Raw genomic sequence first — 72089 nt, forward strand, 5'->3', positions numbered from 1 at the left:
TGTGCTGCTATGAACATAGGGGTGCATATATCCTTTCTGATTGGTGTTTCTATTTTCTTGGGATATAATCCTAGGAGTTGGATTACTGGGTCTCCACAACCTCGCCAACACTTGTCGTTTGTTGATTTGTTGATGTTGGCCATTCTGACAGGTGTGAGATGGTACCGCATTGTTGTTTTTATTTGCATCTCTCGGATAATTAGTGACTTTGAGCATGTTTTCATGTGCCTCTTGGCCTTCTTTCTGTCTTCTTTTGAAAATATTCTATTTAGGTCCATTGCCCATTTTTTAATTGGATCATTCATCTTCCTTTTATTTAGTTGTATAAGCTGTCTGTAGATGTTGGAGATTAAATCTTTATCAGTGGTAACATTTGCAAATATGTTCTCCCATACAGTGGGCTTTCTTGTTATTTTGTTGATGGTTTCTTTTGCTGTAAAAAAGCTTTTTATTTTTGATGTAGTCCTATTTGTTTATTTTCTCTTTAGCTTCCATTGCCCTAGGGGCAGTATCAGTGAAGAAGTTCTTTTGGCATATGTCTGAGATTTTGCTGCTTGTGGATGCCTCTAGTATTTTTATGGTTTCCTGTCTTATGTTTAAGTCCTGTATCCATTTTGAGTTTATTTTTGTGTATGCTGTAAGTTGGTGATCTAGTTTCATTCTTTTGCATGTATCTGTCCAATTTTCCCAACACCCTTTATTGAAGAGACTGTCTTGACTCCATTGTATATTCATGCCTCCTTTGTCAAATATTTATTGAGCATAGTGATTTGGGTTGATATCTGGGTTGTCGATTCTATTCCATTGATCTATATGTCTGTTCTTGTGCCAGTACCAGGCTGTTTTGAGAACAGTGGCTTTGCAATACAGCTTGAAATCTGGTACTGAGATCCCTCCTACTTTGCTCTTCTTTCTCAGGATTGCTGTGGCTATTCGGGGTCTTTTATTGTTCCAAATGAACTTTTGGAGAGTTCTTTCTAGGTCAGTGAAATATGCTGTTGGTATTTTAATGGGGAGTGTATTGAACCGATAGATTGCTTTGGGAAGTATGGACATTTTGATGATGTTGATTCTACCAATCCATGAACATGGTATGTTCTTCCATCTGTTTACATCTTCCTCTATCTCTTTTTTCAGTGCCATATAGTTTTCCACATATAGGTCCCTTATTTCCTTAGTTAAGTTTATTCCTAGGTATCTTAATTTTTTTTGGTGCGATGGTAAATGGAATTGCTTTTTTAGTCTTTGTTTCTATAAGTTCACCATTGGTGTATAGAAATGCCATAGATTTCTTGGCATTAATTTTGTATCCTGCTACATTGCCCAATTCATTTATTAAGTCAATTAGTTTTTTAATGGAGTCTTTTGTTTTTTTTATGCACAATATCATGTCATCTGCAAATAAGGATAACTTTACTTCTTCTTTTCCAATTTGGATGCCTTTTATTTCCTCTTCTTGTCTAATTGCAATGTCTAGTACTTACAGTACTATGTCAAACAGGAATGATGAGAGTGGGCATCCCAGTCTTGTTCCTGTTCTTAGAGGGAATGGTTTTAGTTTTTGCCCATTGAGTATGATGTTGCCTGTGGGTAGATTTCATTCTTTCCAACAATACTAGTCATATATATATATATTTTTATCATTGATGTAATCTCTATTTATTGAAAACCTAGTAGACTGTAAGTCCTCAGGACTATTTATATTTTGACTAGAGGCCCAGTGTGCAAATTCATGCACAGGTGGGGTACCTTGGCATGGCTGGTGATCAGGGCTGATTGGGGCCATCTTGCCCAGTCCCAATGGGGGTCAATCAGGGCTGGCCAGCTGAGGGAGGGACCATGGGAGGTTGGCCAGCCGTGGGAGGTTGGCTGTGGGAGCGCACTACCACCAGGGGAAGTTCCTGCACTAAGCATCTGCCCCCTGGTGGTCAGTGCACATCATAGTGATCTGTCAACTGGTCGATCGGTTATAATGGTCACTTAGGCATATATATCTATATCTATATCTATATCTATATCTATATCTATATCTATATCTATATCTATATCTATATCTATATCTATCTATATCTGTATCTATATCTATATATAGATAGCCTTCTAACAAGCAGTTAGCTGTGCTAGGCCATACTGGAAGCTAAAATTAACAGTTGATTAGGTGACTGTCTTACTGCAATGTTTCCCAAGGTAAAGTGCATGGTTCACTTAAGGTCTGAAAATGACCCATCTGATGAACATCAAATGAATTAATCAGACAATGCAAGACTTTCTATTTTAGAGTTCCTGGATTTCACTATTACATACTTAGGCCTACTTTCTAGAAAATCTGTGCATTTATTAAAGGTTTCTAAAATCAGGTACTCATAATTTTTTGTTTTGTTAAATATTCTACTAGAGAATTCTAGAGTATGTTGAGTATTCCTCTAAGATGCTCATTACTATGCAATACTAAGGTAGAAGAATTATAATATACAATCCCATCGCATGTGCACATGTTCACAAATGCAGGCAAATAGCTGGACTTCAACATTATATGGAGGAAGGGTCTTTGTTAGTAGTGCATTGCAGATTCTACCTTGAGTTGATCATGATTTTCAATTGCTGCTATTCTTGATTTAACTAATATTTTCAAATTTTTAGTTTTGTAGTCTTTGTTATTATTGAGGTTTTCTTTTTTAATTGGAAAGTGGAATTGCTGGAATATGTTGACCACAGGAACTTTTGCCCTGCCTATGCTGACCTGAGTCAAAAAATTTGGAGAGCTAACTCTCTAGATCTGCGTTTCTCATGCCATGATTGATGTCATCAACTGTGAGGTCCAGTGCAAATGATTTGTTACTACTAGTAATTAAAATGCCAAGTTTGTGAAGGATTTATATTTCTGTATAAGTTAATGAGGACTCGCCGAAACCGGTTTGGCTCAGTGGAAGAGCATTGGTCTGGAGACTGAGAGTTCCCGGGTTCGATTCCGATCAAGGGCATGTACCTTGGTTGCAGGCACATTGCCGGTAGGGGGTGTGCAAGAGGCAGCTGATCGATGTTTCTCTCTCATCGATGTTTCTAGCTTTCTATCTCTCTCCCTTCCTCCCTGTAAAAAATCAATAAAATATATTTTTAAAAAAAGTTAATAAGGACTCAAGGTTATTCCTATCATAATACTATTCTTACTTACTGCTTTTGATATGCTTTCTAGAATGGGAGAGAAAGGGGAGATAATTAAAAAAACTAGAAATTGTATCTAAACTGAAGCTGCCTTGTCAAAGCAACATCCTGCAGTGAGTGACTTGCTGATATTCACAGGGGTGGCAATTACCAATGATTGCAGTGCTTATGCACTATGCCTTTATGGCTTTTTCAGTTGTTGTTGCTGGGGTTTTTTTTTTTTTTTTGTGTGTGTGTGTGTGTGTGTTTGTGTGTGTGTGTGTGTGTGTGTGTGTGTGTGTTTACCAATGATTGCAGTGCTTATGCACTATGCCTTTATGGCTTTTTCAGTTGTTGTTGCTGGGGTTTTTGTGTGTGTGTGTGTGTGTGTGTGTGTGTGTGTGTGTGTGTGTCTTGTTTTGTTTTTTATTTCTCCCTGAATTTGAGATGTGAGTTGCTGATGGCTTCAAGAATGTTCCCATCTTTCTGGTCTACACTGTAAGTTTTGTTTGGCATGTGTGCTCACTAACAGAACACTCATTTTCTTTTATATTTTATTTGTGGGCAACTTTGTAATACAGGAGGGGCAAGGGAACTAAAATGATTTCCCACAACTGACAGTAATGATTTCCAAACCACAGGCCCCAGAACAAAGTTGTGTCTGAAAGTTCATACTGCCATTTTTATTCTTTATCAGAAATCTGTATATTATAATTTTTCTATCTTAAACAATTATTTCTATGTGTTTATTCTTAGACTAGAGGCCCAGTGCATAAAATTTGTGCATGAGGGGGAGAGTATACCTCAGCCCAGCCTGTACCCTCTCCAATATGGGACCCCTCAATAGATGTATAAGTGCCCTCAAAGGACAGTTGGATGTCCCTCTCACAATCCAGGACTGCTGGCTCCCAACCACTCGCCTGTTTGCTTGCCTGGTTGCCCCTAACCACTTCTGCCTGCTAGCCTATCACCCCCTAACCACTCCCTTACCAGCCTTATCGACATCTAATTGCCCTCCTCTGCCAGCCTGATTGCCCCTAACTGCCCTCCTCTGTTGGCCCTGTCACCCCTAACTGCCCTCCCTTGCCAGCATGGTCCCCCTGCAGCTGTCCTTCCCTGCAGGCCTGATTCCCCCTAACTGCCCTCCCTTGCCAGTCTGGTCACCCCCAACTGCCCTCCTCTGCAGGCCTGGTCATTTCCAACTGCCCTCCCCTATAGGCCTGGGTCCCTCCCAACTGTCCTCTCCTACAGGCCTGGTCCCTCCCAACTGCCCTTGCCTGAAGGCCTGGTTGCCCTCACTGTCTTCCCCTGCTTGCTATCTTGTGGTGGTCATCTTTGACCACATGGGGGCGGCCATCTTGTGTGTTGGGGTGATGGTCAATTTGCATATTACCTCTTTATTATATAGGATGGAACATATCATTCATTGATTTAATGAGTATTTTTTCACACATTATGTGTTGGACTTAAAATGGTCAATATAGTAGACATGAGCTTGTGCTTACACTGTCTGTGCTGGGGAGGTGGGTATGGGGGAGATAACAGTGGGGATTGGGGCTGTGAGGACTGGTTGGGGAAGAGGAGGCCAGGGATAAAGATAAGTAAATAGGCAACTACAACACATGGTGTTAAGAGCCTTAGTAGGGTAAGTTTGGGGTCCCATGATGGCACATAAGGTGAGGCACAAAATCTCAATTTGAGGAATTCATGAGGAAGTATTTAACAAGAAACTTGTATCTAAGTTGAGTTACAAAGAATGAAAAACAAAAGAGAGAGAGAGAGAGAGAGAGAGAGAGAGAGAGAGAGAGAGAGAGAGCGAGCGAGCATGAGAACACACTCTGGTGTTTTTTCTTCATAATTAAAGTAATTAATTTTAAATTTTTATTTTGTTTTATTTTCCCCCATCACCATTTATACACCTATCCCCTCTTCCACCTCTACCCATCTCCCCCACCCCTGCAATCCCCACACTGTTGTCCATGTCCATGAGTTCTTTTTTTTCTCCTTTTCTTTTCTTGTTGTTGTTTTGCTCAATCCCTCCATGTCCCTGCCTCCCTAAACATATTTACCTCTCCAAGGTCTCATTTCCAAATACCTTCATAATGGGTGTTAGGGCTTCAACATAGGAATTAATGGGGAATAAAACACAGGCCTTAGCATTGTCCAAGGCAATGGTAGCTATGTGGAGAGTCCAGGACTCAAACTTAGGTTTTCAATTTTATACTCAGTGCTCTATCACATTGCCATGTTTTTACAAAACAGACAGTTTGGTGATTATTGGAACTGACCCCATTTATTTAAAAATACTACATGAGACAGTGACTTATGCCTAAATGTTAGTTCCCCAAACCAATGGTTTCTGTGGCTTTTACTTTCTATTACTCTCAGCCCACTGGTCCCTTGCATCTGGTGAGTAGGAGAGCTCATTATGTGGCCCCTGGATAATGTACCATCAACTTGAGTAGTTCATCCATCCACAAGTGGAAACAAGTAATTATGGAAGAAGTAAATCCACAGTACTAACAAGTGTCAATATTGACCATAATTGCTCATCAGGGAACACATCTGTTCAACAAGGAATATGCTTCAGGTCACCCACCAATGTTTTCTCAGCCACTGGACAAACTATATAGTAAGTTTAAATATGAAAGTTCACACAGGAACTTGCGTTTGAAAAGAGAATCTGTCTTCTTCGTGGAGCTGCTGAGTTGGTGAGAAGTAACTCAAGAGCTGATGGACACTGTGTTGTCAACATAAGGCAAAGTACTACTTGAGAATGGAGTCCACCCAGAGGAGAGCAGAGCTTGGCTTTGCTTAAGAATCTGGAGCCAGAATGTCTCTCCTTGTTTTTTTTTCAGTTATGTGAACCAAGAATTTTGAATAAAATTAAGTTTGTTTGACTTTGCTTGGGACAATTAGGTTGGGTACTATCGTTTGCAAGTGAGAGAGTATTTTTCATGTGATTCCCAGCGGGCATCTCCAAGCAGGATTCGATAGCATTCAAAGGAGGAGGGTGGATGAGGAGAGACCTGTACTCCTCAACTGCCAAGAGGAAAACTTTAAATGCTGGGATTATCCAAAGCATACGGATCGGTTAGGTCAGTTTTATGAGTTATGAAACTTAAGTCTTTGTTCTTTTTGCTCTGCTCTATAATAACCACATCTACTCTGAGCCCCACCAAAAAGTTTTAATCATGCAAAGCCTATATAACAATATATCTTCCAGAAAAAATTACACAAATTGTAGTTCATCAAAATAAAATAAAAAATTTTTGTGCAAAGGACACTATCAGCAGAATGAAAAGGCAATCTATGAAATAAAAGAAAATATTTGCAAATCTCATATATGATAAGCAATTAACATCCAGAATATATAAAAGAACTCCTGCAACTTAACAACATGGAAAATCATCCTGATTTAAAAAATAGACAGAGGATTTGAATATGTATTTCTCCAAAGAAGATATATAAATGGCCAATAAGCACATAAAAAGATGCTTAACATAACTAATCATTAGGGAAATGCTAACCTAAACTATAATAAGATATCACCTCATACCTATTATCATGTCTATTACTAAAAAAACAAATAAAACAAAAACAAACAAAAAACAAACTCAGAAAATAGTGTGTTGGCAAGGATGTGAAGAAACTAGAGCAATGGCCTGTTGGTTGGAGTGTTGTCCCATGTCATGGGTTCAGTTACAGTTCAGGGCACATACGCAGGTTGCTGGTTTAATCCCTAGTTGGGACAGTACTGGAGGAAACTAATAGATGTTTTTATCTCACATCGGTTTCTCTTTTTTCCTCTTTCTCTCCTCCTTTCTTTTTCTCTCCCTCTCTCTTCCTTTCTCTCTAAAAATCAATAGAAACATATCTCGAGTGAGGATTAAAAACAAAAAAGGAAAAAGAAATTGGAAGCCTTGGAAACTGTTTGTTGGTGGGAATGCAAAATGATGAGGCAGTTATGGAAAATGGTATGATGGTTTCTCAAAAAATAAAGTATAGAATTATCGTATAGTTGAGCAATTCTGTTTCATATATACCTAGAAGAACTGAAATTAAGGATTTGAGTGGATATTTGTACAATTATGTTCACAATACCCAAGGGGTGAAAGGAATCCAAGTGTTTGTTGACAGATGGGTGGACAAAAGGTGGTGTACACATAAAATAAAAAATTATTCAGCCTTAAATAGGAAGAACATTCTGACTCATGCTACAACATAGATGAACCTTGAGGACATTATGCTAAATGAAATAAGTTAGTCACAGAAAGATAAATACTGTATGCTTCCACTTGTGTGAGGTACTTTCAAATTTATAGAAACAGAAATGTAGAATGGTGGTTGCTAAGGGCTGGGGAGGGAGGAACGGGGAGTTTTTGTTTGATGAGTACAGAGTTTCAGACTTGCAAGAGGAAATATTTCTGGAGTTCTGGTTCACAAAAATGTCAATATAAGCACTACTGAGCTGAACACTTCAAGTGTACAGTAAATTTTACATTATGTATATTTCACCCCAATAAAGCATTAAGATTTAAAAATATCTTCCAGTAGAATGGTGCTTCAATGAAGAAACAGAAGATGCCCAAATCTTAATTAGTTGATATTGGAAAAATGTAAAGGGAGGGATGATTTGCTGTCGTGATTCAAATTCATTAGCAAAGGGTTCTTAAATTCAACTAAATATAATAATTGGTTCATATTCATACATGGAGCCTAACTATGTGAGCATTCATCTTTCACTGAAGGCCAAGAAGGAGGAATAATGGATTGTTATCAGAAGCCCCTTAGTTCTCTGCATCTTCATTAACTGTAGCAAGAAAAAAAGCCTGCCTTTATATTTAGCATAGCAATAGCTCTGCAGTTTTGTCTAATTTAACTGTCTAGATGTTTCATTTCCTCTAGTGTTCTGAATGTAGTCAACATGAATTTATTTAAGTTTGAGTAGAGATGGTCACTGGGTCCAGGCAGGTTATTCTGCTTGTTCTTCTGGATAGATCCATTCTCTGCCCTGTTCTCTGCCCCAGGACAGGTAATTGTAGGCTGTGTTACTCTCTGGCTTCCAGCAGGATTTGGCCATTTGGAGGCAGGAGTAGCTGATCAGAAGGTAGGAAGAGAGCAGTAGGGAATTCCTCCTGCTCCCTGCCTCGCTATGGATTTGGCAGTGGCCCAAACTTCCATCTACCCCTCAGCTTCTGCGGGGCAGCACTACGCCCTGGGCCATAGGCCTCATGGCTCTGAAGCACCATTTCTTCCCTTCACATTCAAGTCTAAGGGAGGTAACAGCTCCCCAAGATTGTTAGTCACAGTGAGAAACTCATTCCCTCCCCAGTTTTCTTAACCCTGCCCAAATCCTTGAATTAGTTAGTCCCTTTGTGCTTCCTCAATTAATTATTTGACCGTGCTCTTTATTTCCTAAAACTGACCAAAACAGCCAGTCATATGTCACCAACTCATAGATTGATTTGATGGTCTTATGTCCCTAAAAATAATGATACACCTAGAGAGAAAAGGCTAAAAGATCAGGTTGTTGTTGATGGTTTGATGTTTTTTCTTTCCTAAATTTGCTAGTTATATGCAAAACATTTAGCATAGTGCCTGGCCTACAATAAGCTCTCAACAGTAGCTATCATTATGGATATTGTATTGTCATTTCAATAGCCAGAGAATGGCAACCATTGTCTCTATTTATTAATTAAAGAGATAAGCCTCATTTAACTACTGATGTTTTATTTATTTGTTTATTTGTTTATAAACAACAAAAATTTATTTATCACAGTTAGGATCCTGGGAAATCCAAAATTAAGGGAACTCTGTGAGGTCTCTTTCATTTTTATTTTTAAATATATATTTTTTATTGTTGATAGTATTACAGATATCTCCCACCTCACCTTTACCCACCTCACTCTACTTACCTTCCCTGCCCCATCAGGTCTTCACTACCCTATTGCCCATGTCCATGGCTATGCATATAAATGTATAAGTTCTTTGCTTTATCTCTTCTCATTCCCAGCCCCCCAGGAGTTTTTTGTTTGTTTGTTTGTTTTGTTTTGTTTGTTTTGTTTTGTGTGTGTGTGTGTGTGTGTGTGTGTGTGTGTTTCTCATTTTGATGGAGGGCTTAATATGGGCCAGGTCATTAGTGACTTGACCTCATTTAATCTTCAGAATAGTTATATGAGTAGCTCTATGAGGTATTTACTGCAGAATTACTATCCCTGTCTTACTGATGAAGGTGCCAAAGCTTCAAAAGCATAAGTGATTGCTCCAAATCACTCAGAGAGTGAATGACAGAGCTGAGAATTGAACAGAGACTGCTGGCTCCAGAACCCTGTTCTCATTAAGACATACATAGATGGTCAGGATGACATGAACATGGTCCCTCTCTGAAGGAGAAAACAGGCATTAACAAGTAATTACAAATGTGATGCATTTTATACCAGAAAGACCTAATCTCATCCTCAGAAAAAAAGTGACATCTAGACTGAAAACTGCTCTTACTGGTTTGGCTCAGTGGATAGAGCATCAGCCTTCTGACTGAAGGGTCCTCGGTTCCATGTCAAGGGCACCAATCCCCATTAGGGGGTGTTCAGGAGGCAGCCAATCAATGATTCTCTCTCATCATTGATGCTTCTGTCTTTCTCTCCCTCTCCCTTTCTATCTGAAATCAATAAAAAAAAATATTAAAATAATAATAAAATAAATAAAAAATAATAATAAACTGAAAACTGAAGGGAATGAACCAGAAGCAAGAAATGTTGGTCAGGACTCTCACCTGCAGATGCAAGAGCAGGTTGAGCCCCACTGTCTACGTCTCACCTTGGGTTATCCTAGCAGTACCTAGCATCTTGCCCTGAACAGGGTCTACATTCAACAAGTGTTTCTTGACTCATTGAAATAAAGATATTTAATTTCTTTCCTATCGCTGACTGCTTCTGGTAGAAATCTTCCTGAGTCATTGTTTATAAGTCAAAGTCTTCCCAGTACCTTCTGAGGTCAAATTCTCCTCTCACCTACCTGTGACACCCACCAATTTAAATGGAAGTCACATGCATTTACTTGAAGGAAGAATTTGGTTGACAGAATATTGCAGAGTAATTAATGACAATTCCAGTCCCTCCAAATGCACACTTAGTTCCTGTAATCATTGTTTAAGAAGATTACATGCCACCTGAATTAGAGGCTGTGGTGTCTGAGCCACCTCCATATTTTGATAGTTATATTCCTTATCCTGTTCTCTAGTTACTTTCCTCCTCAGATTAACACCAGGTTATTATTGTGTTTTTTTCTGACACCTAGTATTCTAGGTTTAAAAGTAAGGACTACAGTTTAAGGGATTTTTTAGAAGATGAAAGTCCTTTCTGAATTAAATGGAAAGGCAAAAGATCTTGCCCAATATTGCTCCCTGAAGATTTTTCCTAATTGGAAGGACCATCAGCCCAGAATGGTTCAGCCAGGGTCTGTCTGCTGCTGACCCCAGGGATCCATCCTGGCTTTGTGTGTCTTTTCTCGATTTTCTTAGCACCATGCTCAGGAAGGAAATGTAGTTCTCTCCTGCTTAGGCTGTGTTTTTTCCGGGCTGTGAATCATCTCGGTATTCCTCTGCATGTTAAAAGTATTTTAAACAAAGAATAAACTGGTAAATATTCAGTGGTTGGAAGATGCGAGCTATAGGCTGAGATGTATTAAAAGAAAAGCCTTAAAAAAAATCCTTCTAATAATGCTCTTATTTAGCTCCTATTTCATTCACTTTTCCCCCTCCTTTCCCCTTGTTTTCTGTCTCCTCCACTCAGATTTTAAGATGGAGCAATATCGCTAAAGAGCTTGGATACTGAAGTTCTAGAGGCAGGTCAGCTATTGACTTTTACCAGCTAAGTCACTCAATTTCTCTTGGACACAATTCCATCTTTTGTTTAAGAAATATTTGTTGAAAGCTTACCACAGTAACTGTTGTACTGGGGAATCTGAGTCAAGAAAACATACCCAGTTCCTGCTCTTGTGGAGCTGACATTCCGGTAGGAAAATGAGATGTGACCACAAGGAGACAGGAACCCAACCTCATAACGTGAAGTCAGACAGATTACAGATGTTTCTCTGTCTGTGGCTTCTTTGTCTATAAAATTGGATAGCATTATTTATACTCTATCTTTCAGACATGAAAGCATTATTCAAAATGCAAAACTTCAAAGGATTGAGAATGGCCAAAACAGTTTTTAAAAATGATAAAGTTGGAGGAACTATTTTTAAATATATTTTTTATTGTTGATAGTTTTACAGTTATCTCCCATTCCCCATCCCTACCACCTTCCTTCCACTCCTCCCCTCCTTTTCCCTTCCCTGGGTTTGGAGGACTTATTCTATCTAATTTTAGGACTTACTTTAAAAGCTACAATAATCAAGACAGTGTGATAGGATATAAAGATAGACATGGATTAATGAACTGACTTGAGAGTCCAGAAATAAACATACACTTATATGATTGAGTTTTGATTAAGTAGCCAATGTAAGAATGGGTAATCTTTAATAAATCATGCTGAAATAACTAGATAACCAGATTAAGAAAAGTATTTTGACCTTTTCCTGACAACATACACAGCAGGTGCGGGAGGCAAGCAGTAGATGTGTCTCTTTCACATTGATGCTTCTCTCTCTCTCCCTTCTCCCTCCCTTCCACTCTCTCTGAAGATCAATGGAAAAAATATTCCCAGGTAAGGATTAAAACACACCCCCACCACCATATATGTTCTATATGATTCAATTTTAAAGATATTTTTATTGAATTCAAATAGGAGGAGAGTGGAAGAGAGAGAAACATCAATGATGAGAGAGAACCATTGATTAGCTGCTTCCTGCATGCCCCCCCACTGGGGATTGAGGCTGTAACCCGGCATGTGCCCTTGACTGGAATCATACCTGGGATTTTTAAGTCTGCAGGCCACTGCTCTATCCACTGAGTCAAACCAGCTGGGGTGTACATTATTTCATTTTGACAGTAAGCACATCAGTGGTTTCCTGGAGCAGGAGGTAGGAATGGAAATTGATTGCCAAGGGGCACAAGGAAATTTTGGGAGTGGTGGAAGTGTTCTAAAACCTGATGTGGTGGTAGTTGCATTGCCATACATTTTCTAAAATTCACTCACAGTTAAAATTGGTGAATTTTACTGTATATAAATTATACCTTAAGTTGTGAAAACTGTTTATTCGGGATAAATGCTTGGAGCTCATAGAAAGCAGCACATTCTAAAAGGCAACATTTCACATTTACAGAGGACAAGGGAGAAGTTGAAGAGCAATAGGAGAATTTTTGAGGCGGATCCAGGAAAAACGTCCATTCATAATGGAACCCAGAAACCCTAGGTGATCTAGCACCTGACTTGTGACACCTTCTGTGAGCACAGGCAGAAATGTCAGGCCCCAGAAATAGATTTGTTATCACACACAGAGAAATCTCTGTCAGAGGCCAAGGCTGTGGTTTCACTACTTTATCTGGCTAGATAAACCCTTAAGGCTTTCTCCTCATCTGCTCCCTGGAGGCCTGGATGTGCGAGGGGGGACTGTGCGGAGCAGCCCAGCCTTCCTGGTCTAGGTGTGACTCATTGACGTGTAATGTGTCCTCTTATTGCAATTTCTGCAGCCCTCCAGCCACTCTTAGTGTTTCTTCTTGGAATGCCATGTTTCTAGGTTCCTTGCACTGTGTGTTCCACCTGGGATTCGGATGTTTTCTGTGGTGCTAATTTCTTGACAGTATCAGCATCTCAAGCAGTAGAGTGTCAAGGATTTACTAAGTATAACTTCACACAAAGCTCCGAGAAAACCCTCAGAATCTGAGCTCATCTCCCTCCGGCTCTGCCCAATTCCATGATCCAGTCTCCCAACTGCTCTTTCAGCATTCAATTAGCTGTGATCTCTCCCAGGAGGTGTTGGTGAAGAACATGATTTCTCCTTAAAACTCTCTCTGTCTGAAAAAGCAGCTTAGAAACCCACTCATTGCTTCCTTCCACATACATAGATTCATAATATCACACCTTACTATAATTTTAAAAGACTTTGCAGAAAATCTGGACCACTGTTCTCCAAAATGTCTCCCTCAGAACTAAGGGGCGTTAATAGGTGCTCAGTGGAAAATTGGTTCCATGATTAAATATGTTTAGAAAATGACAAATAAGCAGCTTTCTATATGCTGTATACTACAAGAAGGCTCAGTATGCTCCCTTTGTTAATAATGACATAGCATGGGGCTGGGAGGTGTGGGGGTCGGGATGCAATATGCAGTGCTTGATCAGAAAAACATTTTCTCTCAAGTTGTAGAGCAGAAATAGCCTCAGAAGCACGTCTGTAACTACATATGCAATTTCAAAAGTTCTTGTAGACATGCTTTTAAAAGTAGAAAGACATGCATGTCTTCTTTTTTTATACAAGTATTTATTTATCATTTTAGATTTACTGCAAAATTATGTCCCCTGCCTTCACAATACCCATACTGTACTAATTTTAATAATATATTTTAGCTAACCTAATAAATAAAACTATTATTTCAACATTAATTGATACAAATTTATTAATGAGATACTTTCTCCCCCCCCCCCCCCCCCCCCGTATACTGTTTTAGTTTTTGCATTTTAAAAGGCGGCCCTAACTCCATTTCAAGTGCTCAACAGCCACATGTAGTTAGTGGTTACCTCACTGGGGCAGAAGAGGGTCAAGTGTCTAAGGAACATGGTTAAGAAAATGCTGATCTAGCCACACCCACTCATCATGTAGTTGAGGTTGTAGCACCCTGAGAGTCTGAAGTGGATTTCCTGACTTCCAGACCCAATTAGTGTCGGAGGTGAGGTCAGCACACGGGTTTCCTGATTCTCACAGGCTAGTTCTTTGCACCACACCATGACTCAAGCACACAGCTTTTCCTTTGTAGGAGGGAGAATTCTGGCTTCCTTCCTCTGCCCCTCAGGAGAACCCACTTCTCTTTCTTCTGAATAGAATGACAATGGGATGTAGTCTAGGGACAGGGAGGCCTGACCTTGCAGTGACGATCCACAGCCTTTCATTCTACTCTTTGCTTCTTGGCTCTCCTTGCTGCCTTTCCTTCTTTGATTACACGGGGTCCATTCTTATTTACACTCGGGCTCTTTCAGGCTACAGGGCACTGGGATTCCCAACCAGGGTCACTGTTATGGCCTCTGAGCTCCTGGGCCCTGGGGTGAGGAGGACAAAAAAAAGTCTTCCATTATAGCCCATTTGGCAAATATTTATTGAACTCCTATCACGTGTTAGGCCCTGTTCTTGGTGCTGGGGACACATAGATGAACAAAAGTATTTGGTCTCTGGAGTTTTTATTTTAGTGGTGGGAGTCAGACAAAACACAAATATTTAAATATATAGCCCTAACCGGTTTGGCTCAATGGATAGAACGTCGGCCTGCCGACTGAAGAGTCCCAGGTTCAATTCTGATCAAGGGCATGTACCTTGGTTGAGGGCACATACCCAGTAAGGAGTGTGCAGGAGGCAGCTGGTCAATGTTTCTCTCTCATCGATGTTTCTGACTCTCTATTACTAACCCTTCCTCTCTGTAAAAAACAAAACAAAACAAACACAAAACACATACACACACACACACACACAAAAAAAAAATTTTATATATATATATATATATATATATATATATATATATATATATATATATATAATGACAGATGGGGGAATAAGTGTTATTGAAAGAAAATCAAACAAAATAAGGGAGAAGGGGACTAAGGAATGGAGGTAGGTTAGGAGTGAGGGATTATGTTATTATTCTCTAATCATTATGCTTACTTATGAAAGGGGCAATTTGTTTAAGAAAAATATTCTTCTAAGCCAATTTTATCAATGTGTCTATAAATTCCCTCAACACTTTTGTGAACATGTGGGTGCACTTAAGTAAACCGTGAGAATATTAATTAGCAGCTAAAGCACAAGCTATTGACTGCGCTGAGCACATGGCATGGTTTTAGCAATTTAATTAAAAACTACAGATCTGCCAAAACCGGTTTGGCTCAATGGATAGAGCGTCGGCTTGGGGACTGAAAGAACCCGGGTTCGATTCCGGTCAAGGGCATGTACCTTGGTTGCGGGCATATCCCCACCAGTAGGGGGTGTGCAGGAGGCAGCTGATGGATGACTCTCTCATCGATGTTTCTAACTCTCTATCTCTCCACCCTTCCTCTTTGTAGAAAATCAATAAAATATATTTTAAAAGAATAAAAATAAAAAAATAAATAAAAACTACAAATCTTTGCTATCATTTTCCAAGTCTCTGAAGTTAAGATGTATCAGGAAAACAAAAATTGTCATCATGAGCTGGACACTTATTAAAATCAGTCTTCAATCAAATATCTTTTTTGTTTTACTCTAACCTCTATTCTGGCCGGAATGTCAGTCACTTTGCTGGTCACAGCCTCATTGATTGTCAGATATTTACAACATTAGGTTGCACAAAGAAAATACAAAGCAGATGAATCAGAAAGGAAACACCATTTACCAAACATGTAAGATTTCATGACGTTGAAGAAAGAAAAGCTACAAGAGTGTCTTGCAAAGGCATCGACAAATATGGATTTGGCATGATTTTACTTGTTGACAATTGAAGAAAACAATTATGGGAATAATGACAAGTTTTTCAGAAGAAAGGATTCAATACAAAAGGAACAGGAAAGGTCCTTGGAAACCAATTAAGTTCCAGAATAGTTTTTCAAAATGTATATCCTGTTAATGTTCCTGTGAAGGTCAAATATGAAATGAAGGATGTTACATTGTGCTGTCATATAGTTTTCTTTGAAAATTTTAACAAAAACATCCTAAATAATTTATTGTTGTTTTCTGAAAAAAACTACATGGTTGAAATTTTACACTAAATTTAGTTAAGTGTAAAACAACTTTATAATTTATATAATTTTAGTTCATTTTACAAGAAAAATGTTGTGATAGCACCTATTTTTTTTTTTTCAATAACATTTTGGTACATTCATTTTAAGTGGCCTCTTTCAAGTTCCAGTTACCATTGAATAACAGGAAATACTCTGCAGGTACTAAACTGAGATATGAAGAATTTCAATAATTGGCTCATGGTCACATAGCTGGTGAGAGGAAGAGGCTATTTGCAACCTAGCTGAACTGAATCCAGTCCATACCTTCACTACACAACACTGCCTCCCAGAGGGGTCACATTGGTCTAGCTTATTCTTGACAAAACTCAAACTAAAAGCCTTGCATTAAAAATATGTTTAGTACCCGTTTCTTGTGGACCTCACAGGTAGGAATGATTCTACATTAAATATTGTGGCTAAAGGTGGTCTACAGCAGTAAATGAGCACGTTGTTTATTGTCTCGCCGTCATAGTTTATACAGTCTAAAAGGTTTAAAGTCTGAACTTCCTAACTGCTAGTTACAGAATATTATCTTTGTGTTTGCTGAACCTCTGCAGGACATATCAGGGAAGTTAAACATGTCTATTATAAATGTTGGGTATCTAATTGCCTTACCTTATAGCTTAGCCAGAAGGCAGACACTAAAGAAAGGAAACCTTCTGCTCACAATGACATACTGTCTTTGTAGATCTTTTAAGCAGAGGAAAGATAATGGCCATGTATGATTTTAGGCAAGACTGCTGATTTGCAGTCTCTTCAGGAAATTGTAGTGTTTCCGAGGACAATATTCCTAGTCAAAATAAATTAAACCTGAGGCCAAAGTAATGACCACAGTCAAAGTTAATGATACTGTGTGTTTAGTTGGAAACAACAACAGGAAAAATAAGTTATCATAGCAGACAGTCTACCCTGTAATCCCCTTTTTATTATCTGGTCCTTGTCACCAGTGGATGGAAGGAAAGAGTTTCTCATTGAGTATTTTGTATTTGTAGCTAGGACAGAAAAATCCTTCACTATGATGAAATAGAGTCTAGGGAGGAGGAAGGTATGTTTTAGGGGAACACTGTCTCTCTTTGCTCACCCAGTTTCAGGTTTTTAAAGAATGCAAGGCAATCCTATGACATTCTTTTGGATACAGGAGGGCGATGGTGTGCTGCTTTCTGAGAGAGGAAACAGGAGAGTAAGGCTTTCTGATAAAGATGGAGAACTGCCAAGGTAGACCACCAGACATTCCCCTCTGGATTGCACTCACAAGAACTGTAAGCAGGAACTCAAAGAGTTAGTTGTATACCCATGTATGTAGCAGCACTGCTCACAACAGCCAAAACAGGGGAGCAACCCAAGTGTCCATTGGCAGATGGATAAATAAACTAAGTGTGGAATTCACATACAATAAAATGCTATTCAGCCTTAAAAAGGAAAGAAAGTCTGACTTATGTGACAACCCTGAGGATATTGTGCTAAGTGAAATAAGCCAGTCACAAAAAGGCAATGCTGTATGATTCAACTCATGTGATGTATTTAGAGTAAACAAATTAATAGAGACAGGTAGTAGAATGATGTTTGCCAGGGCTCGGGGGAGGGTAGAAGTGGGGAATTAGTGTTGAATAGCTGTGTGGTTTCAGTGGTGAAGATGAAAAAAGTTCTGAAGATGTATGGTGGTGATGGGATCACAAAAATGTGAATGTATTTAATGTCACTAAACTGTTTACTCAAAAATGGTTAAAATGGTACGTTTTATGATAATACATATATGTAGTTATGTGCATATATATGTAAATGTATATGCCAAAGAGTAGTGAAGGTGGTAAAGGTGATGAGGAGTGAAGAAACATAGCTCTAACTAAGGTTTTCCAACCATGTTATGGCATGAACATGATTTAAAAGTAAAGGGAATGAAGACGAAAGGGGTGGGGAGGTAAGGGCAGAGGGTGGGGTGGGGACCAGGTGGAGGGGAGCTATGGGGGGGAAAAAGGAGAAACAATTGTAATAATCTGAACAATAAAGATTTATTAAATTTAAAAAAAGAAAAAAACTAAAGGAAAAAAAGAAAGGTAAAGGGAAGTTTTGCCAGGTGCTAACAGCAAGACTTTATTGAGTGCTTACTAGTTGTGAAGAATAAATAAGTTAATATAATCTCTAGTGTAATCCTTGGCAATTAGTAAGCACCGACTTAGGCAGGTGGGCACTACTGTTATAATTGTTTGAGATTTAGTTAGCAAAATCAACCATCTGCCTAAGCCATAGAGCCAGAAAGTGCATACATAGCTAGGATTTAAGGCCAGGATTTTTGATGAACCCAGTGGTTCTCAGACATTGGTATGAATAGGAATCACCTGGATGGAGGGCTTGTTAAAACAGATTGCTGGGCTCTACAATTAGAGTTTCACCAAATCTGGGACATGGACCAAAGATTTGTATTTCTAATAAGTTCCCAGATTGTACTCATGTTGTTGGTTGGGTACCACAATTTGAGAATCAGAGAACTAGCCCACTGGTTGGCAAACTCATTAGTCAACAGAGCCAAATGTCAACAGTACAACAATTTTGAGAGCCAAATATTTTAATGCCACTTCTTCAAAATAGACTCACCCAGGCCGTGGTATTTTGTGGAAGAGCCACACTCAAGGGGCCAAAGAGCTGCCACAGTTTGCCGACCACAGAACTACCCTGTGTGAACTTAACTACTTACTATAAGGGACTTGCTCTGTCCAAGAGGAACCTGGTGGAATGACAAGGTAACTGGAGATATGGAAAGGAGCTCGAACAGGTGAGGGTGATGATGAGCAGAGTTCACCACCCTTTCTCAACTGTGCTGAACTCTTTGCTATGACATCGGGGCAGTTGCTAGTGTCTGTCAGCAAGGTGTCAGCTTTGAAGTGTTTTCCCTGGAAGGAATGGACAAAGATTGATATATATTCTCATCAGCCTCTTTTCTCTGTTCTACCCAAATAATACACATCCTTCAAGCTCAAAATGAAATCTCATCTAAGGTTGATATCTTGGTTCCTACTACTTAGATTGCATTTAGACAGTGTTACACAGGTTAGAGATTATTAATCTCTAATTGATTTATGTGCTTTTGTCTTTCTTCTCCAGTTAGTTTGAAAGATTTTTAAGGTCAAGGATAGCAGCTTATATTTACCTAGGACTTCCATCATGGCTAGAACAGTCTTGGTCAGACTAGCTATATAATTGAGGATTACTGAAAAGAAAGTTCAGTGAGTTACAGATTATCATTATATCAATAGTAATAAGAATAAGCATATAATAAAAATATTGCAGTGTACTAAATGTTGGTTATATGCTGGCAGTCCTGTTGCTAGTCCAAGTGGTGACTTTGGAGGAAATAAAGGGACCTCTGGCTCAAAACACTGGTACCATACAAATCTAAGAAGCCTGCGAGGGGATGGTGCGTCCTGGAGTTGTGCAATGATCACCTTACACAACTCCAGGAGGTGGCCCAGGAAATGGGTGGATTACACAGATTCACTGCTCCCCTCCAAGGTAGGTGATGGTCTTAATAAATGTCAGCACTAATAACTCTCCCATGATAGTTGGTGTATATTTCTATAGCTGCGGTTTTACAATATTCTATAATTTCCTAATCCCTAGTCTTTCTCTCTCATTAGATTTATTATGAGTACCCTAAGGTTAGGCCTCTACCTTTGCATCCTGAGTATCTAGGAAAGTATTTGCATTTAAAGACCCTCAAAATAAATGTTTGTTGAATAAAGTAATAATAATAAAAAAAGAAACAAAAATGTTCATTTTTTACATTGCTTAAAATTCCAACTATGATGTTATATTGTAAAATTCTTTGAATTTGCTTGGAGAAATGTTAAAACAATGGGCAAGTTCAAGGAGGAAAAAATGCCATTGGGTTTTGGTAATTTACCTTTGCAGAGTCCTACAATGAGTTTCCTTAGTGTTCCCACCAAAGATCCAGAGTAGCAAATGGATAGTTTCATATATATATATATATATATATATATATTTGATTTTTTTTACAGAGAGTAGGGGAGATAGAGAGTTAGAAACACCTATCAGCTGCCTCCTGCACACTTCCTACTGGGGATGTGCCCACAACGAAGGTACATGCCCTTGATTGGAATCGAACCTGGGACATTTCAGTCTGCAGGCTGATGCTCTATCCACTAAGCCAAACCCGGTTTGGGCTGCAAATGGATAGTTTCATCCTCTTCTTATGAATAAGAAAATTATATCAATTATATAAATTCTACCAAAATTTTTTTAGTATTTTTTCTTGATAATTTTGTCAAATCAGTTCACTTGTTTCCTTAAACAAGTGTAATGTTCATGGTGAAGGCCTTTGTGGAAATATTCCCGCTGAGAAATTACTATGAAAATCTAACAAAGCTCTTAAAGTGCCTTATTTTCTTGAACATACTACTTCATTTGACCACCTAAAAATACCTACTTTTTACTTGGCCTTTGTGTTAGTCATCAGTACTGTTCACCAGGTGTTGTCAGTGTCCCACCATCCCTTACCAGCATCTGGCAAGATCCTTCTTCCCTGTTCCCCTTGAAACTAGGTGGGTGGTGTGACTTGCTCTGGCTAGAGACCTCTGGGTGGGGGTAATGTGCCACTTCCTGGAGCGTGCTTTAAGAGCCAGTGTGTGATTCCCTACTTTATCCTCCCCATTGTGCTGGTGATGGGTCAAATTGAAACCTCCATCAGCCGGAAGTCTCTGGGTAATTTCTATGAGTAAAACATTTACATTGATTATTAATGAGAAGTCAAAATGATCAAAGGAAATGTTTCTTTGAAGTGCCTCAGTGCAATAACTGGCCAGATGTGTTTATTTCAACTTGCCCCTTTACTTTGAATCATCATTTCATAGTGCATCGTGATCTGTGTGAGCAAAATTGTGTTCAAAGGCCGATGCAGGGGTAGCAGTTCTTCCCTGTGTAAACACAAGTCTGCCCAATCTTTGATTAGTGCCCTTCATAGCCATCACTCTCCGTCATTGTTAGGGACCCTAGACTCACAGTCAGAATTACAAGCTTTGTTCAAAAGAAAGGCATTTATTCCTCAAACCAAAGAGTGAGTTATCTGAAAGTTGTCTGTTCTCAGGCCTTCATTGCTACATCTTTCCCCTCTCTTTTGTTCTTGATTTTTCTACATTAGCTCCCTTCACAGAGACCCACTGCTGCCTTCTCTGTGTCTGTGTGCAGAGCTGAGCTGTGATGAATCCCCTAAAAGTACGGGTGGCTGGCTCACCATTCAACTTTGTGGCTGCTGATCTCTCCTTGTTTCTGTGTCCTCGGGCTTACACATTTCTCTTCACATGTGGGAGGCAGCATTGCATTGGACTCCTGGGGATTGAATCTCATACTACGCTTAATAGTGTATGATCTTGAGCAGGTAACCTGATCGCTAAACCTCAGTTTCCTGATCTCTTTAATGCTAGTACTAGTCCCTATCTCAAAAGGTGGTTGTGAAGGTTAAATAACGTAACAATATAACTGCTTGGCACATCGTAGTCCGGATATGTTTTAACTTTTATTAGAATTGATATTAAGTTAGTGCTAGTAAGACACAAATAACTGACCAGGCATGGACGTGCCTTGGGCTGTGAGCAGCCTGGTGTGTAGAGGCTGATGTGAGTCCAGGGACAGAACCTGTGACAACAGAGCACACAAACCTCACCATGGCTCTGTTTTCTGTACTCACTGATATATATGGGGCAACTCTTCCAAAAGAGTAGACACTTCATGTCTTTGTGAAAGCAAAGCTTTAAAAAGCTTGCCAGTGATACAAAAAAAGGAAAAGTAATGAGGTCTGAGGAAGTAATGGTTCTTAGCCAGAAAGTCATCAGAAATTTGGGATAAATGGAAAGTGGAACATTAGGCGGGGCAGTTTCCAAGGCTGATGAAAAAAGGAAAACAGGATTTGTAAAGCTGTTTTCATAAATACTTCAATCCGCATAGAAATTACTATCAAGTGAGACATGAAACTGTAGTGAAAGTTGGAAACAGAAAAGTGGTGTGAGATGAGTGCAGGAAGTGTGAGTCTTTAACAAAAGTGAAAGACAGAGGAAAGCAAGAGGCCTGTCTGAACGTGCCAACTTCACAAACTGAGGGACTGGTGTAAGGTGTCAGGTATATTTCTGCCCAAGGTCAAGGGTCAGCTTTACTTTGTTGGCTTGGATGTGCCTCTGACTTGGCTGATGGTTTACTCGACGGGAGGCTTCTGTGTTCGTTGCTATTCCTTCTCCAAAGCTAGCCCTATGCCTGGCACATGGTAGGTGCTGAAGAAAAGTTTTCAGTGAGTGACTTGTTTAAGTGAATCCATCTTGGACACCAGGTTACAAGGACTAAGCATGTCTAGGAGATAGGAATCTTGCCCTAGAGCATCACCTATGACCCGTGTTCCTGCCTGGGGACCTGGAGGATACAGGCATCTGGGGTGAGGCCAGCCTCCTATGGCATTCCAGTTGTGAAGTTTGGAGGTCTTCGGGGATCTTGAATCCAGCATTACAAAAACTTACTGGTTCCTGATGAAGATGTGAGAGAAGGTGGACCAGAGATCCCTGGCAGAGCCATCCAGAGCTTTGTGGGGAACATGGAAGCAAACTTGTGCCAAACTCTCTCAAGCTTTAGAAGGGCATGCTCATTTTAGGGATTAATTTCTGTTGTAAAAATTCCATCTTGCCTGGGGTACCCAAGGCTTTTACCTGGATGTGATGCTGAACATTTATTGAGCATTTCTACTGTGCTAAGTGTCTTATCTACTTTATCAGTTTAGTTCTCACACAACCCCAAAGGTAGGTATCATTATTCCCATTTAAAAAGGGCAACTGAAGCTTAAGTAGGTTAAGCAACTACTAAGCCATAGACAGGCATTCAAATTCATAGCTGTTTGATTGCAAAATCTCTTGCCATCAACCACTAAGAAAAATTCCTAATTTTATTTTTATGTTAGGGTGTATGAATATATATATATATATATATATATATATATAAATCTTGCCCCATTTATGGTTCTCCTAAAAATGCTGCTTCCATTATTCCTTAGCCATGCCCTTAAATCTCTATGACTAGATAGCGGTGGAGTGAGGCAGACAAGCTTTAAGGTGGTCCATGATCTCTGCCTTATGATATTTCTACTCTCATGTAATCCCTTCCCCTTGAGTATAAACAGGACCAGTGACTTTTTTCTAACCAATTGATTATGTCAAAAATGGTGGAGTGCCACTCCCACGGTTATGTTAATTTATGTAACACTGTAAGATGATAAATATGTGGTGTTTAATCAGCATAGGAAGCTAATATAGTCATGCATCGCTTAATTCTGAGAAATGTGTTATAGTTGTTGCTATCTAGGTTTGTGTAAGTTTTTCCTATGATGTTTCCATAATGATGGAATCACCAAGGGATATATTTCTCAGAATGTACCCCGTCCTTACGTGATTTGGGAGTTCTCACTCTTGAGCCATCTGTGGATCTGGACACTGGAGCAAGGGTTCAAGTCTCTTCTATTCTGCCCTCTTGAGGGGCACACAGGAAACTGGCTTCCTGGGCATGGCCTCAGGGTGAAGCAGCTATGAGATAAATACCTTTCTCTCCAAACCTGAATTATTTCTAATTGTATCTCTGTGTTATGATGCCAGGAGTTTCTCTTTTCTCCATGTTTCCAAAGACCCATTTTTATTATTTTAGTTGGTATAAAATAGGGTCCAAAGCAGTTGTTAGCTCATTACTTCACCCCCACGAATGAGGGAAAAGAAGAAAATTCCATCAGGCCTCACCTCTTATCGGAAAAGAAGGTTTATTTTACTGAGAGTAGGGAAACTGCAGGTTACAAGGCTAAATTCTTTGGGTTACAACGTAATAATAAAAGTTTTCTTTTTTTAATGGATCAAACAAAACCATGTTTAAACCAATTGCATGTGCAAATACAATCACTGTCCCTCTTGCTGTGACATGTTTGTGCTGGCTGCAGCCTGAGTATTGTAAGAATGAAACGCACCAGGGTTTGGGTGGAGAGCTGGTCCTGAGCCGAGAGGACAGTGACCTATTGACTGCACACAAATTCCCTCCCTGCAAGCAAAACAACGGTGCCAACGTCATTCATCACTGGGCCTCGTTGGGGGGCAGTGAGAGAGTATGTATTTGACCTGCTTTGTTGCAAGAAGGAAAGGGAGGGTTGCTCTGACCTGGATAAGAAGGCAAAGGTGGCATTCCTATATTTTTGTTGGATCCCTTTGCACGAACAACCTCACCTGTCAAAACATTATGGAAAGTGGAAGTGGAACAAAGGAGAAAGAGGCAGGAACTGTGAGAAGACAGACTGAAGCAACCAAGGCCTTAAAGCGCCATGTATAAAATATCTAGTTTCAGTTCATTTTGTAACTGCTGGATTTGCTGGTTTTGGCTTCCGTGTGTGTGTGTGTGTGTGTGTGTGTGTGTGTGTGTGTGTGTGTGTTTATATATTTATCTTCTGTAATTAACTATGTATTTATATATTTACCTTCTGTGATAGATATAATCTTTATATCTATGCCAATGAATACTCTAAAATACTGTAGTGTGTGTGTGTGTGTGTAGATATAAATCACTTCTAGATAATGAAGATAACACATTAATTTGCTTTGCACAATGTCTTGCACTATTAAATATATCTAGTAATTTCCTGCTTTTTAAGATACAGTATTATGAACAAAGTAATTTGGCAGAGCGATTTCTCTTAGTGGCCTGAACATTTGTTCACTCTCCTCTTCTCTGAGGACCCCCAGAACTTCCTCTCTTGAACTTTTGCCAGGCCCAGTCCGAAAACTGTGTGTCCCTAAGAATTCCGCGGTGTCCAAGTCTGTCTGTCACCTCGGCTCTACTCTCTGATCGGACACCAAGCCACTCTCCGCTCCTAGCACTCTGGGATTCTGAAGCTACCCTCTTTCCCCCACCAATAGAGCAGCTAATGCAACACTTTGTCCAAATATTGTATTTCCTTTACCAGTTTGCCTTAATAGAGACCTAGAAGTATCCTGAGGACATTTCTTGCAACCTCTTGAAGGGTAGGATAGTTTTGTTCTGTTTTTCTTCTTCTTCCTTACACCCTGTACCTCAAGGCTGAGAAGTAGGAAAAGCACATTCCTGGCTCACTATCGCTCACTACAAAGCATTTGTCTCCCTTCCACCTGAAACTGCTCCCTTTTGCCCCTACCTTGGACCTGTCATTTCCTTGACTTGTTTTACTTCTGCCCATTCAAGGAATACATGAGCCCTGACCATGTGTTGCTCTCTACCCCACTCCTGCTGTCATTCTGTGACCTCCGCTCTCACAGGTGACCCTCGCTGCACTCTGATGTCCAGTTTTTTGACCCTCCACTCCAGCTCAGCCACCCACCTTCTTGGTGGCCGCTGTACCTTTGGTCATGTCACCAGTATCTGCTTCCTTTCTGAAATCTGTAACCACTATCTCCTTCATAATAATCAGCTGACTTGCTTTGTAGCTACACCTATTTTACCTTACAAGTAAATTCTTCCAGTTAAAATATTTATCTATAAGCTTCCTCTCATCTTCATTTTCTTCCTCATCCAGCTTAAAGTACATATCCATTGATAACACCTCCTTAAAAATATTTTTTGCTCACTGAATATTTCTAGTAAAAAATGGACCTTCACCTAAATCTCATACCTTTTATAAAAATTAACTCAAAAAAATGTTATAAATTTAAATGTAAAACTATAAAACTTTTAGAAGATGACATAGGAGAAAGGCTTGGTGAAGAGTTTTTAGATATGACAGCAAAAGCACAATCAGTGAAAGAAAAATTGAAAAAAATGAAATTTCATAATTTTAAAAGTTTTGCTCTGCAAAAGACCCTTTTGAAGATGAAAAGATAAGCTAAGGCTGAAAGAAATATTTGCAAATCACATATCTGACAAAGGGCTAGTATAATATATAGAATATATTGTATTTAAAAAAAAAAAAAAACCTTTTAAACCTAACATTTAAAAAAATTCCAATAAAAAAATTGACCAAAAAAAAAAAAAATGCACCAATGAGGGCATATAGATGTTAATTAAGCACCTGAAAATATTTTCAATATTACTGACTAGTAAGGGAAATATGAATTAAGGCCATCACCATACACATATAAAAGCAACTAAAATAAAAGATAGTGACAACATACTGATATAAATAACTGGTTGAATAAATAGATAAATAAATAAATAAAGGGAAATAAAAAAATCTCCCATGCAGAATTCCAAGTAATTTATAGGTGAATATAACTCCAAGGTGGTATATAACTCCCCAGTTAAGTGTGAGCTTCACAGGGTGACTTCCTCCCAAAGAGGACAGTATGGAAAGGAGGTGGAAGGAAGTAACTTCACACAAGAGAAAGCTAACAAATTCTAGGTGATGAGAAAAGTCCTTCACCTGTGTAGTCTTCCTACCCAAAACTCATAACCCTAGTCAAAGCATGAGGAAAACGTTAGAAAAAAGCCTACAGTACTATGTTGAATAGAGACTTGGACCCAGTGTTTCTGTCCCTAAAGCCAGTGCTTTCTCTGCTGTGCCTACCTTACTAACATAAGGGTGCTTTAGATGGACATGAACTCAACCTGAAACCACACTGCTCCTCAGGCTGTTCTGGACCACATGACATTCAGAGATTCAAAGACTGATGGCTCACAGCAGTGGTTTCTAATATTGGTCAAGAACAAACTTTATATTTGTCCTTAGAACTCCTATTGTAGAAATGTTTAGATTCCCTCCATAAGACAGGGAGAACCATAAGAGTTCTGTCTTAAAAGAGCAACCATAGCTTGCTTCCTGTGAGTTCCAGCCACTCACCCGGGCTTCCTGCCTGCATGTTGTGGGCAAGGAAGAAGAAAGGGAATGTGGGAGCTGCTGTTTTTTAGCATCTTGGTTTGCCTACACTATTTCAAATTAATTGAAACAGTATTATGACTGATGTTTTTATTTTTGTTTTATTTGTTTTATTTATATTTGTTTAGCAAGGGCTAAAATCATTGTGAAATGGATTTTTTGGTAGTGGCAGTGATAAAAACAAAACACCCAAACAACTTCACGTTAGAACCCTTTCTTGTGGGCCTATCAAATGCACATAGTGCTACCAAATTCAAGAAAACTCATACCAAGGAAACATAGCATGCATCATATTACGAAATAAATTTTGATGTTGTAAATGTTTCTGCATTTATATAAAAATATAATTTTTTTTAAATTTATGGTTCAGACAAATATTTATTGGAAAGAGCTGTCTTTTGTTCTGAAATTATGAGCTTCCTACATTTTTGGTGTTGAAATATACTTTCCTTTCTGCAATGATGGGAATAGTAGCTTTTTGTTATTGTTGTTACTGGCAAAATGAACAGTTTGGCACCTCTGTGTTAGCGCTCTTAATGGCTTTGGGATGTTTTACTGTCCTGAAAATGGCAAGTCTGGGAACCAGTACTGTAAGAATGTTATCATTCTAAAACAGAGACTTGAATAGACAAAAGTTTAAAAAATTCTATGTAAATTAAGAACTCAGAAAATTTAATTATTTTTATTAGTTTGTGTTTCACATAATCCACTGTGCAAAATTTCACTTTATTTTAACACAATACTAGGTTACTTGAAAAAAAAAATGAAGTGGTAGAAACTGGGATATAGTACCGCTACATAAAATCATATATCACAATTCTTCAAAATACATATTTTTGTACTGATTTCTGTACTATGAAGATTTTGTTGTGGGTTCTTTTCATTGTTTGCGTGCATGTGTGTGTTTGCTTTAATATGTTTGCCCTTGCTGTCCCACAAATCTTATGCAATAGTGCAGATACAAAACATATCTATAATAGTTGGAGTGGTTTCTTGTGTCTGTCTCCATAAACTAAGTTAATAAAAATATGGAAATGTGCTTCTGAGTTTAGTCAATTTCCCCCTTTACATTGTGTAGTGTAACCAAAAGAGCCATTCCATAAAAGTTGAAAATAATTTCCTCCTGAATCCTACTTGAGCAGGGGAGTAGCTGTGCTTGGCCCAGCTGCTCAGACATCCTAAGGACGTAAAAATGAGGCACTGGTTGGATTTTCCCTTCTTTTTAGTACATGATCCCAATTCAAAAGAATCTCATTAGAAAGCAATACCATCTCCATTTCAATGAGCTGTAGCAGGAAAACAGTTTCCATGACACCAATAGTTTCAGAAGGAGACCATTTCCAGAGTCTGTGTTTCACCTGCAGCATGCATGTAGTTTTACAATCAACCTGCACTAAAGCAAAATTAGAAGAGGTAGTTATTGAGTGATTCCCTGCCCAACAGGAGACTGAAATGTGCAGCATTCTGCCCAAAAGTTTTTGAAAATTCATTCCCCTTTAGGTTACTTGGGCATTCCAAAATGTACTGGGACTATAGTTTTTATAATTTAAAAATGGCTACTTAGATACAAGATGTTACAGTTATCATAACTTAATTACAATTTGATTTTTATTACAAATAATTAGATGAAATGATGTAAGGTCTTAATTTTGGGAAGCTTAGATCCCAGTAAACAGAGAACAACTTATTTATTGGGATCAACTACTTTCGAATATTGAAATGCCTGTTGCAAATTTCTCTGTAAAGAGAAAAGAGTGATTTAGGAAATATAGGGATATTGATGAGGTCAAACAAGAGTAGAAAATAAACAAAATATATTAGTGATGATTTGTAAATGAAAAAATAGCATCAAGAACATTTGAAGAAGAGCGATCAAGTCTGGAAATGGGAAGTAAATTTTTTAAAAACACACTGCAAGACACCCAAATTCCCAAACATTGTAACTTAAAACTATATGCATGTATTAAATCATTGCTAAAGAATAGAGGGGGTTAATATTTTTAGCAGAAGAGAATCCTGAGAAGATTTACAAATTATGCTTTTATTTATTCTTCCATTGTGAAGGATACACATGTGTCAGCTTAAGTAAGATCTCCTGCCTTACACAGTTTCATTGTGGAAAAAATAATATTGACCAAGCCTGTGATCTTGCCTGACCTGAAACTGATACACACTTAGAATCATGGAATTTTTCAGCTGGAAAGTACCTCTGGCTGAGATTTAAAGGCATTGAGTAAGTTATGACCTTCCCACCTGTTATTTACAAAAGGTAATGATAAACATCATAAAGATAGAAAGTTTAAATAATTATTCTGGACAATTGCACAAATGGACCCTACGTAATGAGCTTGCTGTTTCTCTTTGCAGGACTGGGTAAAGCCCTTGCATAGAAGCTAAACTCTGAAGTGGGTAGCACTTCAGAGATGACCGTCTGACTGCAGTGCTGTGGGCAGATGAGGAAACCGAGACTGAGAAAGTGTACCTGACAGCTCGGAAATCGCAGAGCCGCTTAATGACAAAGCCAACTTAGCGGAAGGAAAAACCATAAACCTACAGCAGATATAAAATCCAGGCAAGCAGCCTCTGCCAGAGACCAGCACAGCCTCTGAGGAGGGTGGAACACACTGAAAACTCGGTGACATAGAGATGAGGAACCCATTCTGGACTGGAAACTTTGAAAGGAGTTTTGTCCGTTAATTTATATCAGAAACTCACAGAGTATGATTTATAATTTGTTTTATACACATTCAACTGTTTTTGAAACCCAGAGTTTCGGGACTTTGGGTCTTGCATGCCTGGGTTTGGTTAGTGGGGGGGAGAGAGGAACCACCATGGAAGTCTGTAAATCATATCAACCATTTTTATTTTTAATCCTAACAGCATTGGGAAATGACTTCGTACCAAGGGCTTAAAACTGAAGGGTGTGTTCAAATTCATGCCCGAAAACTTATTGATGCCTGCTTCTGTCATTACTAGGCATGTGAATTTTGGTGAGTTATTTACACAGCTGTGCCTGGGATTCTTTCTCTGAAAAGTGGCACTCCCCTTATACTGTTGTCATGAGGGCCAAATGAAGTAATGCTCTACAGTCCCACAAACAGTGCCAGGACATAGCAGGCTCCCGAAGGACGGCACTGGCTTTCAGCTCTGTGTTATGACCCAGTGGTCATCATAGGTGGGGAAAGAAAAAGGAAAGCCCCAAGGGAACAGAAAGGTTGATGATAGAAAAAGAAGAAAAGGTGGAAGGAGAGGACCTAAAGAAAGTTCTCTAGACTTATTCAAAATTGACAAGTAGGAGATGTAGAGAGGGAGAAGCTCTGGGTTTTAAAATTAGACTTCAGAGAACTCTTGCCTTTTATTTACAGCCCTTTGGTCATCTATTAAAAGCATCCTTTGCTCTTCAGCACTGCTAAATTGTCAGCAGCTCTACTTCGAATTGGGCTCTTTTCTTGGAATATCTAGTGCTCAGTTATTCTCTGAATTATAAGAACAGTATCATAGCAAACTCAAGTTGAGAAAGGACTTTCAGTTTGGCACAAGAAGTTCCCTGACAGCTGGGCCCAACCGGAATCTAATTTCCACAGTGGCCCCTCCCCTGCCCTGCCCAATCTCCCCACTCCGAAGGATGCTTAAAACATAGCCATGGACTGCTGGTGGGAATGCAGACTGGTGCAGCTACTGTGGAGAACAGTATGGAGTTTCCTCAAAAAACTAAAAATGAAACTCCCATTTGTCCCAGTGATCCCACTTCTAGGAATATAGCCCAAGAAACTAGAAACACCAATCAGAAAGGATATATGTACCCCTATGTTTATAGCAGCACAATTTACAATAGCTAAGATTAGGAAACAGCCTAAGTACCCATCAGCAGGTGAGTGGATTAGAAACCTGTGGTATATCTACACAATGGAATACTATGCTAGGCGAAATAAGCCAGTCAAAGAAAAAGAAATATCACATGATCTCACTCATTTGTGGAATATAATGAACAACATAAACTGATGAATAGAAACAGATCCAGAGACAGAGAAACATCGATCAGACCATCAAACCTCAGAGGGAAGGTAGGGGAGGGTGGGGGTAAAGGCGAGAGATCAACCAAGGACTTGTATGCATGTACATAAGCCTAACCAATGGACATAGACACCAGGAGTGTGAGGGCATGAGTGGAGGAGTGGGTGAGCAATGGGCAGGATAAGGACACCTTAATCAATGAAGAAAAAAAAGAAGGAAAGAAAAAGCTACCATCAAAAGACAAAAACAAAAAACAAAAACATGGCCATGGTTCAAGATCAAGCCCAAGCTTCCTTATGTGGTCATCAGGCCCTTTCAATCCATCCTCTACCTATCATCTCTTCCATGTTATCTCATCATTCCTGATCTCGCATTTCATGGTTTCACAGCAGTTATGGGTTCCATTCTTTCTCCCTACATACCAAGTGCATCTTCTAACCTGTGCTTGTGCTCAGAAGTGTTCTCTGACCACCCTGTCTGTCCATTATAGCTCCATGTGACTCTTCTTCCTACTTCCTCCACCAGGAAGCCTTCTCTGATGCATCTGACTGGCCCCTCCCCTCATAGCACATTACACTAGAGTTCTGGTTCTTCCTGTTGACTTTGTGTTCTTCAGGCCCATTGCATTGCATGCATGGATTTTAGAAGGCTTTTCTCATGATGAATGAGCCCTTGGCTTCACCCAATCACTCACCTTCTGTCCCTGGGCTCATCATTCTTGTTGCAGTAAAGTTCCCTTCATTTTCAGAATTGCTGAAACTCTTGCTCTGTGTATTGAGTGCCTCTTCATATTGCTGTTTATTTCACTTTTTATAAGTTAGGCCCTTCCCATAAAACTAAGTATTTGGGAGAAAGACAATAGCTTATACATCTTTTTATTCCAATAACTTTAATGCCCAGCACATTGAGGTACTTAACAAATAGTTGTCAGTGATAAAAATGCTGATTTCTGCCTTCACTCTGGTTTCTGTCCTCCACCCACCAAATCCCACTCATCCTCAAGGTCTTCCTTTCCCATGGGTTCCTGCAGTGTTTACTGCTTGTATTTTTCTGTGAAACAGCTATTCAGTCACTGTAGTTTACTTTTATTTAACTGCTCTATGTGTGTCTAAATTGTTGTTGTTGTTTTTTAAACAAAATTGGGGCTCTGCCTCATCTTCTTTTGTGACACTCCCCCTCCCACTTCCTTTGTTACCCTCATCAGATTGAGGGTGAGCAGGAAAGAAATGATTTAAAAAAAAAAAAAGCAAGTAAATGTTCTGTGTATACATATGTTTGAAAGAATATGATGTGTGGGTCTGGTTGGTTTGGTAGTGATAATACAAAGCAGAAAGGGCTTTCTATAGAACTGTAGTTAGTTAAAGATTAGTTGCTTAAATAATTGTTTTACTCATTAATAAAAATACTGAATGCTTTAGAAAAATGGAATTAAATTTATCAAAAGAAAGACAAAATACTAGTTTGGCTGGAGAAGGCAGTGATATGTGGTAGGCAGAGCTATGGCTTTGATATTAAGGGATCTGGAGTCCATGCCTTGCTCCTCATTCACCGTGGGACTCAGGCAAGTAGTATAATATTTCAAACCTGTTTCTTCCCTTTTGTTCAGAACTAAGAGTACCTTCTATCACATATGATTTTTATAACAATTAAATGAGCTAATGCACTCAGATAATGCATGTAGAAGGCCTAGGTCAAATTAGCTACTAATGATGATGATAAGGACTCACTGTAGGATAAGAATGAAAGAGATCAAAAGGATGAATTACTGTTGGTTGGTAATTAAGGAGGCAGGAGGCTTTTCATGGAGCATAAGAAAGGGTATGAATGAGACTGGGAGACAATGGAGGAAAAAGATGAATTAAGTTGTGAAGAGCTGCCTACTAAAGGAACAAGTACATAGAAAGAGAAAAATTAAGGAGAGTGAGATCTAGAAGTGTAAAAAGATGGGGATTTTTAGAAAGGAGTATAAAGAGAAAGGGAAGAAACAAAAAACTAAGGTATGAAAAACATCTGAAATACCCTGGACCAAATTGCCACTGATTCATAAAATATTGAGGATGCTTTGTCCAACAGGGGAAAACCAGCTGATCCACTGTGAGGTAATCCAGCATGGACAGTGACTCACGTTGCTATGGAGACTATAGTCCGAGAGGCAGAGGAACAGAAGAGATCTCAAGTGATTTAATGTCATTTGATTCCGCCCTCTTACCTTAAAATCTATGTTCTGTGTATAGTTCTAGTCCAGCACCCAAAAAAATACCATGTGGACTACACCCAAATTCTTTATGTCCAAAAACAGTTCATTATCATTCTCCCAAAAATCTTTGTCACTCCCACCTTATTTCCTTGGTTAATGTTGCTGATTCTCCTAAACCTTACATTAGTAAAGTTCTCTCCATCTTCTGTTGCTTCTCTCTCACATTTGACAGTTAATTGTCTTTGCAGTAACTTGTATTCATCTTCCTTTTCCTTCTCACTGCAAATGCTGTAGTCCAGGCCCTCACTTGTCTAGAATTTCTGAGCCTCATTTTACAGAGGCTCAGAGTGGTTAAGTGAGTTGCACAAAACCACATAGGTAGTCAGTGAGCTAGTCATACAAATAAGATGAGCTCATGGATCAATCCATTTTTCTTTTAATTCCTGATGGTTGAGGTACTTAAAGATATCCACACAGCAAAACAGAGCAGGTAGACCCCAGGGCAAGCTCAGAACCTATCTCCAGGGCATGCTTATGACTTTAACTTGTATCCCTCAGCGAATGACTGCCAAATCTACCTTCCATCCCAAATCTGTTCCTAAACTGAGTTTCACATTTCCTGTAGCCTGCTGGACATCTTTAATCAAATGCCCTGCCAACACCTAAAACTCAGTTTGTCTGAGTGGAAATCCCTCATTTTTCTCCTCTCCACTCAGAAAGGCAGACTGTAGCAATGAATTCAGAATTGGGATCTAGATTTTAATCTTATTTCTGCTATTTACTCAATTAAGCCCATGAAACCTGGGTTTCTTCAGCTGTAATTTGGAAATATCTTAATAGGACTTAATAGAATTGTTGGGTAAGTAAGAGACATAATAATCATATTAAGCACTTTAGCATAGTCTCCATCATACAGTAATTATATTAGCAAAATCTCCTGATGAGGAAGCGCAACATTATCTTCAACTCTTCTTTCTTCCTCCCAAATCCAATCAGTTGCTGAGCCTGGAAGACTCTATCTACCCTTGTAATGCCATTGCATTCAGCCACTCCCTCCTTTATTCTTACTGCCAGATGGAAGAGAGCCTTGGCTGACAATTGATGGATCCATAAGTAATCATACCTTGACTGCCACAAAAATAACTTTCTTCTTCTCCACCTAGTTCCCCGCCCCCCCCCCTCCTCTCCCTCCCCTAGTCAGCTCGGGAAGGACCTGTGCTGCACAGGTGGAAGTCATATAGATTGTACATCATTTGAATGGCTCACCGTGTAGCACAGTAATGTTCTCTGCGTGTGATTAAATGAGTCAGGTCAACCTTTCCTCTAGTTTTCTCCCATTGCAGCACTAACATCCACATCTAATTTATTGCCTTATGTAACACAAACTTGTTTCAGCCCAAAATAGATAAAAAGGAACACCACTGGGGAAAACAGTTAGCTAAACCTACTTTGCTTTGCCCAACTTCACATTATATGTCAATGATTTCATGATAGTTTGTGTCCTTGCAGGGAAGCTGCCAGGGTCTGAGACATAAAGCATTCAAAAAACTCTGCAGACAGTGGAGTACAGTTTCTTGAATCCCTGCAACTCAGTTTTCCACAAATGTGTGAATAGGGGAAATTCTCAGGGATCAGCAACTATGCCCGTATGCTGGCAGCACAGACATTGCTGATGTGAACAATTCCAAGCCGCAAGCAGTTTCCCCAGTGAAAACAATGAGAGCTGGATCACAGCGTTAAACAGCTGGCAAGGAATGTTAGAGATAACTTAATCTACCCTTTGTTTTGGACACAATCCTGCTCTAGACTATTTTGAATAGATAAAAGGCTATTTTAATGACTCTTCATCAGTGACTGCCTTCAAAAATCCCTGCCCTCCAAATTAGGGAGTAATTCATTTTGTCTGGAGCAGACAGTATAGTTGCCTAACCAACAGCCTTTGCTTATTTTCTCCCAACAGTAAAGAACCCATTGGAGAGGTTGCCATCCATTTCCTGTGGGTCTCAGGATTAAATTCTAATCAGTCTGAGCTTGCCAGTGATTGGTTTGGCAGGTGACCCAGTTCTGCACAATAAAATATAATGAGAGGTCAGCTAGAGGGAGCTTCTGGAAAAAGTTGTAAAAGAAGAGTTATAAAACAAGAACAAAACAAAAACAGTCCTGAGTGTTGGCTGGACATGATGCTTGGAGCTCTGAGAGCTCCCTTGCACTCATGAAGGGAGCCATCCGAGGACAAGGCCTTATAGTTAGTAATGATGGCAGAGCAGAGATATGGAAAGAATATGGGTCTTTGATAATATTATTGAACTATTGAATCAATGAATCTGGAAACAACCTATCCCAGGATTTCTTGCTGTATGAGGTAATCAATGTTCCTTATTGCTTATAATGGTGGTTTTTTGTCCAGAATTTTGCTGGAGACTGACATTCAAGTCTCCATATACAGATAAAAGTCATTTCAGAGTTTGGAACAACATTCACTTGCCAGCATCTAGAAAAAGAAATACTGAACAGTAAAGTATGGACTTCTTTGGATTCTGTAACACCAAGTGTGCCAAGCTAAAAGTATTTCTTTTTGTAAAGAACAAGTAGAAATCAGAGAAAAGCATGGAAATTAAATATTTGATTTCAGCAAACATCAGATTAAATTGCTTATAATATTTTAGTCAAGATGAGAAAATATTGAGGAGAAGAAACAGATGTTGAAGAAAGATAAGATGCTTAAGAAAGACAAGACTAGTTAGCTGGCAGATTATGGAATTTTAAAGGTACTATGTTAGGTAGCAAACAGGTGATGGTACTGGTAAGTACGTAGCATGAAAGATATTGACAAGTACAAATGGTGGGGCATACTAAAAATGGACAGTGTATTGAGAATCAGGTGCAAATTATAATTGGAAACCCAGGCAGGTAAGAGTTGGCACCACAGAAAAATTGAAATGTTTTAGGCTTTCATTTTTGTATTGGAGTTTAATAGGGGAGGTGGGTGTCCTCATATGGGGATTTAGGAGAAATAGATGAAAAGATAGCAAGTTTAACTACTTTTTAAAAATGGAAGCACTCTAATAATAGAATAACAGGGATTAGAAAGCAGGTCATTGAGGCAGTAATTTAAGAACGGGCCACATGGCAGAAGCCTTGTTGTTGCACCTTGGATGAGGGCCAGTATTTTACTAGAAGGAAACATGACCTAGTGCTGAGTTCTCCAGTTTTGGTCTGGAGATTTCAATTTCTAGGATTGTTCTAGAAATTATGGGGAGGCCAAGCCCATAGATGGAAGTTAAGTAGCCTCAGCTATAGAGGGAACAGAGATACAAAGACAGGGAATCAGGAAGTGCCTTACCCAAACATTGTTATTAATCAATAGTCACATATCAACTTTGTGGAAAATCTCTTAATTATTTTTCTGAAACCTTTGTCCACGACCCTGACCTATTCAGATATTTTTATTATGAACATAACGAAAACAAAGAAGATCTCAAAATCAAATATGTAGGCCACAGAAAGTTGAAAAAAGTACTAATGTGTCAGACTCAATCATCAAAAAATTGACTGTAATTATACCTACATCTGGTTAGCAGCTCCTAATGTGGCTTTCTCCAACTTTACAATAAAATACTTATGGAGACAAAAATATATTGAAAAATCATAATATGGTATCTTGGGACTATATACAAGGACTGGCACATTGTGAGTATTTCGGAGAAATTTCCATGAATTACAAGCCAGGAGAAAGTCATTAAAGGAGGGAAGTGGTAAATCTCATGTGCTCATGTGCTGAGCCGACCTGCTGGGAAGGGTTTGTTCCTCCTCTGCTTTTTGGCTCTGGATCAGAAGCCCCAGATCAATTCCAACTGGAAGTAGACCATTGCCCATCTTTTGCTATGCATGTGTGTGTGTGTTAGAGTTCTAATTTTTATCCTCCATCTGGTGAGCCAGTTTTCTCCACATTATTTCCACACAGCTTACCTTCTCCCTACTAAGTTTTGATGATACCTCTTTCTCAGATCAAGATAAAGGAGTCTATTTCTGGATTCTAGTTATTCCACTGTTTTATTGTGCGACTACCAAATTACTATTTTTAAATTACATTGTTTTTATAATATATGGTCTTAATATATGGTAGGGGAATTCATGTTTCCCTTAGACTTTTTTCTTTTTCTTTTTTTCTAAAATATAAAAACAAACAAATAAAAAAACATTCTTATCAAGTAAACTGAGCAAATACTCCCTAACCCCCAAACTTTACTAGAGTTTTGGTAAGAATTATATTAATATAAAATTATAGATTACTTTGGAGAAAATTAGAATCTTTACAATTGTTAGGTTGTTCCACATGAGCATGCCTTATATTTCCATTTATTTCTTATTTATTTTTTTTGGGGGGGGAGGGAGGGAGTATTTTAAAACCGCTTTTTTAAAAAAAATATTTATTATTGAGATTATTATAGATGTCCCTCTTTTCCCCCACCCCATTACTCTTCTTCACCTGGTTCTTGCCCCGCCACAGGCCTTTGGCACCCTATTGTCTGTGTCTATAGGTAATGTATATAGGCATGTAAGATCTTTGTTTAATCTTTTCCTGTTCCCCCACCACTCTTGCCTCTGAGAATCATCAGTCTGTCCTATTTCCATGCCTTCAATTCTATTTTATTCACCAGTTTATAATGTTCATTAGGTTTCTTATTTGTTTATTTTGATTTTTAAATTCAATTGTTGATAGGTATGCATTTGTTGCCATTTTGTTGTTCATATTTTTTATTTTTCTTCTTCTTTCTCTTTTTAAAGAATACCCTTCAACATCTATCCTATATAATAAATAGCTAATATGCAAATTGACCCTCACACCTCATGTCACAAGATGAAGATAGCTGCCCCCACGTCATCACAAGATGGGCGCCCCCACATTATCACAAAATGGCCATCCCCACATTTTCACAAGATGGCTGTCAGGAGAGGGCAGTTGGGGGTGATCAGGCCTGCAGGGGAAGGCAGTTGGGATGATTGGGCCACCAAGGGAGCAGGTAGGTGTCAATCAGGCCAGCAGGGGAATAGTTAGGGATAATCAGGTAGCCAGGCAGGTGAGTGGTTAGGAGACAGCAGTCCCAGATTGTGAGAGGGATGTCCGACTGCCGGTTTAGACCTGATTCCACAGGGATTGGGCCTAAACTGGAGGTTGGACATCTCCCAAGGAGTTCCAGATTAGAGAGTGCAGGCTGGGCTGAGCTGAGGCAACACCCCCCACCCTCCTTCTCCCTCCCCTCCCCACTCCCCCTTGAGTGCAAGGTTATATAAAAGGCTAAGTGACCAACTTCCATCTGTCCAACTGACTGGCCAGTACATATGACATGTACAAGCAATTTAAAATAAATGTTGACCCCTACAAGGAAAATTTTCCCATCAAATTTCTTAATATTATTACTCATTTGGGAATGTCATGTCATAAATTAAAATTGAAAGTAGGTGCAATCATCATGATACTGAGAAATCAAAATAGTAAATGGGGTCTTTGTAATGATACTAGATTTATTATCAAAAGATTGTGAACTAACATAATCAAAGCTGAAGTATTAATGGGATCTGCAGAAGGAGAGGTTGTTCTGATTCCAAGAATTGATTTCTCCCTATCTAACACTGGCCTCACATTTAAATTAATTTTAAGACAGTTTCCCATGATGTCAGCATTTATGATGACTATTAATAAATCACAAAGACAGACTCTTGACAGAGTAGGAATATTCCTACCTGAACCCGTTTTTGGACATGGACAGTTGTATGTTGCTTTCTCTTGAGTTTGAAGAGCGTGTGACGTTAAAGTTATAAATACTTCATCACAAGGGAAATTAGTCAACCACTCTGAAAGTGTTTTTACTCTTAAAGTGGTATACAGGGAGATATTGGAATAAGTTTAATCACTTTATCAGTCATTGTTTTTGTTTTTATATCGTGTTGTTATTGTTTATTTATTAATCAATTTATATATTATTTCATATACACTTTACTGATTTTCTTTCATCTGTGACAATTCTATTACAGAGAAAGGGTGAATAGCAATATTAAAATAATTTCTAGTTTAATTTTATATTACTACTAGGGGGGGGGGGTGTCCCTCAGCCCAGCCTGCACCCTCTCCAATCTGAGATCCCTCAAGAGATTTTAGGCAACTGGGCTGATCAAGGCAAGGTACCAGCCCCATTACCCTGATGCTGCAGCCACTGCCAGCCACTCAAGCTGCCAAGGTGTTTTCATCAATATGGACTCTAGTCCCTTCACTGTGAAAAAATGACAACTTTCTTTAGGCATTTTCAAGATGTATCTTTCATAGGATATGACATTTCTTTCTTTCTTTTCTTTTCTTTTTTTTTTTTTTATCCTCACCTGAGGATATGTTTCCATTGATTTTTAGAGAGTGTGGAAGAGAGAGGGAGAGGCAGAGAGAAACATCAATGTGAGAAAGACACTTTGATTGGTTGCCTTCTGCAGGAGCTAGGCCCGGCCAGGGAGGAGCCTGTAACCTAGGTACATGCCCTTGACCAGAATCAAAACCGAACCCTGCGGTCAGCAAGCCAAGGCTCTATCCACTGAGCCAAACCAACTAGGGCAGGATAAGACATTTCTTAGCCCCTCCAAGTAACGGACCTTCATTTTTCCCTCAAGGAGTGTGGCGGAAAAACCTTAGATCGCCTTCTTGGATTCTTATAACCCAAGTTACCACGAACCCTGCAAGTGGTGGCCTACAGGGAGCTTAGCGAATGAGCTGTCAGAAAAGGTATTTACTGACAAACTGGCTTGGCTCAGTGGATAGACTGTGGGCCTGCAGACTGAATGGTCTCAGGTTTGATTCCTGTTAATGGCATGTACCTTGGTTGGAGGCACATCCCCAGTGGGGAATGTGCAGGAGGCAGCTAATTGATGTTTCTCATTGATATTTCCAACTTCCTATCCTTCTCCCCTCTTCTCTGTAAAAAAAAAAAAAAAAAAAAAAAAAAAGTGTTTCCTCTGCAGCTCATGCAACACCTGCATTGTGTCCACTGGGCTGGAGGCGTGTCCCTGCTATCCAGTGGTGGCCCTGGGGTCTCGGCATACCCCAGAGGCCAGCAGCCATCCCCCTGTGGAGGGTGCTGGGCTGGGGATGTGGACTCAAACAGCCACTTGGTACCAGAGCTCCTGCAAGTTGCTGGGGGCAGGGTGGAAACATCCCTGTCGCCCAATGCCCCCAAGGCCAGCAGCCAGCCCCACCATGGGCACCAGGCTGGGGGGCATGTAGCAGCAGTGGCCCCTGGGATCTCCACACACCCCAGAGACTGGCAGCCATCCTTCCATCAAGGGTGCTGGGCTGGGGGCATCGAGGCAAACCACCACTTGGTGCTGGAGCATTCGCAAGCAGCTGGGGGCAAGGCAGGAACATCCCTGAGTTGCTATGGTGATGCAGGGATGTTCCCACCCCGCCCCCAGCCACTTGGTGCCTGCACCCATAGGCTTGGAGTGGCCAAGGGGCATTCTGGGACTCCTGCCACTCAGGTCCTAAGCGCAGGCTTGTAGGCTAGGAGCAGCCTGGGTCCAGAGGATGTTCTCAGGACCCAGGCTGCTCAGCGCTGTGGGCATAGCAAAGGTACAGTCAATTAGCATTTTTCTCTTTTATTAGTGTAGATATCATATATATATTATTTTGACATGTAATTTTTGGCAGTAATATAATTACCAAATTAATTAAAATATTTTTTAATTAATTCAATGTGCACAAATCCATGCACCAGGCCACTAGTTTCATATAATACTGGTTTGGTGGTGATGAACTCCTTTAGCTTTTTCCAATCTGTGAAACTTTTTGTCTGACTTTCAATTCTAAATGACAGCTTTGCTGGATAGAGTAATCTTGGTTGTAGGTTCTTGCTGTTCATCACTTTGAATATTTCTTGCCACTCCCTTCTGGCTTGCATAGTTTCTGTTGAGAAATCAGCTGACAGTCATATAGGCATTTCCTTGTAGGTAACTAACTGCTTTTCCTTGCTGCTTTTAAGACTCTCTCTCTCTCTCTCTCTCTCTCTCTCTCTCTCTCTCTCTCTCTCTCTCTCTCTCTTTTAGCTCCTAAGATTTTAATTATGATAGTGTGGTCCTCTTTGGGCTCCTCTTATTTGGGACTCTGTGGTTCTTGGACTTGTAAGTCTATTTCTTTCATAGGTAGGGAAAGTTTTCTATCATTATTTCTTCAAATAAGTTTTCAGTATCTTGATCTCTCTTCTTCTAGCACCCCTATAATGTGAATGTTGGTATGCTTGAAGTTGTCCCAGAAGCTTCTTACACTATCTTCATATTTTTGGATTCTTATTTATTTTTGCTTTTCTGGTTGGGTGTTTTTTGCTTCCACATATTTCAAATAGTTGATATGAGTCTCAGAATCTTCTAATCTACTGTTGAATCCCTGTATATTATTCTTTATTTCAGTGCATGTATGCTTAATTTCTGACTTGTCCTCCCCCCCCCCCTTTTTTTTTTGCATTCTCCCTCAAATTTTTGGATTTTTGGAAGTGTCACTAAGTCCCTTGGAGGTTTCTTAAAGATTCTTGAGTAATCTTATAACAGTGGTTTTGAATTCTATAACCAGTAGTTTGCTTTCTTCCATTACTTTCATTTGTGACATGTTTCTTTGTCTCTGCATTTTGGCTACTTCCTTATGTTTATTTCTATGTACTGGATAGAGCTGCTATGTCTCCTTGAGTTGGTAGGCTAGCCTTGTGTGGTAGGTGTCCTATAGAGCCAAGTGGCTCAACCATCCCATCACTTGAGCTGGGAACTCTAGGTGCCTACCCTGGTGCTGGAGCTCAGAGGAAGAGAGACCTTGTAAGTTCAGTTCATGGTGCCAGCCTTTTAAGAGGAACAGCTGGGTTTCCAGCAGCCTCTGTGTCACTGAGCCCCAATTTGCACTGGTTTTTCCAACCCATAGTTATGGGAATTTCTCTTCCCAGCTCTGGGACCCTGGGGTGGGTTTTTGGTGTGGGGCTGAACCCCTTGTCCCTCACAAGTGGCCTCTGCAGGGATGATCTCCCTCCTGATTAATAAAGTGTCCATGTGGCTGCCAGACCAGCCCTTTTCTCACCTCTACATCTCCTACCAGTCTCAGTGTGCTTTCTTCTTTATATCTTTATATCTATATAGTTATAGGATTTCCATTCAGCTAGCTTTCTGGAAGTTTTGAATGATGGTTGTTCTGTATTTTAGTTGTCAATTTTAATATGGTTGTGGGAGGCAGCAAGTATAGGCACTTACCTTCACCATCATCTTGGTTCCTTTGCTCTCTCTCAATTTATTATTTAACTAATTCAGTACTATACTACTCAAAAGTGTGGTCCATGGACCAGCTAGCCCATGAGCTCACTTGGGAGGTTTTGAAATGCCTACTTTTAGTCATCACCCCCAAACTGCTGAATCTGCTTTTTAAACAAGATCCCCATATAATCTGCATGTACTTTAAAAGTTGGAAAAATACTAGTTTAGTAAAATTTTAAAGATTTGTCTTGAATTTTATGCATACTTATTAGATTAATTCCTAGCTTAGTAGAGTTGTCCCTCAGTATCTGAGTGGTGTTCCAGATCAACACTCCAAGGATGCTAAAGTCCCTTATATAACATCTATAATAATAAAAGCATAATATGCAAATCAACGAAATGGCCAAACAGCAGAACGACTGTCCAGACGACCATACTATGACATGCACTGGCACCAGGCCAGCCAAGACAGGTGCTTTGCGATTGGTCAGGGGGCCCCACCATCGCCCTACAATTGCCCTGCAGAGGGAGGCCCAGGCAATCAGCGGCAGGGGGATCAACTGGGAGGGCTCCATGATCACCCAAAGAGGGAGGTCCAGGCCACCCTCTGCGGGGCAATGGATCACAGAGCCCTGGCCAGGTGGGCAGGGCCGCTGTCTATGGAGTGATTAATCACAGGGAGTGGGCCTAAGCCAGCAGGTGGACATTCCCCAAGAGCGCCCGGATTATGAGAGAGTGCAGGCCGGGTTGAGGGACCCCTCTCCCTCAGTGCAGAATTTTGTGATCGGGCTCTAGTGTAGTAATATTCGCATATAACCTGCAATTTAAATAATCTTCCCTTATAATTTAAATAATCTCTAGATTACTTATAATACCTCATACTATGGAAATGCTATGTAAATACTTGTTTTGTATGGTTTAGGGAACAATGACAAGAAAAAACAAGTCTGTACATGTTCAGTACAGAAGCAACCATCATAGGCCTACATAGTACACATCAGCCACAATGTAATATTTTTGATACAAGATTGATTGAATCCGCTGTTTCAGAACTCACTGACATGGAAGGCTGACTCTACAGTAAGAAAGGTATCCAGATCCTTTGCTGAACTTCATTAACAATTCGAAATAGTTTTCCTATCAAATTTCTTTTGAATTTTCTTTGAATACTTACATCAACTGTAAAAAATGACAGCTGAGCCCCTGGTTCTCTTCCCTTCCCATCTTTATACTTCTTCCTTTCTCTTGATTTATTTTATTGGCCAAGATTTTCAGTATCACCTGAGAAGAAAGGGAGAGAAAAGATAGCCCGGTTTCATTCTCAACTTAAAGAAAATGCTTCTAATATTTCTTTAATAAATATAAAATCTTCTGCTGAGTTTTAGTGGATATACTCATCAGATTATGAAACTTTTTCTCTACTCCTAGTTTTTAAAACACCTTTCCAAAAGTTCATTATTAATTGAAATGTGATTTTCTGTAGTTAGAAGAGAAAAATCATGATTTTTGTCTTTTGGTCCATTAATATGAATAAAACATGTAGCTTTTTATACTAATTAAATTATAGGAGTAAAAGTGCAGCTGAACTTAATTTTTCTAAAAAAGTAATTTGTTCTCATTTTCTGCTTTTTTAATCAAAAGAACATGAGCTTAGGCAGACACATAAACTTCTTAGGGAGATAAATTGCTCTTGTTTGTGACCTTTATAAATATTTGGAATAAAGAAATGAATACAACTGTTGCTTTTCCCCATATTTTGTTTGTTTAATAACCTAGATTAATTTTTAAACTGATTTATAGAAATGAATGTCCTCACCATCCCTCACATTTAGCTATTTCTCATTTTTAAATTATATTTTTACTGAGAAAGGGAGAGGTAGAGATAGAAACATCAATGATGAGATAAAAATCATTGGTCAGCTGCCTCCTGCATGCCCCCTACTGGGTATTGAGCCTGCAGCCCAGGTATGTGCCTGGACCAGGAAAACAGTGACCTCCTGGTTCATAGGTCAGCACTCAACCACTGAGCCACATCGGCCAGGCACATTCAGCTATTTCCATGGCATGACAAGGCAGTTACCTGTGGTTGAGGTCAAGTCCTCTTGTTCTTTGATTCAAAAGAGGATGCTCTTAACTTCAACTACCTTCTCTGGATAGCTGCACAGAAGGCCCAGGCACACACTTTTAACACACTGCTCCTATAAGATCTTTTCTTTACAGCCAAAACTTCTGATTAGAAAGCCCAGTGTGGTTTACAGTTGTGTATGGAGTAGACTAAGGCTTTCACTCCAAAGCCACTCCATTGCTGATGTGTAACAGACCAGGCCAGGATTGTCTATTCTCTTGATGCCGAACAACTGAGCAAGGCCCTTGGAAGTCAGGCACCTGAGGATTCTTCTCTGTTAACTGATTATAATTCCTCTATTTCTAGCTTATAAATGTCTTCCAAGAATCTATTGAAAGCTCTTTCCAGAAAAGAAAAAAAAGAAAGGAAAAGACAAGACAAGACAAGACAAAACAAGACAAGACAAGACAAGGAAAGAGAAGAAAAGAAGAAAAGAAAAGAAAAGAAAAGAAAAGAAAAGAAAAGAAAAGAAAAGAAAAGAAAAAAAAAGAAAAGAAAAGAAAAAAAAAGAAAAGAAAAGAAAAAAAAAGAAAAGAAAAGAAAAGAAAAGCAGCACATTGTTTCCAGAAGTTCACAGCCCTGGTTTAAAAGTCATGGTCTGTGTAGGGGTCTGTGGGCTCTAAGTTAAAACCCCTGAGATAGAGCCAGAATGAAGAAAAGGCTGGAAGCACCACATTAGGATTGACTTTTAATTTTAGCAGAGCAACTCATTCAAAGGATATGCTGATTTTTTTGACAGTTCCAAGTTTTTAGGCAAACAGTTCAGGTAACAAACAATTAAACTGAGCAGCAGCTTGCCAGGAATTTTGTGCAGAGTTGCACATACCTTATCAGGCCTTCAGGCCATTAGAGACATTGTGCTAACAGCCCCAAACTTCCATAACCTTTTCCAGATTTACTTTTGTACAGCACTAAAAAAAAAAAAAAAAAAAAAAAAAAAAAAGGGATCATGAAATACTCATAGAAGACTGAACAAGGACTGTGGACAACATTCAGAGCCTTTCCAAAACTGGGCATGGATTTTAACACTAATTCCTGGTCATTGTGGCATCCTAGGATATGCCCATATTCATTCATCTGCTCACTTATATAGTCATCTGTTTACCAAATACTTAGTTGATATCACCATAAAGCCAACAAGGCCTACTAATGATGAATTTTCATCTTCTTCTTTGCCAAAAGCATATAATAAAAAATATCCTTTGGAGTAAAGAAAAGCTAAAAGGAAATGAATATTATGTTAATTTAATTGCCACAGCATGCATCTTCTTTCAGAAAGTGGGCAAGCACTGCAGCAGAGAGCAGCATGGATGGTCTGCATGTCTGGTGTGATGTGATGGGGAGAGTAAAATAACAGTGATGTAGTGATTTTACAACTTATCCAAATCTTAGATATTGAACACTTGCATAAATTTTAAATGAAGCCAAGAACTATACAAAGAGAAAAAGGCACATTTATATATATTTTAAAGAAAAGATAAGAGTGCCAAAACATACACCCTCAATTAGATTTTAATAAATCAAATTACACTTTAATCAAATCCATTTGTTGTTTCAAAGACATGAAATAATTAAAACCATTGAATGAGATATCCTATTATTTATAACATAATGATTTACTATACTTTTAATTAATTTCAGAACATATGATTATTTCCTTTGGGCTCTGAAGAGTTTTTCCACCTGGGATCCAGAAAAAAAGCATGGCTAGACACCACCATTGATTACTTAATAGAAAATCCCAGCAAGGTATAAATCTGACCCTTACTTTGATTTAATCTTTTTTTGTTTGGTTGCTTTAAGATTAAAATTATAAACAATTTTTGTTTATTTTTTTCTTTTTATTGAATGTATTCTGAAGACACTGTTAAAAAGATTATACAGGTTTCAGATGCACAATTCTACAGCACATTATCTATACACTATATTGTGTGTTCACTAGCCCAAATTAAGTCTCCCTTTCCTGCTCTCCCAAAACACTAATTTGAAAGAATATATGCACCCCTGTGTTCATTGCAACATTATTTACAAGTAGAGGCCCAGTGCACAAATTTGTGCTTGGTTGGAGCTCCACCTGGGGCGGGGGTGGGGCCGACTGGGGGGAGGGTCCCAAGAGGTTGACCAGCAGGCCCCAACTCCTGGTGGAGGGAATAATTTGCATATAAGCCTTTCATTATATAGGATATCCAAGATTTGAAAGCAACCCAAGAGTCTGTCTGTAGATGAATGGATAAAAAAGTTGTGGTACATTTACACAATAGAATACTACTTGGCCATAAAACTACATAGAGTTTTTGAGTTAAGATTAACTTTTCTTTTTTCTTTTCATTTTGGAAACCTTTTAGTAACAGCTTTTTCAGGGTTAAAGTGTGAAGGAATTTGCGAAACAATGGATCTTTTTCTCATACTCTTTGGAATCTTTAAAAATGTAAACAGATATTATAGTCCACTTATGTAATACTGTTTTTTGTTGAATTTATGCAACCATAAAAAGTACTATCAAATATATTTTTATATAAAAGTGTAGATTAGATGTGACCTGTAGATCACAACAACACAACATAGTATTTTCTCAGACCTGCTTCGTCCAATACTGTAGCCAATACTGTGTGTGGCTATTGAGTGCTTGGCATACAGTGTTGGGAAGGAAAAAATTGTCCTCTACCCTCTTAGGTTCAGTAACTGGGGTCCTGCAAAATAAACTAACAAAAGACAGATTAACAGGAGAAAAGGCACAAAAAATCTTGTTTCTATGTATGTGCACAGAAATTTACAAAAAGGAAGTGAAGCTGACAGAAGTAGTTCAAGCCCAGGGCTTAAACGCCCTTTTAATAAAGGAAAGGGGTTTGGGCTTCCAAGGATGCTAAATCATGGGCCCTGACTAGGAAATATCTGGGGAACTTTTGAGGCCTGTTGTGCACATGCCTGGGTCTCCAATGAGGAGTTGCTCTTGGCTTCCTGGTACAGGGAAAGGGGCACCTTCACAAACGTGTGCCCTTCTTTTAGGCAGTTAAGGGAAGGACAGAGAATTCCCGAATCTGTTGATTCTCCATTTTCTTCAGTTCAAAATAATCCAATGCCAAAATGCCGTATTTTGGGGTGGCATATCCTGATCTCCTTCAATAGCAAGCCTGAATTTGAGATGTGCTGCATAAAATACACACCACATTTTGAAGACTTGGTATGAAAAAGAGAATATAAAATATCTCCTTAATAATTTTTATGTTGATTACCAGCTGCAATTATAATATTTTATATACTAGAATAAATGAACTGTATTATTAGATTAATTTAACCTGTTCATCTACTTCCCTGTCCTCCTCTTCCACCCCTCACCCCGGCGTGACTATCACAACATTTGAAATGATATGTGGCTCGCATTGTAATTACTATGACATAGTTGCTGTCTAGGACATTAAGTAAATGATGCAAGTTGAGGGTAAATTCAGTTTTAGTAGAGTGGCTTTCACTGTCAGGTGGATGGCAGATGTTAGCAAACTGACTGGAATGACAGCAATTTCAGCTCAAAAGTGATTTAAACCATGGGAAGACCTCTTGGGATGCTGAGAACAGTGGAAAGCATTTTTGTTGTTGTGTTTATTGTTTTATACTTTCAAAGATATATGGGGAGTCTATTTGGGGTGACACTATTCACGTCTACTTCAAAGACAGCCATCAATTCTTTAGAATGCAATATAAGGACAGCAAATTCTGAGTTGAATGGTAGAGATGAGATCAAGTTAAACAGGAGGAGGATCTGATGAAATGAAAAGTTAACTTAAGATCATTCCCTGGTGGCCAACATTCATCCAAAACATATGACCATTTATGCAAGCATAATGTAGCAAACATCATCTCCGAGGTCACATCAACCTGACACAGAGTGAGGGTGCAAGATGATGGCAATTAAAAGAAAAACTGTTATTTCACACCAGCCCCCATCAGCTGATTCCTGGAACTTTTCTGAGTTTTTCTCAAGGCTCAATATGGTCATGAGGATGGCTATGAGACAAAGAGGTCTTTTTTTGTTCTCTCTCTCTCTCTCTCTCGTTAATGCTCACAAGGATACATTTTCTATTGATTTTCAGAGAAAGTGGAGGTGAGGGAGGGAAGGAGAGAGAGAGAAACATTGATATGAGAGAAATGCATTGACTCTCTCATGCACCCCAACGAGGGATGGAGAGTGAAGCCACAAACCAGGAACATGCCCTTGACTGGAAATCGAATCTGCAATCCTTTGATACAAGGGCTGGCACTCTAACTGAGGCATCCATCTTATATAAAAACTGCTGTTTTAAATTTTAACCCTGCTATTTTGGCTTCTGTAAATGCTTGCTTGCTTAAATAATAAAGAAATAAGACTACTCCCTGTCTCAGAGGCCATATACCTTCCCCAAATGAAGTTATCAGTGTTGGTGTCAGGCCAAACCTTTGGTTGATGTCTCAAAGCCCCAGCACATAGGCCCTTTAAGAACTTGCAAAGGAATCAGAAATATCCTTATTTGGGAGACAAAGAAGGTAAAAACATATAAATACCAGAAACTTCCTGTGTGACTTCGCCCAGAATTTGAGAGACATTTTCCCCTGGGCCCACGTGTAATAATAATAATGATGATGATGATGATAATACTATCTAATAAAAGTGTAATATGAAAATTGACCATACCTCTGCTACACCCTCAAGCCATGCCCATAGCCAATCAGGAGTAAATATGCAAATAAACCCAACCAATATGGTTGCAGCCACAGAGAGCAGGCAGGAGGCTTGGGTTTTCCCAGCAATGGAAGAAGCCAAGCTTTCCACCTGCACTTGCCAGCCCAGGCTTCTACTCAATCCTACAAAGTTTCAATGATAGAAGATAAATAAATTCCAACAAAAAATGGTGGCAGCCATGAAGCTGGAGAGAGTAGGAGGCTACGATTGCTCCTGGTGATGGAGAAAACCAAGCTTTCCATCTGCCCTGGCTGGCCTAGGCCTTTGCTTAAGGCTACAAAGTTTCAATAATAGAAGGTAAATAAACCCCAACAGAAATGGCTACCACCATGGAGTGAGCAGAAGGCTTGGCTCCGCTCCAGGCTACAAAGTTTCAATTATAGAAGTTTCAATTTATAAATAAACCCCAGATACTAGGGTCTCCGCTTGGGTCACCAGAGGGCATGGCTGGCCTGCAAAGCACCACAAATCCCTCACTCAGACCATCCCATGCCCCAAGGGAACCCCCACCCTGATCCAGGACACCTTCAGGGCAAACCAGCCAAACCCCACCCATGTAACAGGCTTCTATCCTATCTGATAAAAGAGTAATATGCAGATTGACTATAGCTCCAACCCTCAAGATGGCTGCCCCCACGTGGTCAAAGATCCTGTCTCCTATGTGGACACAAGATGGCCAGCAGCGGAGGGCAGTTGGGAGGAACCAGGCCTGCAAGGGAGGGCAGTTTTGGGTGATCAGGCCAGCAGGGGAGGGCAGTTAGAGGTGACCAGGCCTGCAGGGGAGGGCAGTTAAGAGCAAACAGGCTGGTAGGGGAGCAGTTAGACATCAGTCAGGCTGGCAGGGGAGTGGTTAGAAGGTGATCTGGCTGGAAGGCAGAAGCGGTTAGGGGCAATCAGGAAGGCAGGCAGGTGGGCAGTTGGGAGCCAGCAGTTCTAGATTGTGAGAGGGATGTCCGACTATTATTTCACACCAGCCCCATCAGCTGATTCCTGGAACTTTTCTGAGTTTTTCTCAAGACTCAATATGGTCATGAGGATGGCTATGAGACAAAGAGGTCTTTTTTTGTTCTCTTTAGACCTGATTCCAGATTGGAGAGGGTACAGGCTGGGCTAAGGGACCCCCCCCCCCCCGCACCCCCCTCCCCATGCATGAATTTCATGCACTGAGCCTCTAGTAATAATAATAATAATAATAATAATAATAATAATAATAATAATAAATGTAACCCCATCTCTCTAAGTGTTGTTTGGTTCTTCTCCAGTTTTCTGTAACATAACCACTGATAAACACCAGCCCAGGCCCATGTTTTCTCTTATGTCCTCCATTTTGAAATAGCTTTCAGTTATTTCCAGGGCCTTTGGGAACCAGAGACCACCACACCTATGACCTGCCAATTCTCCACCTGCTTCCTTGGCATTAGTGGACCTGATGTCACTCCTCACAGTACTGTCTTCAAAAAACCATACCAGCTTCTGTGCCCAGAGCCAGCCATTCTGAGTTTCTGCAATGCCTGTCCTTCTCTGCAGGAAACCAGGACCTTGGAGCTTCTTTTCTTTCCTTTCCTGTGGGGAAGGTCGACCTTGGACTTGACCAGCTTGGGCCTGGACAGCAAACCTGATTCCACTCTCAGCCTTTGTCCGTATTGTGACTGTGTTTGGACAATGTTGAATTTTAGATGAAGGTTAAGAAAGACCCTCATCCTTCTGGGTCCTGAAACAGGGCTTACCACCAGAAGCCGCCCCTCCCTCTATGACTTACACCAGACTCTCAAAGCTTGTTCACCTATGAGAAGGCCAGACCCAGGCTCTTCCAAGTCCCATTCTTTGTCTCATAAATGATTAATTGAACTTCTTGTCCCCACTGATCAATCAGAACAATGTATTTGTCTATTAAACTTTGGTTAAGCTTTCTCCTTATGCCAGGTGCATGAACTCTGGCACACTCTCAGCAGGAGCCAGCATGCAGCCCCTCCTTGAAGGTCCCTCCTTAAACAGGATAAGCTCAGGGTGAAACATTCTCTGATACGCTCTCGCTCTCCCAGTGGGCCACCCTGACCTCCCACTTCCCACACCCAGTTCTTGTTTACTCTTCTCTCCATAAAAGGAAAACACTCTTTGACTGGGACTCTTGAGGTACTTGCAGACCTTATAGTCAGAGCTTTCTCTCTACTGCACTAGGCCCTTTCTCCTCGCCTTGCAATAATCCTTAGGAATCGCCCCCTCCTTACTAAGCCTGGATTTATTTTTCTTGTGACAGTTTTACAGGCAGAGGAAGGGGATCTCAGAGGGGTTCCTTAGTTTTGTCCCCTTCAGAAATCTGTGTTTACTTGACTTTATGTCATACTAAGCTGAGTCACTGTGGTGTGATCTAGAAAAGGATTTTGCTGTGTTGGCATACATTAACAGGGCTTCATCGATGTAACCCATCCGCAGCATGTGTCCGTATCTAAGAATGGTGTGGCTAGGAAATCCTGAGATCGGGCAGCACGGGTCTGTCTGTCCCCTGCCACAGCTGTGCAGCATTGGTCTTCCGGAGACCTTTATTTCCACCCCTTTCCAAACGGCAGTTTGTGGGCTGCCCCAGATTTCCTTTATTTGGTTCACATAATATTGAAAACAATTATTTTCATTAGTTACCACTATTTTTTTTTTTCCTTTAAATCAGGAGACTTCAAATAAATCTTCTAGCCTTTCTTGACAAATCGGATCTGGAAACATGGTTTGCACCCTGCATAGGTTAACTAGTCCTCATAATCCTTACCTCCCCTCACTTACTGTCTGGCCAGTGGCCTTTAACTGTTAACTTCGATAAGGCACGAAGCTAACAATTGAGTTGTTTTGAGGTTAAAATAAGATCAGATGTAAAGTGACTCCCAGCAAGACCTCTCCCTCTTCACTTGCTGACATTAAGGCTTGTGAATTTACATAGACTATTAATCACTTAAATAGATTTTGTACTTTGAATACATGACTAATGGTTAAAAGTAACAATGAAAGAAAGGTTAGAAGAGCATCTGAGATGAAGCAAGTCCTTAGGAGAAAAGAAACTGACTTTGGAATCTTGAAAATTTGTGTGAAAGATAAAAACTTTTTAAGATTAACATCCTAGACCATAGGTGTGTCTTCCAACTGAATTATTTAATCAATGAGATAGCTCATTGCAAAATAAATGTTTCTCCTACACTGTTCTAAAAAGAAACAGTCTATTGATTTTACAATTAAATGGAGGGAGGTGGCCCTTTGTTTTTGGATACTCATTCCTTGCCCTTTATTAATCTGGTCTAAAGTTTAGCCATTGGACATTGAAGTGACCAATCCGCCTCACAGATTTTTTTGAGTCTAACTTTTCCTTGAAAATTGAAAGCACATCTGACCACTGAAATAAGTAGGGTTAGGATTCTCTGCCTTGAAGTTGGCTCTGAACCCTTAAAGCTGCCTCAACTGTTGCTCTTCCTGGGGGCTCAGTTTTCACAAGAGCTCTCGCAGGTTGCATTTCCTCTCCTACACATGTCTTTGCAGATCCATATCAGAAGAGGCTTCTCTCCCCTACAGGCTTGGTTGTGATTCCCACTAAGCCTAATGTGACCAATCAGGTATTTCAAACTTTGCAGGTGGCTTTACTCCCCTTCCCCCTTCCCCCACTCCTCCCAGTCCTTGCTGAACACTGAAAACCAGGGCCAGTTTCAAGAATGCTGAGATCATCGGATGGTTTGGCTCAGCGGATAGAGCCTCTGCCTGTGGACTGAAGGGTCCCAGATTTGATTCTGGTCAAGGGCACATGCCTGGGTTTTGAGCTTGAACCCCAGTAAGGGGTGTGCACAAGGCAGTAGATCAATGATTCTCTCTCATCATGGATGTTTCTATCTCTCTCTCCCTCTCCCTTTCTCTCTGAAATCAACAAAAATATATTTTTTAAAAATAAGAATGCTGAGTTCAGTTAGACAGCAGTGAGAAGAATCTCCCTTATTTACAGAATCTGTGGCTTCTCACACCAGGACTCAAAGTCTCCACTGCCTCTTAGGGAGCACAAGGTGGAATGTGGCAGAGGCTCGCCAGCCTCTCCTTTAGGACTTGCAACTTCTCCCACCTTCTAGAATCTTCTTACAGCCTAGAATTTGAAAAATGATGCCACTTCTTTTCCTCAGGGGAGATCTTTGAACGCTTCTGGCATTTTTCCAGGTTGCTTTTATATTTTCTTAAATTTGGAATTGAAGCAAAATGTGGCCCATTTAAACATCTCATTAGCTGTTACTAAGCTGTTTCCCTGCTTGTTTTGTAAAAACTCTTTCCTGGTCCCAGAGAAGGTTTAGGGATTTATTTATTTATTTATTTATTTATTTATTTATTTATTTATTTTTTGAAGTGAACTAGCACCCTCTATAGGCCAACGTTGTTATGAGTCTGAGAAACTACATTTTATGTGGAGTGTTAAATCTCTAATGCCAGTGCCTTAAGGCAAAAACTGTACCTCAAATTTACTACCTGTACCCGTGAAAATCCCTGAAATTGTCAGGCAGAATAAAAGCCAAGAATTAGCTGCTTTTGTTTCTCCTTTGATTTGGCAGTTGTGTCAGTTTATCTGGAGCAGTGGGACTTCAATAAGAGAAGGAAGATTACGTTAAATAAAGACTAGTCTTTCTCAGCCCCTCTTTTTGTTTCTTCTCCCTGCCCCCTTACTTTGAGAAGGGGGTCTTCTTCTATTTCCATACAATATATTCGTTCAACATTATTATACGTTCCAACCACCAGTATAGGTTCTAACACAGAGATACCCCTGCTTTCATGAAGCATATATTCTAAAGGGGAGATAAAGAAGATTAACATCTAGATTTTGAAGAGCTTCTGTTTACAGAGAGTGGTAAGTACTCTGAGAATTATAAAACAGAAGAGTGGCCTGGAGAATGATGGGGACAGTGTGGCAACCTGTTTTAAATAAAGTAGTCATGGAGGGCCTCCAGGAGAAGGCGACTTTGAACAGAGATTTAGATGAGGAGACAGGATACCAACTATAGAAAGAGAAGTTAATAAACTGTTCTTCAGACACGTGGCTCATGTCCAGAAGTTTTAGTTTATTGGATTTCTTCCTCTGGTTTGTTGTATAACTTTCATTTAGCTTAACATATTGTTGGTAACCTTAAACAGATTATTCTTACTTATTTTTAAATCATAGGATGAAGTTAATAATTCTGAACTGTTCTTATCTGCAGGAAGTAAGGGATGACAAGATGAGCATGCTGTTTCAGGTAAAACTTTGGGGTGTCAAAGCAAATCTTCCTTCTACTGTCACTCAGCCCTATCCTGGGAGCACTTTCTGCCTTACTATTATTCTCCGAGGAGGCTCTTCTAGGACAGGGTAAGAGTGCTGTTCTGATCCTGAAAAACCCAGGAAACCAGAGAAGTAGCAAAACTGCAAGTGCATTCCAAAGTGCATCTTTCCAACAGTGATGAACAGAACTCCCCAGAAAAGTGAGAATAAAGACCCAGACCCAGGAAGAAAAGTAGCAAAAAGAAGAGAAAGTGTTTGGTAGAGGAGGTGGGAGTGAAACCATCAAACTGAGCATCAAACCTAAAAAGAACTAGGATACTATTTCATTCATTCATCCAAATATCTATTGGATGCTTGTAACATGCCGCTCACTGTGATCCACATTGGGGATATCACAATGAGCAAGACTTAATTCTGAAGTTAAGATTCAGGGGCAGTTCATACAAAACACTGTCATGTCCATCAGGATAGTGATGCTACAGTCCTCAATCCTACATCCCCTGCCCGTAAGGCTGCTGGTAGGCTGCCTGGGCTCTCTTAGTTTTAGTTATACCCTAATTTAGACACCAGTTCCCTTCTTCTTCCACCAAACATTAGCAGACAGAGAAAGAAGTGTAATGCTTGACAGCACAGGCTTTGGAACCCAACGTTCTTTATTTCAAGTTCTGACTGCCACTTAAAACTTCTCATCTTAACAGTGGTGATTAAAAACAACTTCTTTGAAGGGCTTCCATTCTGATAAATGAAACAATTTTGTACAGATTGAGGGTGGTGGGCTCAAAGATATTCAGGTCCGAACCCCTGGGACTTGTAAATTTTACAATATATGGCAAAAGCATTTTTCACATGCTATTACATTAAGGACCTTGAGCTAAGGAGATTATCTGGGGCTATCTAGGTGTGTCCCAAATGCAATCACAGTGGAGGGAGATCTGACTACAAATGAGACAGGCAGAAGGCATTATGATACTGGAAACAGAGAAAGATTGGAAGATGATCCTACCAAATAAAAGAGTAATATGCAAAATAATCATCACTCCCGCTATACCCACCAGTCACGCCCACCAGCCACACCCACCATCCAATCAGAGCGAATATGCAAATAAACCCAACCAAGATGGCTACAGCCACAGAGAGCAATTGAAAGGCTTGGGTTTCCCTGGCAGTAGAGGAAGCCAAGCTTTCCACACACCCTGGCCAGCCTAGGCCTCCACTCAAGGATACAAAGTTTCAATTATAGAAGATAAATCTCAAGAAAAATGGCTGCAGCCATGGAGCTGGAGAGAACAGGCTAGGGTTGCCCCTGGCAATGGAAGAAGCAAAGCTTTCTGCACACGCTGGCTGGCCAGTTCAGGCCTCCACTCCAGGCTACAAAGTTTCAATTATAGAAGATACACAAACCCCAACAGAAATGGCTGCCACCATGGAGTTAGCAGGAGGCTTGGCTCCACTCCAGGCAACAAAGTTTCAATTGTAGAAGGTAAATAAATTCCAGATACCAGGGCCTCCACTTGGGTGGCTGGGGGGGGCGTGGCTGACCTGCAAACCACCATAGGCCCCTCGCTCAGGGCATCCCAGCCCCAAGGGAACCCCATCCTGATCTGGGACACCCTTCAGGGCAAACCAACTGGTCCCCACCCATGCACCAGGCCTCTATCCTATCTAATAAAAGTAATATGTGGATTGACCATCACTCCAACCCACAAGATGGCTGCCCCTATGTGGTCAAAGATCCTGCCCCTATGTGGGCACAAGATGGCCAGCAGGGGAGGGCAGTTGGGAGGCACCAGGCTTGCAAGGGAGGGCAGTTGGAGGCGATTAACCCTGCAGGAGAGGGCAGTTAGGGGTGACCAGGCCAGCAGAGTAGGAAAGTTGGGGGCAAACAGGCTGGCAGGGGAGCAATTAGACATTAATCAGGCTGGCAGGGGAGTGGTTAGGGGGTGATCAGGCTGGCAGGCAGAAGTAGTTCGGAGCAATCAGGAAGGCAGACATGTGAGTAGTTGGGAGCCAGCAGTCCTGGATTCTGAGAGGGATGTCTGACTGTCCGTTTAGGCCCAATCAGTGGGATTAGGCCAAAACAGGCAGATATCCCTCGAGGTGTCCCAGATTGGAGAGGGTGCAGGCTGGGCTGAGGGACACCGCCCCAACCTGCACCCTCTAGTATGCTAATAACTTTGGCTAATAACTAGTATGCTAATACTAGAGGCCCTGTGCACCTCTTTCATGCACAGGGCCTCTAGTATGCTAATAACTCTGAAGATGGAGGAAGGGGCTTTATGCCAAAGAATGCAAGGCATGCAGCTATAGAAGCTGGGCAAGGCTTAGAAAAAGATTTTCCCTTGAAGTTTTCAGAAGAAACCAGCTCTACCAGCATCTTGATTTTAGCACAATAAAATTGATTCAGACTTCTGGCTACAAAATAAATTCCTGTTGATTTAAGTCCCTAAATTTGTGTTATAACTTGTTTACATACTATAATTTCTTATAGCATAAATTAGAAACTAATACAGGAAATAATCAATAAATAGTAGCTATTCGGTAAGTGCCTACATTAGATAAACATGGCACAATGAAAATTTTAGTAACTGTAATTTTTTGAGAACTTACTATGGTCTATGCTATAAGTAACCTATTCTAAATGCTCTACATTACTTAAGCCATTTAATCCTCAGAACAACCCTGAATTAGGTATTATTATTGTGCCCATCCCATTTTTTAAGGTCCAGTGTATCCATTTTTTCCTCTCTGAAGCATATTTTAGTGTCATTTATAAAAACTATTTACCTAACCTAAGGTAACAAACACTTTATTCTATGTTTCCTTCTAGACATCTTATAGTTTTACATTAAAATTTATTAACCATTTTGAGATAATTTTGGCATAAAGTGTGAGATAAGGGTCAAGGTATTTTTTTTCATATAGAAGTATGAAACATCATTTGTTTAAAAGATTACTCCTCCACTGAATTGCCTTTGCAGATTTGGAATTAATAATCAATGTACTGTATATCCTAAGAAACCTGAAATACCAATTAGAAAGAATGTATGCACCCCTATGTTCATAGCGGCACAACTTATAATAGCTAAAATTTGAAAACAGTCCAAGTGCTCATCAGTAGATGAGTGGATAAAAAAAGATCTGTGGTACATTTACACCATGGAATACTATGCAGCAGTAAAACAGAAGGATCTCTTACCCTTTGAGAAAGCATGGAGGGACCAGCAAGTATTATGTTAAGCAAAACAAGCCAATCAGGGAAAGACAAGTATCACATGATCTCACTCATATGTGGAATCTAATGAACAAAATAGATCCAGAGACATAGAAGCATGGAACACTCTGTTGAATTTCATAGGGAAGGTGGGGGGTAGGTGGGAAGAGATCAACCAAAGAACTTGTATGCTTACTAGTATATGCATAACCCATGAACACAGACAATAGGATGGTGAAGGCCTGGGGCAGAGGGGGGCAGGGGCAGGATAGAAGGGATTCCTAAGGGGAAAGGAGGGATATATGTAACACTCTCAACAATAAATATATATTTTTTAAATCAGTAGACTTTATTTGTGGGGTCTATTTTTGAACCCCTATTGTGTTGCATTGCTCTGTATGTTTTAGCATTCCATTATTGCCACACTGTCTTCGTTATTGTAGCTATCAGGTTTGAAATCAGATAGTATAAATCCTCCAACTTTTCCCCCCTAACATTTTCCTGAATATTCTGGTTCCTTTGCCTTTGCCTTTCTGGATAATACATTTTAATGTAAAACTGTAAAATATCTAGAAGAAAACAGCACAAAATGTTTGTTACTTTGTGTTAGAAATAAGGTGGGCTCCCCAAATCAGGGTCCTGGTAGAACACAAAGCACCCCCAGGAGCCAGGCAGATGCCTTTGCTCCTGTGGGAGGGTGCACACCCACATGGTTTGGAAGCACACTGAGTGACAGTCCGATGGGGCTTTTATTTCTGATGCGCATGGTCTCTCCCTCACTCTTGTCTGGAAGAGCTTAGGCTCCCAGTTTTGTGCAATAGGCTAATTTAAAGGAAGGAGTTGACCTTTGCCATTTCAAAATGGTGGCTGCCTAAACTCTCTTCTTTGACAGGAAAGATTACTTGTTTATTCTCAGGTAAAGAGTTTTTATATATGACACTAAAATATGCTTCAGAGAAGAAATAATTGATACACTGGACTTTAAAAAATGGGGTGGGGATAATAATAGTACCTAATTCAGGGTTTTTTCTAGTACAGATACTACAAAAAAGATGTTCTGCAGAGATTTTCAGTGGGATTGTGTTGTATTTATAGAGCACCCTTTTTAATACATGAAGAAGCTGAGGCATGGAGGGGTTAAATCATCTACCCAAGATTACACTGCTACAACCTTGACGGGGCTGGGGTATGACTACAAGCAGTCCAGCTCCTTAATCTCTGCTCCCAATCTCTCTCCTTACTGCCCCAACTTGTCGCATGTTGAGATACACCACATGGATCCCATAAAAGAAGAAAACTTGTCAATTGGGGACCACCATGGTAGTGATGGGGAGAGGGAGTTGGTGGCCTGGGTAAGAATATTTGTAGTTTGAGTGGGTGGTCTTTTCAGATCGTCAGAGCTCACAGATTTCTCTGCCCGTGCAGAGTGGATCCTGTTGCTCACAGCACTGTGTCCAAGCAAGGAAATGGGTTTCATTTTATGAACGTTGGATGCTGTCTCTCTTTTCCATTTAGTAGTTATACTCGGGATAATGAACACAGAGGGGAAAAAAATCCTGGTTAGATTTATAATTAAAAGAGGTCTTGTGTTTAAGGAATTAGGCAGGAGATTGAAAATGCCATTTCCTCCTGGCTGATTGCTGCAGAGAGATCTGTGGGCAGCCTGGCACACCTGACACACGTGGCCTGAATGGGCCTGGTGGGGGAGGGCACACTCTGCTCGCCTCTCCAAACCACCTTCCTCATGGTATAGCTAGTCCTAGGATGGGGGACTGAGGCTGTGTTTCAAAGAGAAGCCAGAGAGAAACACAGGCTAGCCGTGGGGGAGGAATGAGAAACAAAATATTTGGCAGACCAAATCCGTTCTTCAAGGGCTTGCTACCATGTTCAGAGTTGTCTATTACAGTCAGAAGACAAAATGATGCCCAAAGAGAAATGGCTTCTGAAGGGATACAATCACAGCACAAATACTTGACACACGGCAGGTGATCAGTAAATTGTTAATGAAGAAATATAAAGAGCAATTGTATTCAGAAACAGTAACTGAATTTTGTCAAGATAATGGGTCTCAATTTCTTAATGGTACTGTGAAGTTGCCTTTTGAGTTATGAAGTAAGTGGTTGATGTGTGTGGTGGGAGGCAAAAGCTGCCTGTAAGGCCCCAAGTTCTTTAAGGCCTTAGGGTTTTCTTTTCTATGCTAGAGACACATAGTTTGAGAGATTATTCTTTCTTGAACTCTGGTCTCAGTTCATACAACTCTGAAGAGTTACTTACCCTCCCCCTCTAGGCCTCGCTGTCTAGCCTGCTTCTGACATATTACATTCCGGTGGCTGTCACCAGCCTTTTCTATGTGGTTGCTTCAGCCTCCCAGCTCTGTTGCTTCCACAGCTAAGAGGCATTTTTCACACCCGGGCGCAGATAGCCTGAAGCTCCCTTAGTGGCTGCCTGAAGGGGCTGTAATATGACTCAGAAATGTAGGAGAGTAGCCACACCTCAAGGGATGAGCTGGACTAGAGATACAAGAGTATCAGAAATTGCTGCCAGGTAAATTGCTCAGCTCGCCTACCAGGGCAGTGCTCTAACTGCTTGTCTGCACTGCCTTCACCTGGTAGCTTGTTAGAAATGCACTCAGCTGTGAAATCAAATCTGTATTTTTAAATATTTTTTTTATTGATTTCAGAGAGGAGGGAAGAGGAAGAGATAGAAACATCAATGATGAAAGAGAATCTATGATCAGCTGCCTTCTGCACGCCCCACAATGGGGATTGAGACTGCAACCTAAGCATATGCTCTGACCAGGAATGAACCATGACCTTCTGGCTCATAGTTCAACGTTCAACCACTGAGCCATGCTGGCCAGGCTCAAATCTGTATTTTGACAGGGAGATTCATATGCACATTAACTTGGAAAAGACAGCTGATCAACAAACAAAGCAAGCACCTACACATATTATAGTCAAACTACTGAAAACCAAGGCTAAAGAAAAATCTCTAAGGCAGCCAGAGAAAGGACATCTGGAACAGAGAACTACAGCAGTATTCTTATCAGAATAGAGGGACATCGTCCATGTACCAAAAGAACAAAAACTATCAAAAATGCCTTTCCAAAATAAACACTTTTACCAACAAACAAAAATTAAGAAAATGAATGACAAGTGTCTTGGAAAAGTTAAAGGAATGTCTTCAGACAGAAGCAATGTTATATCAGATAGGAACTTGGATCTGCACAGAGAATGGTAGAAGTGAAGGTAAACACAAAATTCTTTTTTTTTTTTTTTTAAATTCTGTGTTCTCTAAAAAGATAGGTGATTTACTAAAGCAGAAACAGTGTGAGTGTAGTATGATAGGTAGCACATGTGAGGTGAAATGTGGCCCAGCAGCACCAAAGATGGCAGGCAGCACTGGCTGTACACCTCTCACCTTACAGTGAACAACATGCTGAGACATTTGTTCCTCACTTGGTGCAAAAACATTTATGTTTTACATCCACATTTGATCCTATTAGTGTGGGTGCCAAGTAGGGTTACTTGACACCATAAGAAACTATTTGGATCATAAAAATAAACAGCATCTCTTATTTATAAAGCGACCACTAAAATGATCCAGAATATGTTCATATTAATATTTTTTACATTATCATTGAGATGAAAGCACCTCACTAGAAAAAACATTAAAAAGTCTGTTGTGGGGACCTGACTTTATGATGTGTTATACAGACTTCACCATTCTTCGTGATCGCTCATTGGGGATCAGGTTCAGCCTCAACAAATGTGTAGTAAATGAGCTTCAAACACTGACATGCAAGGACACGAATGGAACATTCACACAAAAGGAAGTGCAAATGGTCAATAGCATGGGGAAATGTGTTCAATGCCAGTAAGATCAAAGATGTCTAAATGTATCAGTCGTGATGGTCTGGATAATGTTATAGTAACACTCAACTCCAAGTCTCAGTGGCTTAAAACCACAAAGGTTTATTTTTTGGTCATCTCTGTCATGGCTTAGTGGAAGGCTTTGTTCCATGGAATTGTTAATGTGGCATATTCATGTTAACCAATTATGTGTCCCAGGCCACTTTCTGGAATAGTGCTGGTAACCAATAGCCAAAGTGAATGAGAGCTCTGTAGAGTCTTACACTGGAGATGACTCAGCCCAGAGTGGTACCTATCATTTCTATTCACGTCAAAGGCCATGAATTTCAATCCTATTTATTATGTGCTTGGGAGGTGGAAAGTAAAAAATATTTTTAAAATATTATATTTTATTGATTTTTTACAGAGAGGAAGAGACAGAGAGAAAGAATTAGAAACATTGATGGGAGAGAAATATCCATCAGCTGCCTCCTGCACACCCACTACTGGGGGTGTGCCCGCAACCAAGGTACATGCCTTTGAGCTGAATTGAACATTGGACCCTTGAATCTGCAGGCCAACACTCTATCCACTGAGCCAAACCAGTTAGGGCAGGAAAAAATATTTCATGGGCAGCGTTAAAGACTAGAACATATAATAAAAACAATAATAAGCTATTAATTTTCAGCTATTAGATTGGCAACTTTATAAAGAGAAACTAAACCTTTCTCAGCAAGTGTGTAGAAACAAGTTTTCTTATACACCAGAAATAAAAGTTTGTAGATAATTTCTTGGGGCAGCTTGGTTTGTACAAAAGGGGCCACATACTGACCTGACAAGCTCCGGGGAGGCCTGCATGGCAGCCTTGCAAACTCAGAGACTGAATGTAACCACAAAGGATGGTCTGAAATTAAACTTTAACTAAAAGAAGTTATGGTGGGCAGTTACATCCTAGGCCGGTTTCTTCACTGACAAGGTCAACCTTTACCTTAACTGAGCCTATCTGTCTTTTTGCCATCTATGATAACATACCCTTGAAATGTCTGCATAACTTGTTTTTTTTGTTTTTTGTTTTTTTAAATATATTTTATTGATTTTTGTACAGAGAGGAAGGGAGAGAGATAGAGAGCCAGAAACATCAATGAGAGAGAGTCATCGATCAGTTGCCTCTTGCACACCCCCCACTGGGGATATGCCCGCAACCAAGGTACATGCCCTTGACCGGAATCAAACCCAGGTCCCCCTCAGTCCCCAAGCCGATACCCTATCCATTGAGCCAAACCGGTCTCGGCTGTCTGCATAACTTGTAACTTCCCTTTTTCTGGAGGCCCTGGGGCACAACCAAATGTTCTGGGTGCCAGGACAGATATCACAAATTCCTTCATTATCATATTAATTGTTCCTGCACCCACCTAAGTATGTGTCCATCATTTTACTTTTTATCCAGTCTCAGGGGTTTCCCACTGCTTTGCTTTATCCTACCTCTTCAATCCATCACCAATGAATTTCATGTAACCCACCTACATCCCTCCTTTGACTGCAATGTATAAATACAAATGTAACCTGCCATCCTCCGGAGCATTATCTCAATTCGTTGAGGTTCTACTTCCTAGCATATATCGACAGTTTGGCTCAAATAAACTCACAAAACTTCCTTACAGTTTTCAATGTTGTTTTTGTTTGTTTGTTTGTTTGTTTGTTTTTTGTTTGCATCAACATTGGCAATACACAAACTCATGTGCATGTTCATACACACACACACACACACACACTGCATATACTTTGCCAGACAATTTCACCTCTAGGAATTTGACCTAAAGAGAGATTGTCACAACTGTGAAAAGATAAGATTACACAAACATTCACTGCAACATAATGCATAACAGTGGAAAAGGGGAACAATACATAAATGCAACAGCAGAGTAATGGCTGAATAGTTTATGTTACAGCTGCTTGATCAAATACATGGATCCATTACAATTATGCTCACAAAGAATTCATAGCTGAGTAATATCTTCATTTTGAATGGTAAGCAACAAAGCAGCCTCCACACATTCCTTTCTCAAAGCAGTACAGCATGACTGGTGATGCAGCAATCTTTTTTTCTCTAAGATATATTATGAAAACACTTTGAGTTTGTAAATGATTTGTTCCAAGTGACAACAAAGAATAACATTTCCTGCAGGAACAGTGTTCCTTGCTGCACTCTGCAAGTTCTCCCTCATCTCCCTTCAGTGATCACAGCTCCTTCAGCAGAGGCTGAATATCTATCTACTACTAGGGACCCCAGTCGGGGCTGACCTCCCCTGGGTGACTCCTGTGCTATTTTATAGCTTAACTGTTCAGAATCTCCATAAACTATGCTAGAAACAGGATTGTGGGTGTTGTCAGAGCGGCTTCCGTTTTCCTGGAGATTCACTTATGCTCAGGACTGGGAGAGAGATGGAAGTACTGATGCCATTCCCAGAGCCTCATGGGTTCTGCTCTCTAGTGATTAACAGAGCACCCTACTCTTCTCACTGGGGTTCTTCCTTTCCTCCCTTCCTCCATCCCTCCTTCTTTTCTTTCCTTCCGCCCATCTTTTCTTGTTTCCTTAAAAGAAACATTTATTAAGCAGTTTTAAGGTTCAGGTGATGTGCCCAGTACTGAGAACACCACAATGAACAAGATACTCTCCCTGTCCCTATGGAGCATTCTAGCCATTGGGAAAAAGAGGCAATTACAATGTATCCCTGTAGTGGACACCTCAGAGATGCTCCAAAGGGCCCCTACCTCCTTGTATTCACACCTTTGTGCAATTCTCTATCCTGAGCATTGGCTAGACTTAGTGACTTGTTCTAACAAATAGAATATGGCAGAACAATCTCTCTATATAAAAGACTAAGCAACCATTCAACCATTCAATTGTTTGACCATTCAACCAATAGCTATGATGCACACTGACCACCAGGGGGCAGAGGCTCCTAGTGATAGGTTACCTTGCTGCTGGGGTCTGGCCGATTGGGACAAGGTGAGATGGGCCAGACACATCCTAGAGCCCTCCTCCTGTCCCTCCCCAGTCCTGATCATGCACCGGTGGGGGATCCTCAGCCTGGCCTGCACCTTCTCACAATCTGAGACCCCTCAGGGGGATATTGGAGAGCCGCAGGCCAGGCTGAAGGACCCTACCCATGCATGAATCCATGCACTGAGCCTCTTGAATTAGGTAATGAGACTCTGGCTTTAGTCATGGGTCCCTGCCACCACCTCTCTCTCCCTCTTGCTCTGGCGGAAATAAGCTACCATGTGCTTATTCCTATGCTGCACTATCAGTGTCATTTGGCAGAAATAGAAGGTAATTGTAAAAATAATAATAAGAAAAGCAGAACAGTGCTATTAGAGCCTTACAGAACAAGATTATCCATTGAAAATTCTGAATCTAGGACCTCTTTATCCCTTCTCTCTGTGTCACTCTTAAGAAGAGAGGTGATAACTTATTATCAAACTGAATTTTCCTCTTTGATGTGATCAAAATATGATTTAAAGGAATTTTAAAAATAATTGTATGATTCTATTTTAGTTACTGCTGTTGTCCAAGTACTAACATTCATCTCTTATTCATGAAGCATTTTGAAAACACTGCTATATTCTAATACCCTAAGATCCTCAGCCACAAATATGGGTTAATACTTCTTAGCCAGGCAAAGCTGTTTTTTAAAGCCAGACCTAAGGCAGTGGTTCTACACATGGGTGTATGGCACAGTGGTGGTTCATGAATTCTCAGGACGTGTTACCAGACTTTGATGAATATATAAAATTGATTTTCCCCTCCAGCTGAGGACACATATGTGTGTGTGAGTGATAGAAGGCTCTGCAGAGTGAGTTGGCAATGTCTCTCCCACTCTCCACATCTAAGAAACATCACCTCTCCATGAGAACAGCAAACTGGGACACTTGTCAGGGCTATAACCACTCAAATGCTACACAGCAATAAAGAGGGCCCAGTGAATGGCACAATAACTCTAGAATTTCCAAATTTGCTTTTTCAAGACCATCATTCACCTTTTAATAGAGCTTTTGAGCATGTTGTCCAAACTTCTAGAATTAAAAAATGTGCCTAATCTTTTCACTTTAGAGTGAAGACCACAAACCCTAAAGTGTGAAAAATGTCATAGTCCTGGAGGCAGAATCCTTCCACTAGCAACCAAGTCAGATTTCAGCATTCTTCAATAAGGGTTTTTTTGTGCTTTTATGGGAACACATATTTCTTACTCATTTCCTCTCTCAAAGCAATACAGCATGACTAGTGACTTGTGGAGATAAAATTCTCTCTGAAATTCTTCATCCTGACATGCAATGACCTTTTTTTCCTCTCTCAGATATATTATGAAAACACTTCGAGTTTGTCAATGATTTGTTCCAAGTGACAACAAAGAATAACATTTCCTGTTCATTTTTCTTAGAATTTTGGGATCTGCCTGATATATTTCCAGACAAATGGGATCAAACAGTATAGCAGAGGTGGGGAAAGAGGCGTGCATGGCAGCCGTTGGGGGTATAGTTTTGTGCATAAAACCAGAAGAAGGTATGGGATGAGGGAATTGTTATTATTTCTCCTCCAGTGCAGAACTGGGCCATGTTTGGGTGCCTGTAGTGAGCTTGGCAGAAAATCACTTGCTTCTTCATTCTGTTATGTTTCACAGGACTTTCTGTCCACATTACCGCCTTAGTGAATGCCCTATTTTGTAATCAAAATGCCACAGTAGTTACACATATCCAAATGAGAAGAAATCTGCTGACCTAAAAATATGAAAATCCACTCAGAGGTCGAAGTTGATTCTTTTCTCATTTAAATTGCAAAATGCCAAGCACCCTCCAAATGATTTTAAATAAGTACCTAACTTGAATTGAAACGTTTGAGTTTAGGACAGGAAAAAAAATAAAAAGAAGTAATGAGAAGAGAGGGGCTAGGCAGGAGTCAAATAGCACTTCCTCTCTTAAGATTTGTAACCCATCCCATCACCATTTTCTTGTCTCTAAGAAGGAGCTTTTACAGAAACAAACATTTTATTTGCTTAAAAGTTCAAATCAATATCAATTATATTTAATTGGAACATGAATAATTGAGGAAAAAGGATAGATTGTCATACTCTAGATTCTAGAAGGTCAGTCTCAGGCCAGGCAGGACCTCGGTGATTGGCTATCTGGGAGGAGGTGGAGGCTGGATCTAGGCTTGGGAACATAATATGGCTCTGATTCCCAAAAACACTGGCTGATGGTCCAAGTCAATGTTCAGAGGGAGGAATAAATGATGCAATTGCACCCAATGCTGATATCTAAGCGGGCCTATTTTACACATGGTGCATATTAGCAGAAGTCTCCGTAGAAAGGTGATGCTTCAAATTAGCAGGGAACTAATGTTATTACTTATTTAAAATACTTATTTAAAATCATTTGGATGATGCTTGGCATTTTGCAATTTAAATGAGAAAATAATCAACTTCGACCTCTGAATGGATTTTCATATTTCAGGTCAGCAGATTTCTTTTCATTTGGATATGTGCAACCATTATGCTTTCAAATGGTTCACATTTTATAGTGTAACCCTAGCCAGCAACCTGAAGGTCCTCAGGAAGAGAAATGCTAAGACTTGCCTGTGCTCCAGCAGAGCAGAACTGGGCTCTATTTCTTAGAGAAATTGAGGCAGAAGTTCAATCACATAACTAGACCCCACAGAGAGATTTAGGAAAGCGTTATAACTCAGTGAACCCACCATAGGTATTATAGACAAAAACAACAACTTCCAGAACTCACCCTCTTGCAAAAAGTGGGCCTCAGTGTTGCCAAATTAAAAGGTAGGCGCTGACATGTTAGCAAACCGAGCAACTTTGCCATGCCAAGTAGGATCAGCAATCCTCATTGAGGGTGTGCTCTGGTGGTAGCCTTACAACATTTTATGAAAAGGAAGTGTAAAAGAATTTATAGAATCCCAGATGCCAAAAAATGAAAGATGGCCAACCTCATGGCAACTGGGGAAATGCACATTAAAGTCACAGTTGGCACCATTTCACACTCATTAGGTGAACACAAGAATGTTACCGCAGCACATAAAGTCAAAATTACCTAAACATTCATCAATAGGATATGTATTTGATTTAGTCACAAAGATTTATGGTAATTTAACTTCTATATTATATTACGCAATGGAATGCTATAAAAATACTATGGAAAATGAACATGGGCTAATAGAGAAAATTGAAGGCACATTCATGAAATACTTAAGTAATGTATTTCTAGAACAACACAAGCTTAAGTTGCAGAGTATATCTAAATATCTAAGTTAATTTGGTAAAGCATTTTGTTTCTTCTTCTAACATAACCCTCTCCAGCTTATACTGCACATTTTTATTTAGATGTCTGATATAACAGTAAGTTCTTTGAAGGCAGGAACCACCAAGCAGATGCCTTAACAGAATTGGTACTGAGTAATTTTAGTTGAATGAATTATTAAGTGAATGAAGAATTAGAGACATAATTGTGTCAGTTGTTTAACTGTCACCATTTGGACCAAAGTCAAGGCATTCATTGTTAAACCTGCTTTTCCTCCTGTCCATCCTTGTTTTTTTCTGGAACTCCTTCCTTCCCTTCTTACAGACTTAGTGGATGAGTCAGGGCAAGTTGGAAGAAAGATGATCTGACCCCATAGCTCACTCTCCATTTGTACTTTTTATCTCAGCTTGGACTGTTTGGGACTACCTTGAGAACAATCAGGTATCTTTGAGGTGACTTTGGGAATACATGGTGTTTTTCTATGATATGTATTCGTGTGTGTGAATATATTTCATATGCATAGGCATAAATACCAGCATGGACTAAATGTTGAGTTTTCCCTTACCATATCACCCTTAGTCTTAGGGACACTCTGAGGACTCACACACAGAAAAGTAAATGAAACAAACACTGTGGTTGCTCTCAGAGCACTTTAATCGGCCTTCATTATGAGAGGCATTTCAGGATAAACCTAGAATAGTCCCAAAAACTAGCATGTGCTAAGAGGGACTGAGACCTTTAAAAATTCTAAAGTAGATAATAACGAAAATAATGTTCAAGGTGTTTTTGAAGTAGAAGAAACAAGAAAAAGTCACACCCATTGCCAAAGGAACATGATGCAATGTTAATAGATGGCACAGACAAAATGGGAAAACCTCACTATCATTTTGCTTTGATTTTCAAAAACATCATTTCCCAAAGTGGGTTCCACAAAATGTTGTTCTAGAATAGGTTTTGTAAGAAGAGTTGCATGACCAGTTACTTTTGGAAAATATTGGGAAAATACACAGAGTTCTTTATTACAGGATTTTTCCTTTGCTTTAAGATACTACATTGTTCTTTAAAACCCACTCAGACTTATGTTCTAATTGACACTTAAAATTTTTTTATTTTATTGTTGACATTACTATAGATATCTCCCATTTTATCACTTTTTGCTTAACTCTACCCAGCCACTGCCCCTCTCCATGCTATTTTGTGTCAATGGGTTATGCATATATGCATTTATGTTCTTTGGTTAATCTCTTCCTGTCCCTTGTCCCACCCCCCTACCCCCCTAGTTCTGTTATTCTATTCCATTCATTCATACCTCTGGACCTCTTTGGTTCTTTAGATTTGACTTACAAGTGAGATGACATTTTTTTTATCTCATGGAAGCATCTCATGGGACTGGTGTTCTTTGAAACACAGTTTGGAAAACATTCTTTAAAAGCAAAAATGATCTAAAGAATATGTAGAATAAGTAGAGCAAAGATGAAACTTCTTAAGTCTCTTCTGGCATGGTTCAGTGTCATTGAGGTCCAATTAACAGTCATGAACATGCCCAGGTTGAAGCCTGGATTCCCAGTGTGGGGTGTGCAGGAGAAAGCTGATCAAAATGATTCTCTCTCACCATTGATGTTTTTCTCTTTCTCCCCCTCCCTTTCTCCCTGAAAAAAAAAAAAAAAAAAAAAAAAAAAAAAAAAATATATATATATATATATATATATATATATATATATATATATATATATTTATATAAAACTTAATTAAGAAACTAGTTTGTCTTTGAGGGAGATAAACTATTTTTAAGGATATCAACTGTTTTAGCCCAGAAAGTACATTTCAACTACTATAATCCATTTTTTTATGTTTCTTTTTTTTTTAATAAATCTTTATTGTTCATATTATTACAAAAGTTCCTCATTTTTTCCCCCTCCACAAGGTTCCCACCCCACCTTCTGCCCTTTCCCCACCCCCCATTGTCCCCATCCATAGGTGCACAGTTTATGTTCAGTCTCTTCCTGTACCCCCCACAACTCCTCTTTTCCCTGAGAATCGTCAGTCCACTCCCCTTCCATACCTCTGATTCTATTCTAATCCATTTGTTATAATTTATTATAATCTACTATAATCCATTTTGAGAAGTAAAAGAAAATGTTTAAAATCCCATTAGATTTGAAATAAGCAAGTAACATATCCAGAGAAAGGTTTTAAAAACTTGACACCTTAATGTAATAACATTTAGAGCTAAAATAGATTTCTTTTCCATTGTGATTCTTTTATTGCAAGTGAGAGAAACCAACACTGACAATTTTAAGGAAAAAGTGGATATATAACTGGATAACCAATGGGTCCAGGATGCCTATCACTACTTGAGCCAATTAAGCAGAGAGAGGATTGAATCATATATGAGTGTTTATTCCCATAATGCTAGAGAGCAGCAGGTCATCCACAAAAAATCTGTTCTGCAAACCCCCATAAGCCAGCTGCCTATATTGGGTAGGACAGAGTACATGGGGACAAGTAGGAATTACAGGCATGGGGAAGTAGGCTGTGCAGGCTGTGGTGGGACTCCATTGTTTGGGCAACAATTTTGTTAATATTTCCATGTTAATAGGCAGTTCTTGAATGAGAATGGACCACATATCAAGGTTGACTCCCAGGTCCAAGGTTGACTCCCAGGTCCTGGAGGCTACAACTCCCAGCCAGGCTGGAATGTTCTTTCTTTAATTAAAACAGGGCAATCAAATTTAACAGAGAATGATTAATATTTCTTATAACTATAGCTAGTCCCCAATATTCTATCCCCCCCCCCCCCCCCACACACACACACAACAGATACACTGGTGGGACTTTTAGTGGAAAGAAAAATGAGAGACTAGGGACTCAGGCTTGAAATGAGGGCAAAAACCAGGGAACCTGAGACCACTAGAGTCTCCAATACACGCTATCTTTCTTAACTGCCAAGGCTGAAGTGAAATCCTTTAAACATTCATCTCCTCTATCAATTACTTTTTTGCGAGTTTAAGTCCCAGGAGAGAAAGTCCGGTTGTAAGGCAAAAGAGGGGAACGTGGAGCTTGGGAGTGAGGAAGGTATTAATAACTTGCCAGCGGGGGGAAGAGATGGGGAGGTAATAAAGGGGAGCAGAAAGGGAAAGGCTTTGGCCCAGGAGGGAGAGCATATTGGGCCTTCTAAGGGGTTAAGGGTAGAGAGTTTAAGAGAGGTCCCAGGGGAAGATCTCAATAGCTACTCAGCAGCTTCCCAGGTGTGTCCTTTTAGGGCCTAGGTCTCCACTGATCAATTGGTCAATGCCAGGGCTGGGGGTGGGAGTGGGGAGGAGGATCATTATCCAGTGCAGCTGGTCCTGAGGGCAGCCTTGGTGTTGCTTGTGTGGTTTCTCTGCTTTTCTGAGCATGGGGCTGAAATACAACTGAGGTCTAAATGTTATCTCTAGGCAGCAAAGGTCTGGGGATGCAAACCACCATTACCAATCAATATGCTAGGAGAAGAAAGGACACTCTGGGGACAATTGTCCTTTGCTAGGCACCCAGGGCTTTCCTCCCTGGTGACCTTCTGTGCCTAGCCCATTATTTTTGCCCTGCTCATGTCTGTGTAACTGCCTACCATAGGGGAAGATGATGAAAAGGGAAAATGAATGCAGAATGCCTGAATATCAATCAACTCCCACTATATGTTTCCTAAGAACAAGCTATATCAAATTAATCTAAATGTGTGAGTTCAGTAAAACTTTGAAATGACATAAAAGAACTGTGTCATTGATTCATTGTTTAATTCATCCATTTATTTGTAAATCTTCAACGGATAGCAAATTAACGTAAGATACCATGGTACACAAATCACATTAGTCTCTTGCTTAAACCCTTCAGAGGATGAAATATAAAAAATCTTAGGATGAAATAGAAAATCTCTAATGTGGCCTCCAAGGTTCCATAGTACCTAGACCCCTTGACCCTTCTCCTCCCTCTTCCCTTGCCCCACCCATTCCAGCCCCAGTGGCCCCAGGCATCCCATACATTATGCTTCTGATGGCATTCTGCTCATCAAGCCTGAATAACCTGAATAACTCTTAGTCATCGTGGGTGGGTCACAAGTTAAATGGTTCCTCAGAGAACTCTTGCTAAACCCTCAGTCTCATTATTTCTCTCCTGTTTTCTGGCCCCTGGGTTTCTCTCTTCATAGAAAATGTTTGCAATTTTTTGCCAAGACTGGTTTGGCTCAGTGGAT

Source organism: Pipistrellus hanaki, assembly GCF_964339955.1.
Source record: "Pipistrellus hanaki genome assembly, chromosome: 3".
Lineage (NCBI taxonomy): Eukaryota > Metazoa > Chordata > Mammalia > Chiroptera > Vespertilionidae > Pipistrellus > Pipistrellus hanaki.